The 60,948-nt window shown below is 42.0% G+C and overlaps 2 protein-coding genes across 8 annotated transcripts; one reads left to right on the top strand and one right to left on the bottom strand.

The window, feature by feature from the left end:
- The first annotated feature begins 24,102 nt into the window (after window positions 1-24,102).
- SRSF10 (serine and arginine rich splicing factor 10) lies at window positions 24,103-35,734 on the top strand. Of its 6 annotated transcripts, XM_055397470.2 has the most exons (7): window positions 24,103-24,299; window positions 25,718-25,822; window positions 29,364-29,467; window positions 30,909-31,071; window positions 31,289-31,342; window positions 31,472-31,573; window positions 34,830-35,734. In XM_055397470.2, the coding sequence occupies exons 1-7, from the start codon at window positions 24,235-24,237 to the stop codon at window positions 34,888-34,890; spliced, it is 654 nt and encodes a 217-aa protein (XP_055253445.1). In that variant the 5' UTR covers window positions 24,103-24,234; the 3' UTR covers window positions 34,891-35,734. The 6 variants fall into 6 exon arrangements, with proteins under 6 accessions (XP_055253445.1, XP_088699626.1, XP_088699622.1 ...); XM_088843500.1 differs by lacking the exon at window positions 34,830-35,734 and having other exon boundaries at window positions 24,106-24,299; window positions 25,718-25,824; window positions 29,366-29,467; window positions 31,292-31,342; window positions 31,472-34,823; XM_088843496.1 differs by lacking the exon at window positions 34,830-35,734 and having other exon boundaries at window positions 24,106-24,299; window positions 25,718-25,824; window positions 29,366-29,467; window positions 31,472-34,823.
- A 2,615-nt stretch (window positions 35,735-38,349) lies between these two features.
- Window positions 38,350-41,996, bottom strand: PNRC2 (proline rich nuclear receptor coactivator 2). 2 transcript variants are annotated; one of them, XM_088843510.1, is made up of 3 exons: window positions 41,821-41,996; window positions 40,851-41,056; window positions 38,350-40,342 (listed from the first exon to the last, which is right to left on the bottom strand). In XM_088843510.1, the coding sequence occupies exon 3, from the start codon at window positions 40,322-40,324 to the stop codon at window positions 39,905-39,907; it is 420 nt and encodes a 139-aa protein (XP_088699636.1). In that variant the 5' UTR covers window positions 40,325-40,342; window positions 40,851-41,056; window positions 41,821-41,996; the 3' UTR covers window positions 38,350-39,904. The 2 variants fall into 2 exon arrangements, with proteins under 2 accessions (XP_088699636.1, XP_088699635.1); XM_088843509.1 differs by lacking the exons at window positions 40,851-41,056; window positions 41,821-41,996 and adding an exon at window positions 40,612-40,841.
- Between the last annotated feature and the right edge of the window lie 18,952 nt (window positions 41,997-60,948).

The following is a 60,948-nucleotide window of genomic DNA, read 5'->3' as shown; positions in this document are numbered from 1 at the left end:
AAGGCTGAGAGACAAAGAATTGATGCTTTCAAAGTGTGGTACTGAGAGTCCCTTGGAGAGTCCGAAGGAGATCAAACCAGTCCATCCTAAAGGAAATTAACACTGAATATTCATTGGAAGGACTGATGCTGAAACTGAAGCTCCAATACTTTGGCCACCTGCTGTGAAGAGCCAACCCATTAGAAAAGACCCTAATGCTGGGAAAGATGGAAGGCAAAAGGAGAAGGGAGCAGCAGAGGATGAGATGGTTAAATAGCATCATCGACTCAATGGGCGTGCCTTTGAGCAAATTCAGGGAGATAGAGGAGGCCAGAGGAGACTGGTATAGTACAGTCCATGGGGTTGCAAAGAGTCTGACATGACTTAGAGACTGAGCAGTAACAGCCTGGACGAAAACAGGGAAACCTAACTGCTAGACCACCAAGGGTTAGAAGTTAGAACTAAAGTGGCCCTGGCTCTTGCCACCCTCCCACCCCATTTGAAAGCAAGAATGTTTCAAGAAGGCAGCAACTGTAGCAACAGGTGCAAAGTTTATTATCAGAGACACAGCACAACAAGTGGGAGAGCACACAAAGAAACCGTTTAAGACTGAAGCAAGGCAGAGAGAAAGGCTGTGAGCGCCACTCCTAAGGAGGAGGAGCACAGTGAAAAGGTGAGGAAAATCTCTTACGCAGGGCGGTCCTTCCAGGTCTTTGATTCCCTTTGGCCAATTACTTCTTTTTTCACATCTGACCCATCCTAGGACCCTCCCCAACACGTGTGGCGCAGTTTTACCAAGAGGGATTCCGCCACACAGGCCTGTGGGGTGCGGCCCCCTGCTACGTGACCCCCAAGAAGCCTTCCTGTGCCTGTGCAGACAGGAACGTTTTCCTTGACCTCAGGAGCGGGCACTTTATCTCTGCCATTAGCTTTGTCCTTGGAGCATCTGGGGAAAGACAAAGCTTCAATTTTATTCCACTTGACAAGTACCAGCTGTCCAGCCCGGAGGCCCATCCACTTCCTACGCCCCTCAGGGAAGAAGAGGGAGGGTGAATACTTGGGATTATATTGAAGGAAGGAGGCACTTCTTCTCCAGACAGAGAGAAGGCAAAACCAGATGCAGGTGAGATGAGGATTCCTGGGCAGTGACCTTTCGGGAAGCAGGAATATTCTCAGGAATAACCTGAAGGGCGGTAGGAAGAGAGAGCAGGAAGGGAAGAACGCCATGATAGCAAAATACCATGAAGGGCACCCTGACTTGGGCTGTCCACCTGCCCAGGGAAGCTCTCACCTCAGAGTCACTCCAGCCAACGGGCAAGGTTGCTGGGCTGCTGGGCTATTTGTACTCCCAAACCCATCAGTCAGAAGTGAAGAGCCCCTCTTCGTGGGTGGAGGTGGGGAGGGTGGAAATTCCTGGCCACCTGCGCTTCTCTGTGCAGGGAGAGGGACTCAGGCAGCCTGAGGGTCAGAGGTGCTGGCTGTGGGCAGTAAAGGCACATGGTGGGGGGGGGTGCTGGTGTGCCCCCAGACAATGAAAGGAATCCAAGGTGACGTGGGCAGAGCTCCGGCAGCCTCTGCGATACAGCTGTGGGTTGGCAGACATCTCTTAATGTCCCTGAACAGCAAAGTGAGTACAAAGGGAGACCACAGGCCAGGAACTCAGCAATTTTAACCAATCTGAAGAACGAGAATGTTCTGTATCTCCTTCTGTTCTGTAGAAGAAGACACTCGAGGAGAATGAAGAAGGTTTAAAGTATGAACGAGAAAGCTGATCAGGAAGATACAGAAAGGTTGCCAGGCAACAAAGACCCAGCTGAGAGAGAGAGAGAATGACCTTGTTATGGCACAAATATCAACAGCATCAGGTGTGAGAGGACATGGAGCCCAAGAGGAGTGACTGGTACAGATGTGGTGAAGGCATTAGGCCTTTACTGGGCAGGAAAGGAGCTTAGGACAGGAAAGTGAAGAGAAGGGGCGACAGCAGAGAGGCCAGGATCTTGGCAGTTGTAACCAGTTAGAAGAACGTGTGTCGTGGGAGCAACCGGGTAAAAATAGATCAGTCAATCAGAAATTGTGAAGGATGAGAGGGTGTGGTGATGATACAAGGTCCAGGGTGTGACCGTGGCGGTGGGTACTAAGTGGAACAGAAGTAAGGTCACGGGAGTCGCGAAGGCCAAAGAACCCCCAGGCTGCTCTCACCGTGCTGCTGGTGCCTGCATCTCCCACTCCTCCTACCCTCTCCCCTCCTGACCGAAGCCCAGGGGGCCAGGACCGCTGCAACCCTGCCAGCTACAGTGCAAAGATGAAATAGAATTAGAAACCATGGTTTGGCTTGAAGACCAGAAAATCAGATACCAGCAGATAAGACTGAAGACAGAAAGACTTCATGAAACATTCACAGCAGTGACTCGATTAAGTTCTTCGAAAGATATCTCACAGACAGGAACTGTTTTTCTCCAGATTCAAGATCTCCAGGTAACAATTGACTGGCTTCTTGGTTCAGCTATGAGACTTGATTATGCAGATAATGCTGAAAACTATAAGGACTTGGGACCTGACACTGCAAAACATGTAGAAAGAAAGAAAGTGGCTTCCCGTAATAATTCCACATGTTTTACATCAGTCATTATTTGGGTTAAACTGGACTCATTTGAAGCTATTTGCTTTTGTTAAATACATAATGAGAAGCATAATACTGTAATTTGACTTGAGCCATAAAACACACTTTAATATTAGCTTGGTCACATATTTGAAAAGAATCATTCTTAACAAACTTACCTGATGGATATAGGAGGAACTCAGAACATTCTAGAAGAAGTCAGTCTTGTCCTAAATTTGTTGGGCTTTAGAAGACAGTGTCATCCAGGTACACTGACCAGTGAGAGTTCTATTTAGCCCCCAGGACTCTATCAGCAGTTGAACACAGCAGAGGGAGTGGACGTGATTCAGGCCTCCAGCAATGTGTCAGTGACGGCCTGTACCGATTTGCTTCTAACAGAATCAGCCAGCACTACAGGGTAAGCCTGCAAGTTCCTGGACAAAATTAGTTTACTCAGCTCTGTAACTCCAGAACCTAACAGATGCCCACCATGCATACCAGAAAGAAGCTCTCTAAACCCTTGTTGATTGAGAGCAGGAGGAGAAGGGAACAGAAGATGAGATGGTTGAACGGCATCACCAACTCAATGGACATGAGTTTGGGTAAACTCCGGGAGTTGGTGATGGACAGGGAGGCCTGGCATGCTGCGGTTCATGGGGTCACAAAGAGTCAGACACGACTGAATGATTACTGGTTTATACTGTTTGTGATGGAATTTAGCATGGCCATCTAGTAACAGGAAGTATTAGCAAGACATTTAATTTCAAGATTCAGTTCAGTTCAGTCGCTCAGTCATGACCAACTCTTTGCGACCCCATGAATCACAGCACGCCAGGCCTCCCTGTCCATCACCAACTCCCGGAGTTCACTCAAACTCATGTCCATTGAGTCGGTGATGCCATCCAGCCATCTCATTCTCTGTCGTCCCCTTCTCCTCCTGCCCCCAATCCTTCCCAGCATCAGAGTCTTTTCCAGTGAGTCAACTCGTCGCATGGGGTGGCCAAAATATTGGAGTTTCAGCTTTAGCATCAGTCCTTCCAATGAACACCCAGGATCGATCTCCTTTAGAATGGACTGGTAGGATCTCCTTGCAGTCCAAGGGACTCTCAAGATTCTTCTCCAGCACCACAGTTCAAAAGCATCAATTCTTCGGCAATCAGCTTTCTTCACAGTCCAACTCTCACATCCATACATGACCACTGGAAAAACCATAGCCTTGACTAGACGGACCTTTGTTGGCAAAGTAACGTCTCTGCTTTTTAATATACTATCTAGGTTGGTCATAACTTTCCTTCCAAGGAGCAAGTGTCTTTTAATTTCATGGCTGCAATCAGCATCCACAGTGATTTTGGAGCCCAAAAAAATAAAGTCTGACACTGTTTCCACTGTTTCCCCATCTATTTCCCATGAAGCGATGGGACCAGATGCCATGATCTTTGTTTTCTGAATGTTGAACTTCAAGCCAACCTTTTCACTCTCCTCTTTCACTTTCCTGAAAGATAATGCTGTGAAAGTGCTGCACTCAATATGCCAGTAAATTTGGAAAACTCAGCAATGGCCACAGGACTGGAAAAGGTCAGTTTTCATTCCAATCCCAAAGAAAGGCAATGCCAAAGAATGCTCAAACTACCGCACAATTGCACTCATCTCACACGCTAGTAAAGTCATGCTCAAAATTCTCCAAGCCAGGCTTCAGCAATATGTGAACCGTGAACTTCCAGATGTTCAAGCAGGTTTTAGAAAAGGCAGAGGAACCAGAGATCAAATTGCCAACATCCGGTGGATCATGGAGAAAGCAAGAGAGTTCCAGAAAAACATCTATTTCTGGCATATTATTGACTGTGCCAAAACCTTTGACTGTGTGGACCACAATAAACTGTGGAAAATTCTGAAAGAGATGGGAATACCAGACCACCTGACCTGCCTCTTGAGAAACCTGTATGCAGGTCAGGAAGCAACAGTTAGAACTGGACATGGAACAACAGACTGGTTCCAAATAGGAAAAGGTGTACGTCAAGGTTGTATATTGTCACCTTGCTTATTTAACTTATATGCAGAGTACATCATGAGGAACGCTGGGCTGGAAGAAGCACAAGCTGGAATCAAGATTGCTGGGAGAAATATCAATAACCTCAGATATGCAGATGACACCACCATTATGGCAGAAAGTGAAGAGGAACTCAAAAGCCTCGATGAAAGTTCAAGATTACATTTGAGTAAAGATTGAATTAGTGACTCCCCCACAAAATCCTTGAAATGAGCAAAATGGAGGCTCTTTTTGTGTGTGCAGGAAAAACACCTAACAGAAGACTTTCTATCTTAACCATCTTTAAGTGTACAGTTTAGTCATGTTAAGTATATTCACATTGCTGTGAAACAGATTTCCAGAACTTTTTCAGCTTGTAAATCTGAAGCCCTATACTCATTTAACAATGCTCTCACCTTTTGCCCTGCTTACCAGCCCCTGGTACCCCATGAATATACTTCACATATGTGAAATCATACAATATTTATCTTTTTGTGATTGGTTTACTTCATTTAGCATAACATCCTCAACTTTCACCCATGTTGTAGCGTGTGACAAGATTTCTTTTAAGGCTAAATAATATTCCATTGTATGTATATATTTTCTTTATCCTTTATTTCTTCCTCCTATATCTTACTCATCTGTTGACAGACATTTGGGGTGCTTTACCTCTTGGCAATTGTGAATAATGCTACTATAAATATGGTTGTATGCATGTATATCTTTGAGACTCTGCTTTCGGTTATCTAGGATATACACATTCGGTTCTATTTTTAATTTTTTGAGGATCTTCCATACTGTTTTCCAAAGTGGTTACACCATTGCACAATCTTGACAACAGTGCACAAGTGTTCCTATTTCACCATATCCTCACCAAACCATCTTAATTTCTGGGTTTTTAGTAGCCTTTCTAATGGACATGAGGTGATATGTCATTGTGGTTTTGATTTGCATTTCTCTGCAACAATTGTAGGATTCCCTGTATTCATTTTGATGATATCATATTTCCAAGCCTTCTATTCCCAAAATCTAACCGCTTAATTAATAATCACATAATTTCTATTCAACACGACTAATCCAACTTGCATCAAAACAAATAATAGATATCCATAATTATAAAGGACAAACCTGGTGACTAGTGATGTTGAGCATCTTTTCATGTGCTTGCTGGCCACTTGAATGTCACCTTCAGTGAAATGTTTAGTGAAGTCTTTTGCCTATTTATTATCAGAATATTTAGGGGCTTTTGTCTGTTTAAGAATTCTTTATTTATCCTCGATATTAATCCTTTATCAGACATATAATTTCTCCCATTCCATAGGTTGCTTTTTCTCTCTGTTCACTGTGTTCTTTGATGCACAAAATTTTTAAGTTTGAGGTGATCAAAATATAGACAAAATTTTAACCACAATGAAGTAGCTAAGAGATTGTGAACCTAATATATCTAATGTTGGCAAGAAAATCTTGCTTATATGATTAGGTAGGTATTCAAGGGAAACTGAAATTTTCACTAAGATCTCGCTCTATGTGGAGTGTTGGTTTTGCAACTGACACTGCAGTTGCTCTAAGCTATATTCCTCAAAGGACTCTGTGCAACCCTGGACCTGCTTAACACAATAACACAATAAAGCTGATGTTATAAGACATGGTTCAGTAAGACCAAAACAAAGAAAGAAAAAATAAAACACAATATACAAATCATCACTAAGGAAATGTTTTGAGCTGTGTAGTGTCCTAGAAACCAAGTAAATAAAGTATACTAGGTGCTATATGTTGTTGTTCAGTCTCTCAGTTGTGTCCAACTCTTTGCGACCCCAAGGACTGCAGCACACCAGGCTTCCCTGTCCATCACCATCTCCCGGAGCTTGCTCAAACTCATGTCCATTGAGTCGGTGGTGCCATCCAACCATCTTGTCTCCTCTGTCGTCCCCTTCTCTTCCTGCCTTCAATCTTTCCCAGAATCAGGGTCTTTTCTAATGAATCGGTTCTTCACATCAGGTGGCCAAAGTATTGGCATTTCCGCTTCAGCATCAGTCCTTCCAATGAATATTTAGGACTGATTTCCTTTAGGATGGACTGGTTGAATCTCCTTGCAGTCCAAGGGACTCTCAAGAGTCTTCTCCAACACCACAGTTCAAAAGCATCAATTTGTTGCCTCTCAGCCTTCTTTATGGCCCAGCTATCACATCCATTACATGATTACTGGAAAAAACAAATCTTTGACTAGAGGGACTTTGTTGGCAAAGTAACGTCTCTGCTATTTAATGTGTTGTCTAGGTTGGTCATAGCTTTTCTTGCAACGAGCAAATATCTTTTAATTTTATGGCTGCAGTCACCATCTGCAGTGATTTTGGAGCCCAAGAAAATAAAATCTGCTTCCCCTTTTTCCCTTCCATTTGCCATGAAGTGAAGGGACCATATGCCATGATCATAGTTTTCTGAATGTTGAGTTTTAAGCCAGATTTTTCAATCTCCTCTTTCACCTTCAAAAGGCTCTTTAGTTCCTCCTTGCTTTCTTCCATAAGGGTGATGTCATCTGCATATCTGAGGTTATTGATATTTCCCCCAGCAATCTTGATTCCAGCTTGTGCTTCATTCAGCCTGGCATTTCACATAATATATTTTGCATTGAAGTTAAATAAGCAGGGCGACAATACAGGATGTCATTAAAGCCTTCACGTACTGCTTTCCCAATTTTGAACCAGTCTGTTGTTTCATGTCCATTTCTAACTGTTGCTTCCTGACCTGCATAAAGTTTCTCTGCATATAGGTTTCTCCATACAGGAGGCAGGTAAGTTAGTCTGGTATTGCCATCTCATTAAGAATTTTCCAGTTTGTTGTGATCCACACAGTCAAAGGTTTTAGCATAGTTAATGAAGCAGAAGTAGATGTTTTTCTGGAATTCTCTTACTTTTTCTATAATCCGGTGGATGTTGCCAATATGATCTCTGGTTCCTCTGTCTTTTCTAAATCCAGCTTGAACATCTGGAAGTTCTTGGTTCAGGATCTAATGAAAAGAAAGAACATCAGTTTTAAGCATTTCAAGCAGAATCAATTAATAAGGCAACTGGCTACAAGAGTATTAGAAGAGACGAAGGGGCAAAAGAGGAAAGGGGTGATTTCTCAAAGATTATTAACTTCAGGAAACCATCACCACTCTGGGCTAGAGGAGCCAAAGTGTTACCTAAAACCCAGGGACACAGTATCCCTAAGGCACCTGTTGGCTGTTGGAGCCCCATGGTCTGAGCAGGAGTCTGGGAGCCTACACTTTCAGGTTGTTGCTTTCTTGTCCGCAGCCACCACCTGATTCACTGCTGCCATTGTTGCTAGAGACAATGCTGTTGCCATTACCAACACTGTCTCCTCAGCTGTTCTGCTGTCGCTGACGCCACAAGGAACCAGAGTCAGAAAGGTAGTCAATTCTCTCTTCCTTTCATCTTTCAGTGCCTTACGTTGACAAAGCCTAAACAGAAACCAGCTAGCTCGGGAATCTGGAAAATATAAGTTCTCTCTCACTGATATATAGCAGAGCACAGAAGGGCAGATAAGGACTGAAAGCAATAGGCAAATGACCAGCACAGGCTACCCTCTTGGTCACTGAACATCCCTTCTCACTCTTCTACCTCTATTTAGGTAGAAGACTCAAAGACTACGTGGAAGTTACTTATCAATGCTGCCTACATCTTAGAAACCTTTCCCATGTGCTGTGTGCTCAGTCATGTCTGACTCTTTGTGACCCCATGGACTGTAGCCTGGCAGGCTCCTCTGCCCATGGGATTTTCCAGGCAAGAACAGTGGAGAGGGCTGTCATGCCCTCCTCCAGGGGATCTTCCCGAAACAGTGATCGAAACTGTGTCTCCGTGTCCTCTACAATGCAGGCAGAACCTTTACCCACCAAGCCAGCCTTTCATAGGTCTCCATTATCTTCAGTGTAAAGTTATTTTGGGGGGCTCCAAAATCACTGCAGATGGTGACTGCAGCCGTGAAATTAAAAAACGCTTGCCCCTTGGAAGAAAAGCTATGACCAACCTAGACAGCATATTAAAAAGTAGAGACATTACTTTGCCAACAAAGGTCCATCTAGTCATGGTTTTTCCAGTACTCATGTATGGATGTGAGAATTGGACTATAAAGAAGGCTGAGTGCCGAAGAATTGATGCTTTTGAACTGTGGTGTTGGAGAAGACTCTTGAGAGTCCTTTGGACTGCAGGGAGATCCAACCAGTCCATCCTGAAGGAAATCAGTCTTGAACATTTATTGGAAGGACTGATGCTGAAGCTGAAACTCCAATACTTTGGCCACCTGATGCAAAGAACTGACTCATTGGAAAAGACCCTGATACTGGGAAAGACTGAAGGCAGGAGGAGAAGGGGTCGACAGAGGATGACATGGCTGGATGGCATCACCGACTTAATGGACATGAGTTTGAGTAAACTCTGGGAGTTGGTGATGGACAGGGAGGCCTGGCGTGCTGCAGTCCATGGGGTCTCAAAGAGTCGGACACAACTGAGAGACTGAACTGAACTGAAAGTTAAAGCCCCATAGTTTGGAGGTTAAGAACCTACCAAGCTAGACCAAGCTTCCTTTCACAACTTCTCACTATCCCAGTTAGATGGATCCATATTTCATTTCCCAAACATATCTTGTGCGTTTCTTTCTCTAAGCCTTTGAGCTTGTCATTTCCCCTGCATTCCCCATCTCATCTTTTCTACCTCCTCTGCTTCAGGCCTACCCAGTGTTCTCACCGTGGCTCAGATTGAATTCCTGCACACAGTCCCCTGCCCAAGGCACCAGCCCTCAGGACTTTTTCCACCTTCTGAATTCCTCATGTCTATCCCACTGATAGTGACCAATTCGCCTTTCTGCCACCCCTATGGCACCTAGTGGCATATTGTTTCCAGCCTATCCATTTACAGACTGATTTCTGGCAGTGGAGGATAGAGAAAATGAATTGGCAATGCATAGCCAGCTATTAATTTGAAGCCCAAGCATTTACTGCCTGCCTAATATCAGCTTTCCTGCAGCCTCCCATAGGCCCCACTAGGCTCTGCCTGTTTGATTCTGAATTGTAATTTGCAGCAGTTTGTCAGCTCTCCATAGCAAACTTCAAAGGCATTCAGCTGGCCTTCAGAGATACTGTTCTCAGATTACTACCAAGCTAGCAACCTGATTGAGGGTATTACTAAACCACACAGCTTGCCAGCTAGTATCAAGTAAAAGCAGAAGAAAACAAAAATGTTTTTGAGGGTGTTGCTCAACAGGAATTGTGAGAAAACTTGCAAAGACTCAGAACTAAACAAATTTCTGCATAGCCATCCTGAGTTTGCTCCTGACAAAGATTAAAAGAAGCAAAGGAGCTATAAACCCTCCTTCTCTATGGTTTAAGATTAGCTCTTACCAACAAAAAAATTCTTCATCAACAGGAAGGGCAATCAGCAAAGAACCAAAGACACGATTCTTGTCCCATTTCTGCCTGGGAGGAGGCATGTCTCTTTCTCTCTCTGGATTTCAGTTTCCTCATCTGAAAAATGAGGAATTTGAACTAGATAATCCCCAAAGGCCCTTGCAATCATAAAATCTGAAGACATCTTTAATTGCTTTCTGGTCTCTTTTTATAAAATATCCAATTAATTCATTGATTTAATAGGTTATTAATTACCTATTATACTGAGAGCTACCACACATGATGGTTCAGTTTGCACACTGAACAAATCCGGAGGCCACCATCTACATTATAGTCTATGTAAACTCTTCCCCTGTGTTGAGTGATCTACAGCCTGAACATCCAAACACAGCAGCTTTGACTATGCTCTTCAATTTTTTAAATATTTAAGTTTTCACCTTTTATTTTCCGTTTTGTTTTTTTTGTTGTTGTTGTTTTGTTTTGTTTTCAAACGTAGGGTATACTTTTTTCTGTTTTTGACTGCACTGCACAGCATGTGGGATCTCAGTTCCCCAACCAGGTATCGAACCCATGTCCCCTGCAGTGGAAGCACAGAGTCTTAATCACAAGAACAAGTAATTAGGACGTTCGATTACCAGAAGCAGCGGTAATATTGCGTAATCACCCTAGAAAGACGTCAACATTCCCATTTCCATGCTGATGTTGTCACTAACTAGAAATGGGCTTACCTCTCGATGGTGTTCTCATCTGTCAGATAGGGGTAATGTCTTGGGACCTTTTTAGGATAGTTCAGTACAGTTCAGTCCAGTCGCTCAGTCGTGTCCGACTCTTTGCGACCCCATGAATCACAGCATGCCAGGCCTCCCTGTCCATCACCAACTCCCGGAATTCACTCAAACTCATGTCCATCGAGTCGGTGATGCCATCCAGCCATCTCATTCTCTGTCGTCCCCGTCTCCTCCCACCCCCAAACTTTCCTAGCATCAGACTCTTTTCCAGTGAGTCAACTCGTCGCATGAGGTGGCCAAAGTATTGGAGTTTCAGCTTTAGCATCAGTCCTTCCAATGAACACCCAGGATCGATCTCCTTTAGAATGGACTGGTTGGATCTCCTTGCAGTCCAAGGGACTCTCAAGAGTCTTCTCCAGCACCACAGTTCAAAAGCATCAATTCTTCGGTGATCAGCTTTCTTCACAGTCCAACTCTCACATCCATACATGACCACTGGAAAAACCATAGCCTTGACTAGACAGATCCTTTGTTGGCAAAGTAATGTCTCTGCTTTTTAATATGCCATCTAGGTTGGTCATAACTTTCCTTCCAAGGAGTAAGCGTCTTTTAATTTCATGGCTGCAATCAGCATCCACGGTGATTTTGGGGCACTTAGGTAATCCAAAAAATTTGGGGGGAACGTATACTCTGATTCTCAGTCTGTTGAGTTTGACACTAAAAGGCTCATTACCCAAAATTATGTGGCCCATTGAAAGATAACAGTTCAGGGCCTTCCCTGGTGGTCCGGTGACTAAGACTCCACACTCCCAATGCAGGGGGCCCTGGTTTGATCCCTGATCAGGGTATTAGATCCCACGTGCTGCAACTAAGAGTTCACATTGCACAACTAAAGATCCTGCATGTGGCAGGTAAGACCTGACACAGTCCAATAAGTAAATAAAAACAAAAATAAATATTTAAAAAGAGATTACAATTCATAGTCCAGCCCTGAGGACCTCAGTCACTTTCAAGACTCCCATGATGCTGAGGGTTTAAACCCCAGGTTCCAGGCATCACTTCCAACTGAGGAGCCACTCCTTTTGGAACACTGCATGGTGGCTGGGCACTGGTCCATGCCACTCTCGGGCCGCCACTGTCACCAGGGAGAGTTCTCTGTGGTCCCTGCTCCTGTGTGGTTCCAGCCTGCGGTCTAACCCTGGAAAAGGGGCGTGTGATTGGTGAAGCTTAGGTCACAGGTCCTCACCCTCACTGCAAGGGAGACTGGGAAAGCAAGTATCTATATTGTGAGACAGGCTCTGCCTCTAACCAAGACATGGAAAACAGGGGATTCCCCAAACAGAGCATGAGCAAGAACAAAAGACAATGTCTGCCCTGCTTTAACCTGTGGGTCTTGGTGAAATCCCTTGAATTCTCTCTTTTCTTTTCTTTCAGTCACATTGTGAGGCATGTGGTCTTAATTTCCTGCTCAGGGATGGAATCTGTGCCCGCTGCAGTGGAAGTGTGGAGTTTTATACCACTATACTGCCAGGGAAGTTCCTCCCCGGCCCCACCTTGTCTCCTGTTAGCTTCCTCAACTGAAAAAAGATAATTATACTGACTTCACAGAGTGAAAGACCAGGAAGCAAAGGCAGCCTGGGTTACCCAGCCTCCCTGCCTAGGGGTGTGGCAAGACGGGGCAAAGAAGGACGAAATCCCAGGAGAGGAGCGATGAGATGTGAAGCGCAGGCCTGGAGGTGGTTCTGGTCTGATCATCAAGCCCAGGACTTGAGCTGAAATGCCCTCTAAAAGCGGGAATCATCCAGAAGTCATTCCTCTCCAACAGTTATCACTAAGTCCAGAGGATTCTAGAAAGAGTCAGACTGAAAGAAAGGGAAAAGAGAAAGGGAAAAGTGCTTTAAAATAGGACACTGGGGGCACAGGAGAGGGAGGGAAGTCAAAATTCAGGGCAGTGCTGAACCAGAGGTCATCTTGCCCTAAATCAGAATTGGGTAACCGCGGCAACTTCTCACCCAGGGCTCCGAGTCATCTGATCCTCCCGCATGCCTGCGGGCTGCCTGTTAACCAAGTCAGACTTGCAGCACAGCAGCCATGAAGCTAAAAAATTAAATCTCTGCGTTTTTGCTTTTCATGCCTGAGGTCTCTACACGTGAAAAAAATCTAATGTGATTTTTTTTCCTCATAGCTATGTGTCTCCTCTCATGTTCCAGACAGGAAAATAAATAACAATGGATTATGAAATATGGTTCCAGAAAGAATGTTGAAGTGTTTTTCCTGGTATTTTTCATCTCTACAATAGTTTGAGCTCAAAAATAATAACAAAAACACTGTGACTGTATAAATGAAAGATACATACATATTTTAAAAACATCCTGCACAATTCTATAGTTACTATATATTTTATGTCCTATATATATGTGTGCATATAGATATACGTATATATAGAGAGAAAGAGACAGAGAGAAGTCATGTCTGACTCTTTGCAACCCCATGGACTGTAGCCTGTCAGGCTCCTCTGTCCATGGGATTCTCCGGGCAAGAATACTGAAGTGGATAGCCACTCCCTTCTCCTGGGGATCTTCCTGACCCAGGGATCAAACTAGGGTCTCCCGCATTGCAGGCAGATTCTTTACTGGCTGAGTCACCAGTAAAGCCCAATTAAATTGTACCTTTTAAATTTTATTAAAAATTGTTGAATTGTACATTTACTATGGGGGTATTTTATGGTATGTAGATTATGCCTCAATAAAGCTACCTTTAAAAATTAACCTACATAAGGTTTGAAGACAGATTACAAAGTAGCAGAATATATTTGCCATGAAAATAACTAGAATATAGGTATCCTTACTATATAAAGAACTCTCCAAACTTCTGAGAAAAATGTTTACACACGAATGGAAACAAATGGGCTAGAGAAGAAATAGAAATGGTCAGTAAACATGGGGAAAATCTTCGTCTTCACTAGAAATCAAATACATATGTTTAAAGAAGTAAAACTCTTAATCTAGAAAAATCTAGAAAATTGTAACTTCTTTTTTAAAATAATGTCCAGAATTGGTGAGAGTAGCTGACTCAGGCTGAGAAAACCCCTAGATCTGTCAAATATCACCTCCCTTCCAAATCAAAAGTGAATTAAGTCCCCCTTTGTTTCAGTGTCACCCTAAACTTCCATCGCTTATCGTTTATTGTTACTGGCTAATCCCAAAGAAAGGCAATGCCAAAGAATGCTCAAACTACTGCACAATTGCACGCATCTCACACGCTAGTAAAGTAATGCTTAAAATTCTCCAAGCCAGGCTTTAGCAATACGTGAACCGTGAACTTCCAGATGTTCAAGCTGGTTTTAGAAAAAGGCAGAGGAACCAAAGATCAAATTGTCAACATCCACTGGATCATTGAAAAAACAAGAGAGTTCCAGAAAAACATCTATTTCTGCTTTATTGACTATGCCAAAGCCTTTGACTGTGTGGATCACAATAAACTGTGGAAAATTCTGAAATGGGAATACCAGACACCTGACCTGCCTCTTGAGTAATCTGTATGCAGGTCAGGAAGCAACAGTTAGAACTGGACATGGAACAACAGACTGGTTCCAAATAGGAAAAGGTGTACGTCAAGGCTGTATATTGTCACCCTGCTTATTTAACTTATATGCAGAGTACATCATGAGGAACGCTGGGCTGGAAGAAGCACAAGCTGGAATCAAGATTGCTGGGAGAAATATCAATAACCTCAGATATGCAAATGACACCACCCTTATGGCAGAAAGTGAAGAGGAACTCAAAAGCCTCTTGATGAAAGTGAAAGAGGCGAGTGAAAAAGTTGGCTTGAAGCTCAACATTCAGAAAACAAAGATTATGGCATCTGGTCCTATCACTTCATGGCAAATGGATGGGGAAACAGTGGAAACAGTGTCAGACTTTATTTTGACCAAAATCACTGCGGATGCTGATTGCAGCCATGAAATTAAAAGACGCTTACTCCTTGGAAGGAAAGTTATGACCAACCTAGACAGCATATTAAAAAGCAGAGACATTACTTTACCAACAAAGGTCCATCTAGCCAAGGCTATGGTTTTTCCAGTGGTCATGTATGGATGTGAGAGTTGGACTGTGAAGAAGGCTGATCACCAAAGAATTGATGCTTTTGAACTGTGGTGTTGGAGAAGACTCTTGAGAGTCCCTTGGACTGCAAGGAGATCTAACCAGCCCATCCTAAAGGAAATCAGTCCTGGGTGTTCATTATAAGGACTGATGTTGAAGTTGAAACTCTAATACTTAGACCACCAGATATGAAGAGCTGACTCACTTGAAAAGACCCTGATGCTGGGAGGGATTGAGGGCAGGAGGAGAAGGGGACGACAGAGGATGAGATTGTTGGATGGCATCACCGACTCAATGGACGTGGGTTTGGGTTGACTCCGGGAGTTGGTGATGGACATGGAGGCCTGGCGTGTTCATGGGGTTGCAAAGAGTCGGACATGACTCAAAACAAATTAAAAATTTGTCCTAACCAAAATGTACAAAGATATTCATCTCAGGGTTAGTTTTCATAATGAAAATTTGGAAACCATACAGATGTCCCAACATTCAGCAATACATTAAATTTTTTTCCTATTTTTATGACCTCTTTTTATTGTGGTAAAATGTACGTAACATACCATTTACCATTTTAACTGTTTTAAAGTGTGCCACTCAGGGACACTTAATACATTCACAATGTTGTTGTTGTACAGACGTCACTACAACCTCTTTCCTTTTTGTGTTCCTCTTTCCAACACATTTTCTTCACTCCAAAAGAGAACATCATACCCATTGAGCAGGCCTTCCCCAGCAGCCCCTGGTGACCACAATCTCCTTTCTGTCCCTGTGAAAGTGAAAGTCGCTCAGCTGTGTCTGACTCTTTGCAACCCCATAGACTATACAGCCCATGGAATTCTCCTGGCCAGAATACTGGAGTGGGTAGCCTTTCCCTTCTCCAGGGGATCTTCCCAATCCAGGGATCGAACCCAGGTCTCCCGCATTGCGGGCAGATTCTTTACCAGCTGAGCCACAAGGAAAACCCATAGAGTTACCTATTTAGATATTTCATATTAATGTAATCATGTGGTCTTTTATGTCTGGCTTGTTTCACTTAGTATAATGTTTGCAAGATTCATCCATGTGGTAGTAATTCATTCCTTTTTATGGCTGAATAATATTCAACTGTATGAATAAGATCATATTTTATTTACCCAGCAATCAATTAATGAATATCTGGGTTGTTCCACCTTTATCTATTGTGAATAGTGTTGCTGTAAACATTCATGTCCAAATTTTCCTTTGAACACTGTTTTCAACTCTTTGGGGTATCTACACCAGGAGTAGAATTGCTGGGTATTTCTATGTTTATGTTCTATATAATTCTATGTTAATTTTATAGAGGAAGGGTTGAATGTTTTCCACAGTGGCTGTACCATTTTACATTCTCACCAGCAATGCACAAAGGTTCCATAGATTCACATTTTATTATATGCTTTTGCGATGTGAGACTGTCCCGGCATGAATACAATAGACAAGTCCATGCTTTTAAGAAACACATTCAGCAGAGGGAGTTGGGTGATAAACAAATAAATATTAATCTTTTTATTTTTTTCAACCATTTAAAAACCTAAGACTCATTCTTAATATGAAACTGAAACTGTTAGTTCATTCATGTCTGACTCTTTACGACCCATGAACTGTAGCCTGCCAGGCTCCTCTGTCCTTGGGATTTCTCAGGCAAGAATACTGGAGTGGATTGCCATTTCCTTCTCTAGGGGGTCTTCCCAACCCAAGGATCAAACCCAGGTCTCCTGCATTGTAGCAGATTTTTTTACCATAGCAGCCACCAGGGTATGAAGATCATATAAAAACAAGCTACAAGCCAGACTTGGCTGGCCCAAGGGCTGTCGTTTTCAACCCCTGGCATAACTTTTCACTTGTCAAGACCGACCTAGCTGCTGCCAACCTGCTGGAAATAAAGATCAATGCTCGGCCCTGGGTATGATGTCTCACAACTAGCTGATCGACCCCTTTCGCAATAAGAGGAAGGGTCACCGTGATACACTGGCACTGGGAGGGATGCATGTGGAACCCCGGTGACCTAGTCAGGTCTCTCTTGATGTCCCCTGACAACTGTACCGTGAGTGGACAAGTGCTGCAACCCTGACCTGAGAAGGACATGGTGACGAGGAGCTCAGGCCACCTCCAGGCAAGCCATCAAGATTGGAAGAAGTGACTTGAATGTGAAGACAGGAGAGGAGGGAGAGGAAAAATGCCAGATGTGGCCCAAGACCAACTGCAGCTACGGGATCCCAAGAGCCTCCCTCTTTCAAGTTTTCCCCTTAGTAACAGAGTCATGGGACCCATAAAGGAGATGCTTCCCAATAACATAAGAAAAAGGAATCTGCATGGATCGAGGCGTGGACTCTAGCCACCACGGATGTGAAACCAAGCAGGACCCGATGGGGCCTTCTTAGGACAGACCCCTCCCCATAGCCTCTGCTTTAGGTAGCCCTCTCTGAAGGACCAGATAATAGTATCTCAAACATATTTCCTGAGTTTTTCAGATGCTAAAAGCCTCCACCAATTGGAAAAAAATTAACCATTTGATGATCATGAAAATGTAGCCCCAGACCTTCTGGCACCTAAAGATTGATCACCATCAACCAATGAGAGACATGTGCACAAGGTGATCACACACCCTGCAACCCTCATCCCTCACCTGACCTTTAAACATGATTTATTGAAACCCTTCAGGGAGTTCAGGATCTGGTGGCATGAGCCACCTGTTCTCCTTGCGGTGGCCTCTGATAAACCTTTCTCTGCTTAAAACTCCAATGTTTCAGTTTATTTGACCTCACTGTGCATCTGACACATGATCTTGGAACTTGCATTTGGTAACAGAAATGTGCTGCCTAGGTCTCCCTTTTAGAGTGACTCTCCTGCCTCCCCCCACCCAATGTGCAGTTAGCTAACAGCCTCAGCCACAGCACTTTCAGGATCCAGTCCAAGAGCAAAAGGTCCCAGTTCAATCAATTAACTAGGTGAAGTTCTCTCTTACCCAAGCTGTTTCAGACCTTCTATTCAGGCCTTCCATTGATTGGATGAAGCCCACCCACATTAGGGAGGGCAACCTCCTTTACTCAGTCCACCTGATCAAATGTTAATCTCGTCCCAGAATAGACGCACAGACACACATAATAATTTGACCAAATATCTGGCAGCGCAAAACTTGGTCACGTTGATTATGTTTGTCTACTCGTGTGTTGTGCTTCAGATAGTCTCTGACTTAGGCTCAGTTCGGCTCAGTGACACTCAAAAAACATGTAGACACTTTATGCTTTCTTTACTTGGCCTATTGTTACTCTGGGATTGGATAGTAGTTGATTGGTATCTTGGACAATATAAAACTAATCTGATGAAAATTAAAACAAGCCAATTATGAACCATGTAAAACTAAGTTGAAACTCAATTTTATAAATATTGTGTACTTCACTGGCTTAAGAACTCCTTGAAAACATGGGAACTATCTTAAATTATCTTTTATCACCTTGAGTGAAGTTGCTCAGTCATGTCTGACTCTTTGCAACCCCGTGGACTGTAGCCCACCAGGCTCTTCTGTCCATGGGATTCTCCAGGCAAGAATACTGGAATGGGTTGCCATTTCCTTCTCCAGGGGATCTTCCTGACCCAGGGATCAAACCCAGGTCTCCCGCATTGCAGGCAGACGCTTTAACCTCTGAGCCTTATATATTGTCAGGAAGCCTCATAGTGTCTCAAAGTTTCAATCTCTTTATCTGTAGAATGGGGATTAAATGATCAAATTAGATAATGCAGATGATAAATAGTATCTGGCATGTAGTTAGTTCTTGTCCAGTGTTCACTTTTATTGTCATCATCACCATTTCTACATAAATTAATTATGCTACAACTATGTAATAAAATATATTCTTTTAATGTATCCACAACATCCTTCAGTTCAGTTCAGTTCAGAACATCCTTACATTCCCTCTTATTCCTTACAAACAGAACTGAGTTGGGGGTCGGGGGGTAGGTGACGATTGAACTTTGTCCTACTCTTTCTTTTTTCTTGGGATGTAGACATGAGGCCGGAAGCTCCAGCAGCTATTTTGTGACTATCAGGCAATTTGAGTACAGAAGCCAGCACCAGGGATAGTGGAAAAGAGAGAAGGAGGAGACTGGATAACCTGAAGCTGCCATCCCACTCCTGGACTCCCTATTCCTGACTTCTCAACATACAAAAAGCAAATAAGTGAAACTCTAATTTGTTTAGACCATACTGTATACCTGTTTCTTCATCTATAAAATGGAGAGAATAATAGTAACTTAGTGTATAGGTTTGGTGTGAGGATTAAACAGTTAATGCATATGACTTAAAATAATTGAAAACTATGAGCAGAATGACCTCTAAAAGTTGTAACAATCTGCTACTTCTTTCTCTTTTATGAGAAAAAAGTCTGGCATTTAAGTGCTCAATAATGCGTAAGCTATCATGAACAACACTATTATTATTTCAAGTTTTTGTTACAGGTAATTTAATGCATTCATAATTAATACTGTAATGATAAGATATTCTTTATAAGATGTTTAATGAGGGGAAAAACACATTATTAAACTGTATATATAGTATGACTTAAACCATTATAGAAATGCTCAGAAATTTGGAAAAGTTTTAGAAAGAATTAGTTCTGAGTGATATGCCCACAAGTGATGTTTGTTGTCTTTAAAGTTTCTCTTTCCAAAATGCTAACAATAAACACAGGACATTTATAACTGGGAAAGATGTTTTCTGAGACATTAAAAGGAGGCTAAGCCACCTCATGCGACGAGTTGACTCACTGGAAAAGACTCTGATGCTGGGAAAGGTTGGGGGCGGGAGGAGAAGGGGACGACGGAGAATGAGATGGCTGGATGGCATCACCGACTCTGTGGACATGAGTTTGAGTGAACTCCGGGAGTTGGTGATGGACAGGGAGGCCTGGCGTGCTGTGATTCATGGGGTCGCGGAGAGTCGGACACGACTGAGCGACTGAACTGAACTGAACTGAAGATATAACAAGTGATTTTTATCTCAAGCAGATTTAAAGTAGCAATCCATGTGCTAGCACAAATCATCTAAGGAATAAGATAAATAAGTTGTATTAGTGGCGCGTTCACTCACACAGCAGAGCTGGTGGGAGCTGGACTTCAAAGAAGGGCCCGTACATAGATAAACTGATACTATGTTTATGTGTGTCCTAGAGTTTCTGACCCACAGGTAAGGAATGTCTGAACGGGAACACGGAGTCCTTAGTGTGGGGAACTTGGCTTGCTGCCTGCTCATTAGAGTGAGAGGGAAACACCAGGCATGACTTACTAAACACATTTAAAGAGCACGCTTCTAAATGATTGTTCGTGGAGACAGAGGCAGTACCAAGCACCATGCAGGGCAATTGTCTGAATTAAACAACTGCAGCAATAAACTCTGGAGAAGGCAATGGCACCCCACTCCAGTACTCTTGCCTGGAAAATCCCATGGACAGAGGAGCCTGGTAGGCTGCAGTCCGTGGGGTCGCTAAGAGTCAGACACGAGTGAGAGACTTCACTTTCACTTTTCACTTGCATGCATTGGAGAAGGAAATGGCAACCCACTCCAGTGCTCTTGCCTGGAGAATCCCAGGGACGGGGAAGCCTGGTGGGCTGCCGTCTGTGGGGTCGCACAGAGGCGGACACGACTGAACTGACTTAGCAGTAGCAGCAATAAACTCAAGCTTGATATACTGACTCAAGATTTTGGTTTTGTTTATGGAGACAGGCTCATAACATCATTCCAAGGCTTTAATAAAAACAAAGAATTGATCCCTGAGTCTCCCTCCAACAAGCAGCACAGCCCTCTTAGGTGTGATGTCTGCACCCTAACCCACAAATCAGGAGAGAGTTGTTTCAGCGTCAAGGAAATTCAAAGGTATGTATTTTACACTTGGATCTTATTTGTGCAATTCTAAGAACAGAACGCAAGGAGAGTGGTTTTTCTGAAGTAAATCCCAATGAAACATAATTTCTTCAAGAAGTGAAGCAGTGCCAGCAGACGGTTTTCAGAGGTCAACATTTGGCTTTCAAAAAAAATTACCACCTCTGGCACTGTGCTCGCAAAGAAGTACGGTGCTCTTAACCACACGTGGAAGCACTTCTGTGAGGAAGTGTTGCACTTCCAAAATTCTTTGACGTATCTCCTCCCCCACCTGCCTCCGCCACACCCATCACCACCTGCAGCAGATTGCTAGTTTGATAAAGTGCCCAGCTCAAGCCCCAACTAAAAGATGTTTACTTTCTCTACTTTTCCCAATACCATCTCAAGACTCTGGGATTCTAAAGCACAAAAGATAAAGGGGCACTGACATGTGAGGCAGAAAGTGATTCTAGTCAGTAAATATTTGCTCCTATTATTATATTCACTTGCTCCTATTATTTCTCAAGGCATAAGGAGTAACAATAGTAATTGCTAACATTCAGGGCAAGCTTCAGTGGCCATGGCACCTGGGCAGTTGCACGGGAGCCCACACTCGGAACCACCTTGCCCTTGGCTTAGAGGGCTGCCATTGTTGTCTTCATTTTTGAACATTTTCAATTTTCCCTGAGTCCCACAAATTATGTAGCCATCCCATTAACATTTATAGAGCACTCACTATGCACCAGACTGTGTTCTAAACATTTATCCACCTGTGTTAATTTCCTCATTGTTGTTTAGTGGCTGAAGAATCCCAAAGAGATTCTTGCTCAGTTGTGTCCCATCTGCAACCTCATGGACCGTAACCCGCCAGACTCCTCTGTCCATAGGATTTTCCAGGCAAGAATACTGGAGTGGATTGCCATGTCCTTCTCCAGGGAACCTTCCCGACCAAGGGATGGAAACTTGGCAAGTGGATTTTTTTTTTTAACCCCTGAGCCACCAGGAAAGTCCAATTCCCTCATTATTGAAGGTAATTTACTGAAGTCTGTTTTCTAGTCACTAAAAAGTGCTTAGCTTTGGAGGTGGGGAGTGGGAAGACACTTGTTCAGCAACTCTTTGTTTTTTAAAAGGGTTTTTTTTTTTCTTTTAACTCACATTACTCTTTTATATCACAGATCTGCCATTATTTGTTGACTAGCTTATTTTTTATGGAAACATAAGCTCCCTGATTTTTACCACTAAATTTACAGTATCTAATACAATGTCTGACACATAATACAAAATAATTACAGGTTTTAGTAAAGTAAGTGTCCAAAGCTTTTTAGAAAACATAAAAGTAGCAAAACAATGTCTCTGCAACAGAGACCAACAGACTATCACCATTCATGTCAAATCACTTAATTGCTATGGATGCTGATTGATGTAAAAATGTTTTTTTTGTGTGTGTTTTGTAATATAAAAACTCATTCAATTAAATAGTTCTCAAGTTACTGCTATCTGCTTGGCAATGTGCTACATGCCAGAAGCATTCTAATAGATGGCCCCTCATCTCTAAAAGTTGAGTTTATCAGAGCTAGGAATGGTTCTCAAAGTGTGGTCTGGGAAGTGTCCCCAGAATCCTTTCAAAGGAGTTTCCAAGGTCAAAACTATACTAAACATCATTTGCTTTTTTCATGTCTGCGGCCTACATGCTCAGTCACCTCCAACTGTTTGCAACCCCAGGGACTGTAGCCTGTCAGACTCCTCTGTCTATGTGATTTTTTCAGGCAAGAATAGGGCAGTGGGCTGCCATTTCCTTCTCCAGCGGATCTTCCAGGCCCAAGGATCGAACCCTCATCTCTCGCATCACCTGCATTGGCAGGCAGATTCTTTACCGCTGGTCCACCTGGGAATACGTTGGTAGCAAGTGGATGTGAAAGTCACTCAGTTGTGTCCAACTCTTTGTGATCCCATGGACTGTAGCCTGCCAGGCTCCTCTCTATGGAATTCTTCAGGCAAGAATACTGGAGTGGGCTGCCATTCCCTTCTCCAGGGGATCTTCCCAACCAAGGGATTCAACCCAGGTCTCCCGCATTGCAGGCACATTCTTTGCCATCTGAGCCACCAGGGAAGCCCTTTCATGTCCAGTCTCTCACAATTACAGTTTCCCAGAGGCTACAAGGTATGTGCTTGTGTGTTGTGTCAAAATTTTCTCCATTTTAAGTTCTCAGTTCAGTAAATATTAATAGCTATAACCCACATGTCTTCCCTGAGAGTTCAGTTGGTAAAGAATCTGCCTGCAATGCAGGAGACTCCAGTTTCATTTCCTGCATCGGGAAGATCCGCTGGAGAAGGGATAGGCTACCCACTCCAATATTCTTGGGCTTCCCTTTGTGGCTCAGCTGGTAAAGAATCCGACTGCAATTCGGTAAGACCTGGGTTCCACCCCTGGGTTGGGAAGATCCCCTGGAAAAGGGAAAGGCTACCCACTCCAGTATTTTGGCCTGGAGAATTCGGGGTCCCAAACAGTTGGACACGACTGAGCGACTTTCACAACCCACATAAACAAACCTCTTTGAAGTCTTCCCATAATCTGTTTAAGAGTGTGAAGTTCTAGGACCAAAAAGTTGGAGAAACACTGCAATACAGGAACGAAGCACACTCAGGAAACTGTTAGCAACAGAGACGGTACAGATGACAACGGCGACTAAATGTGAGGTTTGCGTCCCTTTTTGGTAGGAACAGCCTTTCATGGGGAGGAAGCCGCGTGGGTAAGAGGGAAAACGACCGAGAACGGTGGTGGCTGGGGGCAGAGGAGCCTGGTGGGCCGCTGTCTGTGGGGTCGCACAGTCAGACACGACTGAAGCGACTCAGCAGCAGCAGGGACCACCTGGGCAAAGGCGCTCAGGGAGTGAGCCGGCCGAAAGCACTGCAGAGGCAGGCTGATCTCTCTGCAAGGACACCCACCTCCTTCCCTCTCACACTAATACCAGAGAGGCCGTAAGTTCTTCTCTTGCAGGTCAGCGATCTAATGAAAGCCAGGAGGAAAAGACAGAAAAGAAGGCCTATCTCTCCGAATTATAACATTTAAAACTCTCTCCAGTTTGTAACGATTGTACACTATGGCGCACAAGTTAAAACATCTGCTTCCTGACATGGGGGCGGGTGAAGGAGAGGGGAAAGCGAAGCAAGGCAGGAAAAGGCGGGAAAATAAACCCTTAAAGAAAGAAAGAGCGGGCTGCGGGCAAAGGGGGAGGTAGCTCAAGAAGCCAATGAATGAGACCTAGGCTGCGGCACGTACCCCGGCCGCCCCTGTGCGCAGGCGCACGCCTAGTGATCTCGCGGGAAAGAACCGTTGCAGGTCCCGGCGTGGAGCCCAGGTAGGAGGGGAGGGAGTGGGGGGCGGGAGTGAAGTCTCGCGAGAAGAGGCGGTCGCTGTAGAGGAGCCCTCTGGCTGTGTGTGTGCGTCTGAGGAGGATCCGGCGCCGAAGCTGCGGACGGTTCGCTGAGCCCGTTAGTGTTCCTGCGGAGACTTAACGCCGGCGTCATGTCCCGGTACCTGCGCCCCCCCAACACGTCTCTCTTCGTGAGGAACGTGGCCGACGACACCAGGTAGGTACAGGGGAGGCCGCAGGCGGTCGGGGAAGACCGGTGCGGCGACGCATGGGGCCTGGGTCGGGGGGAGGGGAAGGGGTGAAGATGGCGGGTACCGCGCGGGCTTTCGGGCCCCAACTAGGCCGCGCCGCCGGCTCAACCGCCGCGTGGGAGCGAGGGCGGCGGCCGCTGATCCTCCCGGGCGGTCGCGGGAGCGCGGCCCGCGTGGCGGGGGTTTCGGCCCCCTCCCCCCCGCAGATGTGGGGGAGCCTTCCTCCCCGCTTCCTCTCATCGGTTCCAGTCTCGGGTCTCAGCCGATCTTCACCACCCATTGATTTGAAGTTAACGTTCTTTGGGGTGCACGCCCCCTCGGCCCATAAGTTGGATTTTTTTTTTTCTTTTTTAGTTAAAATTGCTTTGCAGTAAAATAACGGGATCGGGCCGGGGGGCAGTGTGGCGTAGCATTTGCTACCCTTTTTGCTGTGTTATATTTGCCTTTTTTTTTTTTCTTTTGGTGTTGGAGATGTTTGGAGAAAAGAGATGTTGAGATTAGAGATAAAAAAAAAAATTCTCCCAGTGAGAGAGTACAAAATAGTCCTTCCCCTTTTCCGGGAAATGCAGATCGCCCTTTGAAAACGGAGGTTTAGGAAGCTTCTACCATTAGGGCGTTGATAGCTAAATTGGATTAATCTGGACCGTCCCTTTGTTCTCGCCAATTCCCTTAATTGCTTGGAGATGCGGTCAGAATTTTTTGGAAGAGATGTTACCAGATTTACGGTTTCACAAGTAACCACCCTACACACACACACCATTTTGGTAGCCTTGTGTGATTTTTCTGTGTTAACTTTTAAGTAGGGAAAGTAAGCAATAGTAATTACTCTAGCTTCTAGGAAATTTTCCCCTTTATGTCGTATTGACATTTATTGAGAAATTTTATATATTTGTCTTTTATTTTTCCAACTGTATCTACCTGTTAAGTAAGTGTGTAACCCTGTCGCTAAAATTTGGGGCTAAAAAAAGTGCTTGTATTTTTCAGAATACTAGAGTTGCTTTAATTTTTTTTTTTTTTTAAATTAACAATACTTATATACAACTTAATGTTAACTACACTTTTTATGAAAAGTGAAGCTGTGGATAAAAGCAGTGAAGATTAAGTTATAATCAAGTTTCCTTAAGTGTCTTGTTTTCCTGTTGATGTAAAATACTAGTAGGTTTTATTACCAACTTCTTTATTTTCCAAAATCGTGGATTCTGGCTGTCCTTTTTCAAAAAGACATATGTTGTATATTTTGACAGTTGGCTCTCCCTGTTTGTTTCAGGTCACCCAGGAACATAGCACAGCCCCTTTCATTATTTAAGACAAAATAGAAACCTGTTTCTTACAAAGTGTTAAAAGAGTGAACATAAAAATTTGGCATCTTTTTATGATGTTTTAGGTCTGAAGATTTACGTCGGGAATTTGGTCGTTATGGTCCTATAGTTGATGTGTATGTTCCACTTGATTTCTACACTCGCCGTCCAAGAGGATTTGCATATGTTCAATATCCTTTCTTCAGATGGCTGATTAGTGAGGGGTGTTGAAGTTTGAAATTCAAGTTTTTGTAAGAGGTAACATCTAAAAAGTAGTTTTTTTGGTGTGTGTTTTTTTTTTTTGGTCTTCTAATAATGTTTTGTCTTCAATTTTTTTCTAAATTAATTCTGACTCACATTGTTCTTACTATTTCTTAAAGTTAATCCAAAAATAGTAAAATATTTAAATTCCCATTCATGCTGCTGAAACTCAAATCAATTAATGTGATTTAAATTTGAATACACTCTACCACCTCTAATGTAACTCAAATTAAAGGTTAATATGTTCTTGTGCTTAGCAATTAAAGTTTGGTATTCTTGTTTGTTAATTTGAATCACTTGATCAAAAAAACAAATTGTATAATAACAATGAGGTAAGCTTCTCTAATATTGTCCCCTAATTTGCTGTCCTCTGTTGTTACCTCAGAGAATGTAAAGCTGTACAGTTAATGGCGACCCCAAAGAGAAAGCATGAAAGAACCTTTAGAGTAGAGTTCAACACTTAAGGCAAGTAGACAAGCCAAAGACCTCTTAAGGATCAGGCTTGAAGAGAAGGGAGAGTTTGGGAAAAGAAAATATAAAGAAAAGCTGGAAGAAGGACAAGCCTAATGGGAGACAAAGCCTCGCTTTATCTACAAAAGGGGGAAAAGGTTGTTTTTCAAAGTTAAAGATAAAGCCTTCTGTCATATTTGGCCAAGCATCTCATGACAAGTCCTTCTGACAAGCACTTAAAGAGTTAAAGGTCAAGATGAAGTTGAATGATGGCCAAGATTAAAGGAGTCATACCTGATGTATCCTACAGAATAACTATTTTCCTTGTTGTTTTTTTTTTTTTCTCTCCTTTTTTTCCCTAATGTTTTGTAAGCAGTTAATTTTCAAAAGTTTTCCGGTTTGGTCTAGGGACAAAACCTGTAACTTGATTTTGTGGGCTTTTGATGTTGTGATGTGGTCTTGTATAAATGCACTCTCTTTTAGCTTGTCAAGTTAAAGTGTACCAGGATGTAATGTTGTTAAGCTTAAATTCAGCATATTTCTGTTTTGGACCAGGTGGTCAGGTGCCATAGGGTGGCAGGCAGGGCTCTTGGAGTAGCATGAGGTTCTGGAGTCAGAGCGACTCCACAGAGGCATGCTGAAAGGGGACACAGGTGCATGCACTGGGGAATACTTAGAAACTGCTCTAGTGGTCTTAGAAGGTCATATCCACTGGAGATACTATCTGTTTATAGGTTTTTAAAGGGAATGCTAGTGGCACACACATTCTTTTAATATCTGAAGTTTAGCTCTGTGAAACCTACTGGCCCTCAATGCTTTAGCACATATGATCAGTTGTCCCAGAATGAGCTGCAGAAGGCCTTATCCTTGCTATAAGCACTAATCAGGATCTATGGGAAATTGTTCCCTGGCCCAGAGTCTCGGGTGACGTTATTTCCTTCTGTGAGATCATGTTGTGACAGCAAAAGTTTGGGCTGTGTACTTAAATTCTTACTGCTCAAATTCATCGGATCTCTGGAAACTTAGCAGAGTTCTAGAGAGACTTAGGGAAAATGCCCAAAGCCACTACTCCTGCAGGGCCACTGCTCAAGGACAGTTGTGAGAATTCATTGCAAAGCTCTGTTACAGACAGGATAAGAGCTATATCTGGCTTGGTTTTTTGTTGTTTTTTTAAGTAGCAGTGTATTCTGGCTTAGAGTGTTGACCTGATTTTACCTGGTTTGGGGGTGGCCTGGGAACCAGAATCAGCAGTTTGACTCAGGAGTATGTGATACTTGAGCCAGAGAAGGGTTATTATTCAAAGGAATCTCAAGGCAAATTATAGCTATTTTTATATATATATAATCTTTCTATGGTCTTAAAATAGTTAAAAAGAAATGGTATCAGGATTTTGAAAGACGTTGAGTATAAATTTCTCCATAACTGCCTTTGCTGTTCTCTTTTTTATGTGACCCAATTCCCAACTAACCGTCTCTTAACAGGTAAGGTAGAGCCTTGCCATGGTTCATCCAACCCAGGGTTCTGTTTTTGAGGGTAGCCCCAGATGGTGATTGGCTCTCATTAATAATTTTTATGCTTCATGGTCTAAATCCTTTATTTTGTCTCAAAGTAGTATACCATTAAATGAATTTGTTCTTTTCAATTATTTTAGAGCCCGACTGCATTAGCCTGGAGGAGTGTTTGGTTATAGTATTCCAGGCTGTAAACTCCCCATCAACCTTTGTCTTTTCATGATGAAAGCCTCATGATGTAAGACTTGAGAAAACCTCTCCTTCACTACACATAATAGCCTCAGGAAAAGAGAACTGGGACCCTGCTGTGGTCTGTAAGTCCTTTCAGAAAAAAAATAGCAAACATAGTGAGACAGACCTTTTAGTCTCTGAAGTAAGAGAACATTAATATCAGTCTTGAAGGGACTATATCATTTGGGGATGTTTTTAATCAGCACTTAAGATCTGTACTCCTCTCAAATTTAAGAAATAGAAATGGACAGGTTAGAACAGTGAATTTTAATTTTAGTGCAGGATGAAAAACCCACAACCAGACCTAGCCTAGGTCCACTTCAGAAACTTCTCTGTTAAGCACTGCTCTGAATATGTGCTTGGCTTCTATTAGAATGGTGGTTTTAGGAAAGAACTAAATTTGACGAGGAGAATTTTGTAAAACTTACATTGACTGGGGAGAACAAGGCAACTTGGCCTCTCAGATCAAAAGCTGGGTACCAGCAATTCCTGCTTTGGGCTTATAAGTATTATCTTGAAATTCCCAAATTGAAAACCAGTCCCAAACCCATTTCCTCATGGGAAGCTTTATGTTTAGTGTCACGGTTAGGACTTTGTAGTCCAGGAATCTTTAGAAATGGTCTGTTATTTCTTGACAGCATGCTTTTATAGTCTGTGCATGGATGCAATGTGCTTTTGGTATAGTGATGTCTTTAGTATTGCTTGATTCTGTCTTGATAACTGCAAGTGGCTAGCATATCAGTCTTCTCAGTGTGGTATAGTAAGACAGCTACGTGAAATAATCAGTTAGATATGTCTGAAAAAATAGCAAGATTAATTTGAGGTTAATGCTTTCATTTCTTGTAAGGTATATTCTGCTTGCTTACACAAGAACTATTGGCATTTTTTTTTTTGAAACAAAAATATGAAAAACAGTTTTGGTTTTATTTTAAGAAATTTTTATTTTGGCATAAAACATAAAATTGGCATTTGTTTTTCTATTTTGTCTTTTTCTGTAAAATTCTTAAAACAGGAAAATCCTGATGGGATTACTTGGTAGTTCAGCTATAACAGACTTTATATCAGTTATAACTTTATAATATGTATTCACATGTATTTTCAAACTTACCACAAGTGCTTTAATACTGTGAAGTGTTTATAGCTGAATCAACCAACTAGTTAGTGGGGTCTTGATTTTCTAGAATAATATCGAGAGATTGCGAATTGTTCCAGACTTACCAACTGAGCTCATTCATTATCAAAGTTTGCAAAACTTCCCAAGCCCCTTAACATTTAGCACATTTGAGGATGTTCGTGATGCTGAAGATGCTTTACATAATTTGGACAGAAAGTGGATTTGTGGACGCCAAATTGAAATACAGTTTGCACAGGGGGATCGAAAGAGTAAGTATAAGTACTCTTATGTCTAATACATGTAAAACACATCATATTTAGACACTGTTTTGAGAATGCTTGTTGGAAATATTTGTGTAATATGTCTATCTGTTCAACACCGAAAACGATAGTTTGGGGGAATTCTTGAATACTTTGCAGAATTTCAAGGTAGACATAAGGATTTTGAATGCATTGATCAGAATCCCTGAAGTATGTTTGGACTCTTGAGAAAGTGGATCATTATTATGTTAGGGTATTTTTAATATACTGATTGTGTAATCGAAAGGAATAAAATTTGTAAAAGTTTTGGTTCTCTTGAGCCATTTCCCTTCCTTATAAAGATCATGATGGTATATTGAGTAATTATGTAGGTGCCTGGCTGTAGAAGTTGACAGACTGGGAAAGAGTATATAGATTAAACCTAGAATAGATGCTATTATTAGTACTTGATTTTTGTTAATACAGGCATACACCATGTGTTGGCTGCATGCTAATAAGGCAGAAGTACAGGCTTTGCAGTCAAATGGACCTGGGTTTTAATTCTGGCTTAACCATTATGTTACCTTAAGCAAGATAGTAAAAGAGAGAGATTAAAATAGTTACTGAAGAGAGGAGGATCACTTAGGTAGATACAAGCTATTGGTAATTTTCTAGTTCTTGGGTTGGATGATAGGTTCCTGGGTAGTCACTGTATTATTTATACCTTCATACACACGTACATAAAGTATACTTAAATCTGCTTCATAGGATCAAATGAGATTAATGAAAGGATTGAGGCCTGTCCAAGGATATGGGTATGTCTAAGGCATTCAGCTTCCCTCATAGCTCAGTTGGCAAAGAATCTGCCTGCAGTGCAGGAGACCCAGTTTCAATTCCTGGGTCGGGAAGATCCCCTGGAGAAGGAAATGGCAACCTACTCCAGTATTCTTGCCTGGAGAATCCCATGGACAGAGGAGCCTGGCAGGCCACAGTCCATGGGGTCACAAGAGTCAAGACAGGAGTTCAGTGACTAAACCACCACCAAGGCATTCAGCAAGTGTTAGTTTTCTTTGTCATGGTTTCTCAGAACTATATAACTAAATGTATGTTGTTGCATTTTGACACTACATATTGTTCATAGGCCACCATTAAGTATTTTGTCATTGTTAATTGTGTTCCAGATGAATGGAAACCATGGTGAGATTGTTCCAAATTAGCATGTGGTTCAAAAGTCATTTGTGTTTTAATTCGGAATTTTAAAATTATTTTCCTGATGTTGAAGTAGTTGGCAAAACCATCTCCTAATAGCCTTGCTTGAAAATAAATACCTTTTCCAAGATATTCACAGTTAGCCTTGACACAGATTTGGGGGCAAAAGGGAAAGTGATACAGGAAATTTTCCTATAATTTGAAGGCTTAAATACTACTACATTTTTTATGTTTGTAAATGTTTCCCTTCTCTGTTTCATAGCTCCAAATCAGATGAAAGCCAAGGAGGGGAGGAATGTGTACAGTTCTTCACGCTATGATGATTATGACAGATACAGACGTTCTAGAAGCCGAAGTTATGACAGAAGAAGATCAAGAAGTCGGTCCTTCGATTACAACTATAGAAGATCTTATAGTCCTAGAAAGTAAGTGATGTGTACCACAGTGATCTGTTAGAAAAACTGTTAGTCTTTAATTTTTTTTTAATCTTTTTGTATACTTTTTAATTATGTATATTGTATGCTTCATTGAGACTTAAAATATTTTTACTACTTTATTTTTTAAAGTTTTATGGTTCGCTTTTTTAATTAGAAACATAAATAGACATGTGTCACTGTTTGCTTTTTCTGATGTACTTTTTAGCAGTAGACCGACTGGAAGACCACGGCGTAGCAGAAGCCATTCCGACAATGATAGGTAAATAACTTTGCTTTGAAAAAGCCTATACATTTTTCAATTTCAGAGTGAACTTTTGCTCTAAAAACAAATTTGATTAATATAGAATCTAATTTTTACTCTAATTGTATTTCTCCTCTGTTTTGAAAGATTCAAACACCGAAATCGATCTTTTTCAAGATCTAAATCCAATTCAAGATCACGGTCCAAGTCCCAGCCCAAGAAAGAAATGAAGGCTAAATCACGTTCTAGGTCTGCATCTCACACCAAAACTAGAGGCACCTCTAAAACAGATTCCAAAACACATTATAAGTCTGGCTCAAGATATGAAAAGGAATCAAGGAAAAAAGAACCACCTAGATCCAAATCTCAGTCAAGATCACAGTCTAGGTCTAGGTCAAAATCTAGGTCAAGGTCTTGGACTAGTCCTAAGTCCAGTGGCCACTGATAGTATAAACCATGATATTTTTAGGCATGTGTCATTCATTTACTCATAGTTTGGTTTACTTAAATTATCAGGAATACAATGTTGCAATGATGCTTAAAAACACTTGTCAGTTTTCCCTGTACCAGGCAATGGTTATAATTAAAATGATATGCTGTTGAGAAGCCACTCTTAAGAGTCCAGTTTGTTTAATGTTATGGGCAGCTACCAATTCGTGGTGTCTCTGTATATTTTTGTAAAGATTCTCATTTTTTATGCTTGAAGTATTGGTGAAAAGATGTTGGTTGACCATAATTTGCAACATTGTCTTATTAAAAATAAACTTTCATATCCATATTTGGTAGAACTGTTAACCTAGAAATGTAGCTTGCTAATAAGATAGAATGATAAAAAAGTGGAGTTGCAGCCTCAGTACAACACTGACCTACCAGACACATTTAGGTTCAGGGTGGACCTTTTTGTCTTGTCAAGATGTCTAGGCCCGTGATGATAATTTATGGCACAGTGTGGAATAGTTTTTTTGTTAACCCCCACTGTCTTGGGAAATGGCAACTGGGTTAAGTAGCATTTTCAGGCAGATTGTTTGATTGAAACAAGGAGCCTTCACTTTCCTGGTTTCTATGAAGATTTGGAACCATAAAAACATGGAAAAACTCACCTTAAAATTTGGGCAGGTTGATAGTGGCAAATAATTTTAAGGGGAAAAGAATGCTCTTATGTAGTTACTCTAAACTTTAAGGAGCGTTGTTAACCATAATATTGCATAGTTTTCTTAATGCTGTTAAAAGCAAGTAAAGTGTTTCAAAGGAAAAGGTTTTGTTTGTGAGTGTGCATAGTGTAAAAGGACTGAATTTTGATGCTTATAGCACTTGGTGTGTGCATTTGTATCAAAATGTGCCCATCTCTTTATGAAGGAAGCTTGTTCTTCACACCTCAGTTTATTTAACGTGAGGCAAGTTAAGAAAAAAACACTCCCATTCTAAGTGATTCTCTGGTGCCATGAGATTTAAAATAACTTTGGAAAAAATTAATTTCAAGAAAGTCACATCTCTTGAGTTTTTGATTGATTATCAGTGTAGTACCTGATAAAAATAAGAAAATAATACCCTACTCTTCATAAAAGTTTCTAACATCTCTCTGTGAGATCATGTGGGGGCAATAAAAAGTGACTTGATACGTCCAGTCTCATTTCAGAGTAAAAGCTAGCATCTTTAAAATTTTAGATTGCTTACTTACAGGCATAAGTAAGAAATGTTGTGGGGAAACTATCCCTTTTAGAGGATTACTTTTTTCAGTTTTGGTTTTAGAGATCTAGGCCTTCTTGCCTGTAAAGAACAAAAGGTGGTTTTTAAATACTGTTTGTGGAATGTGTTTAAAGGATTGATTCTAGAACCTTTGTATATTTGATAGTATTTCTAACTCATTTCTTTACTGTTTGCAGTTAATGTTCATGTTCTGCTATGCAATCATTTATATGCACGTTTCTTTAATTTTTTTAGATTTTCCTGGATGTATAGTTTAAACAAAAAGTCTATTTAAAACTGTAGCAGTAGTTTGCAGTTCTAGCAAAGAGGAAAGTTGTGGGGTTAAACTTTGTATTTTCTTTCTTATAGAAGCTTCTAAAAAGGTATTTTTATATGTTCTTTTTAACAAATATTGTGTACAACCTTTAAAACATCAATGTTTGGATCAAAACAAGACCCAGCTTATTTTCTGCTTGCTGTAAATTAAGCAAACATGCTATAATAAAAACAAAATGAAGGAAATAATGATTAACTGGAATTATTATAGTTTTGAATGAGATTCTAAAATAACAGTGGAAACAATTCTTTGTAGATTTAGGAGTATTTTAAATCAGTGTTGCACTAGGCACAACTTTTACTTTGGAAATGATAGAACTTGCCAGAAAGGTACATCTTTTACATAGTACTTAAAATTTCCTATGTAATTTCAAAAGTTGTTTCATGATTGCATATTAAACCCCTTGGGTTAAATAACTTAGGTTACTTGTATTAAGATATGCATTAAAGTGAAGTTTGAGTCAGATTTTTAAGTTTATATTTTCATTATTAGATGGACCAATAATTCTACTTGTCCCCATCCTAACAAGGTGGATTGGCCTTATGTTTATGGCATGATTTAAAATATTTTTGCGTTCAGTGTTGGTGAGCACTTAATGTTAAGTGATAATCACTGTGGGGAACTTGGTTTAGGTGTTTTGTGATCTGAGTTCTAGCTTTATAATGAAAACAAGTATAACTGATATTTATTATGATGTGCCAGACACTGTTCTAAAGTTTTATGTATTAACTCATTTACTCATCATGAACCCTGTAAGAAAGATACTTTTATTTTCTCCATGTCACATATGATGATAAACTGAGACACAAAGAAAAAGCTATAAAAGGCAGATCCAGGATTTGAGCTCAGGCCTGATCCTTAGATGATTTTTTTTTTTTTTTTAGTGGACTATAAAGAAAGTAGATAACCCATTGAAATTGTTCTCAGTCCAAATAGAATTAGAAGGCCTGATGTTTTCGGTTTTTTATGTGTCACTTATTTTTAGATTTTCTTGAGAACGTTATTTCTGAAGTGACATACTTAACATGGCTTCAAAGGGAATATTTTATAGTTGAACCCATGATTGGGATCCTACTGATACTTGAGGATCCCTATAGAGGGCTTTAATGTTGGGTTACATAGTTGCATAGTTATTGAGTATGTACTGTGTGTCTGGCACAACCCAGTATTGAAGTAGAACATATCAAGACTCAAGTGAGAGCTGACAGTTCACCTCGCTTTTTACTTAAGATCTCTCTGCATTTTTTTTGAAGCCAAGTAAACAAGAAGAAAATAATGACATAATGCTTAAGAAAGGAAAGGTGCTACATAGAGTATGAGCTCTTAATTTAAACCCAGGAAAAAGACCTGGGAACTATTATACTATTCTCTTGCAAATTTGGCCCTGTAAGCTGCTACATCCAGTTCAACTAACAAAATCCTGTATACCACAGAGAAGAATAAAGAAAAACCAAACTGACAAACATCCTTCTTTTATTTAAGACCAAACTGCAGCTGGAATACCCAGTACAGTTCTGCTTACTACACTTCAAGAAAGATCTGAGAAAGCGGAAAAAGAACCAAAGAAGGGCAGTTCAAGCGACCAAAGGGTGGGTGGAAGGTGCTGCAGTATGAATACTGTATGAATATTTTGACTCTGGTCTGAAAAGATAAAAGAATGTTATGGAAACTACATGGAATATTTGAAGTCCCTTCAAGTTTGAAAGTAAGCATTTTAGGACAAATAAAAGGAAATTCAACTTTGTACTTGTGGAAACTAATCCCTAAATCTCAATAGGTTTATACTGATTCATGGGTAACAGGTCCATGTTAAATGATTGGAAACTAGGATGTCTGAATATCAAGGAAGACAGCCATAGTCTCTTACAGTGCCTCTATTGGTCTGTCTCAAAGTGAATTGGGTGAGAAAAGGTATGGTCCAGTATAAACTTGGTTATCTCTTAAAGTCAGTTCTATTTTTGCTATTGGGAAATCTTGCCTTTGTTTATTATTCCAGTGCCAGTGTTTTCTGCTAATGCTTTGCTTTGTTGGCATCTGAGTTTCCTTACTTGTATGCCATATGTGGTTTACATCTTCCTTAAACACGCTCCCTCGTAAATTCCAATTATGATACTTGACATCCAGCTAAGAGGGTCCATCTCTTCTCACCTCTTTCCTAGTCAGTATATATAGCAAACATTTACTGAGCCCTTAGTATGCCCCCAAAATTGTACTGGGTAATTGGGGAGAAAAACAGATAAAACTCACTTATTCAATAAATGTCTACTGAGCACAATCTAGTGAGTCATTGCAGTGTGGCCTCATTGTCTTGTTTGAGGTGTATTATAACAATATTTTACACCATTTATATCCTATGTAATTATAAAATCCGATATACTATCAAAGAAGCAATTTTGTGGTTATTTGCCATTTAAAAGTATCCAGTATTTGTTTGCATCCCATTAATACAAATAATGAAAAAATGATTTGTTTTAATCTGTAATAAACTGATTTATTGTGCAGTGACTGTAATATACTAGAGTTATATTTAATTGTTAACTCTGCCTCCTCAAACACATATTAGGCAACAATCCCCAAAATAAGTATTTAACTTTGCATCAGATGTAAAGGAGACTCTGGGTGCTATAATTATTTTGAGGCAGACAGAGCAATTCCCAGCTGATTTAGTATGTTCTGTAATTGAGAAAATGTTCACCAAATTATACTTTTTAGTGATTTACATGTACATTTTATAGGGGACATGTTCTGTGTATAGTGAATAAATAACTTTTGTAGTATCACAAAATGTTTTGGATTCCTTAGTTCCTCATTAGGATGTGCAGTTTACCTATACATTGATTTCATCACTTGCATATTATGTCTTATTTCTGCTGCATTTAAAACTTTTTATCTGAAATTATTCACCTAAAAATACAGAAGTGTTTAAGCCTTTATAAGATTTTGAAAATCTTATAATTCTGTATAGCAGAATACATCTAAGGGAGATGTGAAATGGAGGTTATTTTTACCCCTGCTTCATTTTTTAATATTTCAAACTTGCACAAGACCACACAGCAAGTAAGTGGCAGATACTAGTGTCCATGGTTTTTCATTTGGTTCATCTTTTTAGTCAAATGGGTAAATTTATTAACAATACAATTAATACAATGGAATCTAGAATTCACTTGCTAGATTTAATAGATTTGTGAAAATAATTAGTTTTTTGTAACTTGGATGAAAAAGAGGTTAAATGTAATCCAAGATCAGCTGTTGACAGCAGCTGTCACTTTCCAGTCTAGCTTTCCAAATTTCAATCACATTGTATTGCATTTTGAACATTCTTGTTTACAAAATCCTGAGATATTTTGAAGTGGGAAGGCTGTGAACTTGAACAGCACAGTGGTAGCTCAGGAGTTCAACTAAGGTCTATCAAAGCTTTTTACACCTACCTGGAGTCCCAGGTGTGACTGTCCTCATTGGTAAATGAAGTCAGCAACCTATTCACAACTACAGTTAGCTATCTGTAAAACAGCTAGCTGCTATGGAAAAGGTTCCTTTTGGGTTTTCCCTTTGTCCCTCCGTTAGCAGTGTTGGTTATGTTCATTGTGTTGTTCTCTGTATTCCTAACAGTTGTTTCACCCTTATGTTAAAGATGGGATTCTTTTAATATTTGGCCTAAAAAGCAAGGTGTGTAAATTGATTTTATTGATAATTGACAGAGTAGTTTGTAAAGAAGTAAAAGGCCTTTTTGTGTCTAGTTTTTTGTAGAGCACATCTCTGAATGCTAGATAATGAAATAATAAAACTGGTCAAGGATCCAAAAAATCTTGAATTTTTTTTTTTTTTTTTTTTAGGTTTAGCTCTGCCTGACAGATTTGTGACTGGGTAGGCTTTCCTCATTTGTGTAAGAGGTTGGAGATGTACTTTATCCCACTTATTTTACAAAATAATTGCCTATGAGAATACAGTTAAAGAAACACTAGAAAATTTACCCAAAACCCTTTGGTTTTTTCCATCTTGTGCTTGCTTCTGGGATAAAGAGAGCTTCAGTGTAAAGATAGGTTAGAGACTGAAGATTCTATCAAACTGTATATGCTGCCATCAAAGAGGACAGATTTAAATTAACACTGACAAGGCTCATGCTTTTGCTGACTGCAGCCCTACAAGATAGATGAGCTCTAAACTTTTTGGTTCTTAGAACAATTTGGGAAATTGATGTCAACATACTTCTTGTAGGCTAAACATAACTTTGTATCTAAGGTATAGTTACCCTTAGCTATTAAAATTTTTGCAGTGAAGAACATTTTTTACCACTTGTCAATTCCAAGCCAAAAATTCTAGAATATATATTTATATGTATACATCAAAACCTAACTTAATGCCTGGGATAAGGATTGTTCAATCCAGTGGAATTCCAGCATGGTACAAAAGAGAAGTTGGCAGTTCTTGGCATTATTGCTAATAGAAATTACACTGGGATACACAGAAGAAAAGTGACAACTCAAATATTAATTTGCTCCAAATCAGTTACTTCCTACAGTTTGCATGAGAAAATACAGCCTGGCCCTGGGCATCACAGCTTGCTTAGTGTAGAACTTTAAGCTACGCTATGTTTTGGAATGTATTAGAAAGCCAGTTGTAGTTCTTTCTCCCCTAAGGTCCTCTTGTGAAAAATATATATGTTAACAAATAGGTAACACAAATGTTCCTGTCAATTTGAGTAATTCTAATTTTTCTACAAACCTAAGCCATCTTAGGCAATTAAACCTGCTTTACTTTACTGATATGAAATAAATTCAAAAGCTGTATGTAAGTTCCTGAAATATTCTGTGGCCTTTTACTGTTAGCTTTAGCCCTGCTGTAAAGAGGAAGTCAGTTGCTTTTTTAATGTATAGCTGCTAATCCAAAAGTCTTTATCAGCAAATGGGTTGCCTCTTAAAACCAGTGGTTCTGTTGTATTTCAGTGGGGTTAACTATGCAAATAGGTAGTCATAACAACTTCTATACAATAAAAACAAGCCAGTGGGGAAGAAACAATTTTATTTTGTAATTTCATGCTTTGAATTCATGTATGTACATTAAGTACTATATAAAACTTGTTTTTAGGATATCATCATTTGACTTGGACAATACTATCTCAGCTCAATTTATCTGGAGAAACAATTTAGCCATTCTGCTTAAAAGTATAAAAAAAGCTGCCAAATTAGAAAATAGATCCCCTCCCATACACACTCTTTACTTTTACTACTGGGATGGCTGTTTTAATTAGCATGTTTAAGCAAAACATGTTATCAAGGTATTATGTAAGAAATTGCATCTTTTGCAATAAGTTGGTCCCCTGGGTTGCACCTGTTGACAAAAAAAATACACTGACGTTGTACACTATACTCATAGGTTACACAAGTTGTTGAAAGCCAAAAGGAATCTTTAAGGTTGGAGGGACTGCTTAATAGTTAATCTTTGGGTTTAAGGAAAAAAAATAACCCCATACTGCATTTCACATCTCAAAAATAGCAAGTGTTTTAGCAGCTTAAAACCTTTTCAGTTACATAAAACTTCTTACACTAGGATTTACTTTGAAATACAGTTTACAGCAAGATCAATTATACATACACTGGCACTTCAGCACAAGGGCAAAATTTAAAAACAGGTTTTGTTTTTTTTTTGACCCTTAAAATTAGGCCATAGTATAAAAGAGTCCATGTCTTACATTCAGTAAATTTGTACTAAAATATTCTATTTTTGTAGGATAAATGCCAACAAAACTTTACATATGCTACAATTTTACTACATATATTTACATGGCTCTTTCCTAGGTATGTAGAACTTTCACATTATACAGCTCCCAACTTTTAAAAAACCTTTGCAGGGATGATTTAAAGCCATACCACTGTCAGAACAGCTTGTGCAGTGCCATCATACAAAAATGTATTTTGAAAGCTACTCTGAACACCAAATACTGTTTTCTATAAAAAATGGTTTTGGTGCATTTGTTGGCAGACACCTATCCACTGCACATAACAGGGCCAATGGGGTATATTTGTTTCATTCTAAATAGCCCCTAGTGCCCTTTGCACATTCACCACCATACAGTTCATTAAAATACAACTATTCTCTTAAAAAAAAGTTCACATTTCTTTAGGCAGTGCATCAGGTTGTCATACTACTGGTTTAGGACAAGAACATCTCAAAGATTCAAATAGTTTTCAATCCCTGTATGTCTTTAACTGGATGCTTACAATTTAACAAGTCAATCTGCTGACCCATGAAATGATGATCTTTAGTTTTTTCCCCCAACAAGCAATATAAAAAGTTGATTCCTTTACCATTCCCCAAATCAAAACTTGAATGGTTGAGAACACTACTAAAAAGATCAAATACAATTATCCATAATTCAGTTATTTTAAACTGTACTGATTCTACCATCACAGTGCACATAAAACAATTAAGATGAAGTCTAATTATATTCTCTATGTTAATCAGTTTTACAGATTAATTCCCTAGTGAATTTGGTCTGAAACAATTGCCAGTTATCCTTAAGTATGACTTAAGTTTAACTGTTAGTACTTTATCTCATTTTATACCTGTACTTTCAGTAATGTTTTCAGTTGAAATGTCATCATCTCTTTATCGGAAGGATTGAAGGAACCGGGAACCCAGTGGCTTGGTGGTTTAGGAAGAACACTTGGTGACGGTGGTTCACTGAATTTGGCCCCTGCATAGTTCTCATTAGTTTGAGACTTAAAAAGTAAGGTGGGACTTGATAAGCTAGAGTTCCAGTTTGGATTGTGTGGAAAATTTTTGTTCTTCCCCCCATTTTGCATGGCCTGCCATGCAGCTGATGATGAATTATAAGTATGTCCTCTTTCCTTTTTCTTGTGAACAATCTTCATCTGGGAATTCTGATCCTTGGTCTTCTGTCTACTAAGCTGCTGTTGGTTCTTACTAACATTTCTAGTTTGAGGGGCTGGAATGTTATACCTCTCTCCACCACCCATCTTCAGCTTCTTTGTCACCTGTGAGTGGAAACAAAATACTGAGTGAAATTCCACAAAGTAGTACAAAACTTCAGTGGCCCCAATTTGTAACTCCAAATATCTTGACGAAGACTCATGCATGTGCTATTCAGCTTCTTTAGCTTCACTATACTGTTCACACTTAATTACATGTACAGCCTTTACTACCTTCCTAAGAAACAAATGAGTTTACCAACAAATCTAAACAATACTGCATTTAAAAACAATCAGTTTAGGATGTGCCGTGTGCATGCTCAGTCATATCCGACCTTTTGCAATCCCATGGGCTGTAGCCCGCCAGGCTCGTCTGTCCATGTAATTCTCCAGCAAAGAACACTGGAGTGGGTTTCCATTTCCTCCACCAGGGGATCTTCCTGACCCTGGGATCTAACCCGGGTCTCCTGCGTTGGCGGGTGGTTTCTTTATCATGGAGTCACCTGGGAAGCTCTAATTTAGAATGAGTTCATCATAAAATGTCTGCCCCATTACAACCGTAAGTTTTTGGTACCTTTCAGTCTGCTTTTCCGATTGCAGGATTTCCACTACCTGTCCTCTTCCTTGCTGCCACGCCCAGGATAATAGATGTTGCTTTCTGACAGATCCTTTCCTTTGTCTCAATACAGAAGTTTTCATGGGCCGATCTGCTGAGTTCAGCCTAGGAGCTGAGGCCAACATCTGAGTCTCCTCAGCACACAAGTTTGAGAGAAGTCTTAGCTAGAAAAGCAACGATTTCTTCATTATTTCAATTTAAAAAACAGAGAAAGTGATCTGTATTTACTCCAGAAAAAATTTTAAGAATGGCTACTTACTGAACAAAAAAGAAAATAATGGCTCACATGGATTTAGTGACCAAAATGTTGTAAAACCATGGAAACGTTAGCCTCTACAGTCATGCCAAGAAATGGGCTTAAAATTTGTTTCCTAAAAATACCGTGTTTTTAAAGTCCCACCAGAATTTCCCAATCTTTAGACATATCACGTATCTGTTTTAGCAGAGCCTCCTCTCCCAACGTGTTTACGTCACGCAGCGTTTCCTTTGGTTATGAACTCTTGACTCCTCCCCGCTTTAAAATAAGTTTCACAAGCCATAACAAGCAGTCAGTTTCCCATCTTAAATATATAAAAACAACCACTATTATAAACATTAAACATTCGAGATTCCACTTAATAGCCCAAGAAACCAAGTTTCCAATCAAGAAGCTCTTATCGAAACGGTGAGAGGCCCTTCCAGACTGTTTCAACAGCCCTAAAGAAATTAGTTCCCAGACCCTGAGTCATTCCCAAAGCGAGCCCGGAAAGTTCGGGTCTTCCGCGACGGGGCTGGGCTTCCACGTCGCTCGGCGTTCCTCGAGCCCGACTCGGGAACCCGCTCCTCCGGGCCGCCCGCGCCCCGCCGGCCTCGGATCTCGCCTCCTTCCCCCAACAATAGGGAGCGCCGCCGCCAACATGGCCGCACGCGTCGCGCCGCCGCCACTCACCGACTTCAAGCCCGGGACTACGGCGGCGGCGGCTTCTGCTCGGCTTCGAAGCCCCCCTCCCCTTCCAGGGAGAGACGAGGCACGGAACGGGCGAAGCCCACGAACACGGACGAGCTAGCTGCTGGCCACCTCAACGTCTCAACCGACCTCCTCCTCCAGTCTCTACCGACAAAATGGAGGCGGCGGCGAGCGCTGAAGCGGGGCCGGGAGACGAGGCGGCCAATCAAAACACGCTTTAGCGCGACCCGGCCAATGATACGCGGGCCACCGCCTGTTGCTGGGGCCCGACGGGGCCGAGGGAGGGGAGTTGGCTGCGGCCGAAGGTTTGAAATCCTCCGTGAGAGGAGCATGTCGGGAATAACCGCCGCGGGCCCGGTGGCCGGCCCTCCGCAGGCCCCCGGGTGCCGCTGTCCTCTCCCGGGGGCGCCCGCCCGGCCGGCGCGGTACCCAAGGACGCGGTCAGCGCCAGCCGCGCACGGCGCCTGCGAGCCCCGCGCGCGCCGGCCGCCGGGGCAGGGACGTGAGCGGCTCGCCCGGATCGCGGCTGATACCGGGGCTGCCCGTGCGCGGGTCCCGCGGCCCTGGGAACCCGGGGGTCCCCCGCCGTGGGGCGTCACTGGAGGGGGCGTTGAGTTCCCGAGTGAAGTTCACCCAGCCGCGTAACCAGCCTCTTACGATGCAAGATACTCCAACTTGCTTCCCGAGGCCGGCCCTTGGCCACTAAGTCCTGACACTTCGACTGTGTTCCCCTGTCAAGGAGATTGCTTTGCAGCTCCCCCAGCTTGCGGTTCCCTCGCGTCCTCCCTACCCGCAGCCTCGAAATTCTTGAGAAGTTGCCTCCTCTGTGAAGAGGGTTCCGACACGTGTGCGGATCAAGTTAATCAGTTCCTCTTTTGTCCTGAACTTGAGTCACACCGCAGTGCAGCTGCTTGTCCACCCAGCCATTCCCGCACACACTCGTTTGAGCCCAGAGCACATTGTAAGTGCACGAGAGAAGTTTGGGAGAGCGGGGCTCTCTCATTTCCCCCTTTCGGCTCCGTTTTTAAGTGAAAGGGGGAAGAAAAGAGTTCAGTTGATTGTGCCACCAAGGTGCCAGGAAGAGAAAAGGGGCAACTTCTTCGGAGTAAATGGATCAGCAACCCAAAGCTGGTGTTTTAAAGCAGAACACCAGTTTCTACGAACATATAAACATCGTTGTTACAAGACTTGTGTGTACTTTGTGTAACTCCCACATGATTCGTTTTTTAATCTTGAGTTTTTCAGCTACCATCATCCCCCAGCCCTTTGTTCTTCTACCCACAGACCTTAAGTTTCTTAAGAAACCCACTTTAAAAGAGGAGTTTGTTAATCAAATTAATTTGGTGAAATGTGTAGAGTAGAAGAGATATTTCTGAACATGGGACTTCCAGCTGCTAAGCATTATAGTCAAATGAGATGTACATAAGTAAGGAACTACTACCTCACTGAAAGTGTAATTTGTTTCCTAAAAATTTAAGAAACTGACTTAGACATGCAGCTAGATTACAGCTAAGCGGTATTTAATGGATTCAAGACTTTGACTTTAAAAAAGACCATTGCAATATATTTTTTAATATAGTGGTTTGGCCTTCCCTGGGGGTTCAGTTGGTAAAGAATCTGCCTGCAGTGCGGGAGACCTGGGTTCAGTCCCTGGGTTGGGAAGGACTGCTGGAGAAGGAAAAGGCTACTGACTGCAGGATTCTGGCCTGGAGAATTCCATGGACTGTATAGTCCATAGGGTCCTGAAGAGTAGGACAGGACTGAGCGACTTTCACTTTTTGTAAAATGAACAGTCTTGTTTTAGTCTGAGCACTTTCTTTTTCTAATTCTTTTTTTATTATCATCATCTAAATATCTTTTAAATTCATCCCTGCTACAATCCTACTTCTCCCTCCATTCTGCCCTAATGGATCTGATTGTGTTACTTAAAAAAAAAAACACAAACCTGTATTGGCCCCAAGTTGTATTACAAAATTAAATCAGCCTCCAGACCGTATCTGTATAAACACACCTGTAATGTATTTGAGAGACCTTATTTTTTGGGATTCCAAAATCCTGCAGATGGTGACTGCAGCCATGAAATTTAAAAGAAGCTTGCTGCATAGAAGAAAAGCTATGACCAACCTAGACAGCATATTAAAAAGCAGAGACATTACCTTGCCAACAAAGGTCCATCTAGTCAAAGCTACGGTTTTTCCAGTAATGTATGAATGTGAGAGTTGGACTGTAAAGAAAGCTGAGCACTGAAGAATTGATGCTTTTGAACTGTGGCTTTTAAGAAGACTCTTGAGAGTCCCTTGGACAGCAAGGATATCAAACCAGTCAATCCTAAAATAAATCAGTCCTGAATATTCACTGGAAGGACTGATGCTGAAGCTGAAACTCCAATACTTTGGCTACCGGATTCGAAGAACTGACTCAATGGAAAAGACTCTGATGCTGGGAAAGATTGAAGGCAGGAAGAGAGGGGATGACAGAGGATGAGATGGTTGGATGGCATCACTGACTTGATGGACATGAGTTTGAGCAAGTTCCGGTACTTGGTGATGGATAGGGAAGCCTGGCATGCTGCAGTCAGTGGGGTTACAAAGAGTCAGACATGACTGAGCAACTGAACTCTACTGAATGTATCTGATGCTTGTGTACACACATATGATGTACTGGATACTTATTCTGCCTCCCTCTGCCCTGTGCTAAGTTGTTTTGTTGACAAAACATTAATATAGAGTAGGTGATATTTTTATCTCCACTGTACAGATAAAGAATCTGAAGCTTAGAACAGTTTAAAGCTGAAAGCCACAAACTAAGGCTCCAGAGCCCACTCCATGTTCCCTGCAGCATCTGTGTCTGACTCACCTCTGTCCTCCCCAGGGCCCTCCAAAGAGCACTACACCATGTCCCAGGCTCCCAGGAGTCTCACAATACAGCTCCAGCCTCATGTTTCATTAATAATTTACCAAGTACTCACAACAGCCCAGAACTGGAAGCAGGAGTTAGAAACACATTCTCTTCAGGACATGCAATATTGTTATTCAGTCACTCAGTTGTGTCCAACTCTTTGTGGCCCCACGGACTGCAGCCCTTGCAGGACCCCAACCTCCCCATGGGCAGGTTTCCCTGTCCTTTTCTGTCTCCTGGAGTTTTCTCAAATTCTAGTCCACTCAGTCCATGATGCTATCTAACCATCTTGTCCTCTGTCGTCCTCTTCTCTTTTTGCCTTCAATCTTTCCCCAGCATCAGGGTCTTTTCCAGTGAGTCAGTTCTTCACATCAGGTGGCCAAAGTATTGGAGTTTCAGCTCCAGTGTCAGTCCTTCCAGTGAATATTCAGGGCTGATTTCCTTTAGGATTGAATGGTTTGATCTCCTTGCTGTCCAAGGGACTCTCAAGCGTTCTCTCCAACACCACAGTTCAAAAGCATCAATTCTTCAGCGCTCAGCTTTCTTTATGGTCCAACTCTCACATTCATACATGATTACTGGAAAAACCATAGCTTTGACTATACAGACCTTTGTCAGCAATATGATGTCTCTGGGCTTTTTAATATGCTGTCTAGTTTTGTCATAGCTTTTCTACCAAGGAGCAAGTGTCTTTTAACTTCATGGCAGTCACCATCCACAGTGATTTTGGAGCCCAAGAAAATAAAATCTATCACTGTTTCCACTTTTCCCCCATCTATTTGCCATGAAGTGATGGGACTGGATGCCATGATCTTAGTTTTTTGAATGTTGAGTTTTAAGCCAGCTTTTCACTCTCCTCTTTCACTTTCATCAAGAGGCTCTTTAGTTCCTCTTCACCTTCTGTCATTAGAGTTGTGTCATCTGCAAATCTAAGGTTGTTGATTTTTTTTTTTTTTGCATTTCTTTTCCATGGGGATGGTCTTGGTCCCTGTGTCCTGTACAATGTCATGGACCTCCGACCAGAGTTCATCAGGCACTCTATCTATCAGATTTAGACCCTTAAATCTATTTCTCACTTCCACTGTGTAATCATAAGGGATTTGATTTAGGTCATATCTGAATGGTCTAGTGGTTTTCCCTACTTTCTTCAATTTAAGTCTGAATTTGGCAATAAAGAGTTCATGATCTGAGCCACAGTCAGCTCCTGGTCTTGTTTTTGCTAACTGTATACAGCTTCTCCATCTTTAGCTGCAAATAATACAATCAGTCTGATTTCGGTGTTGACCATCTGGTGATGTCCATGTGTAGAGTCTTCTCTTGTGTTGTTGGAAGAGGGTGTTTGCTATGACCAGTGCATTTTCTTGGCAAAACTCTATTAGCCTTTGCCCTGCTTCATTCCGTGCTCCAAGGCCAAATTTGCCTGTTACTCCAGGTGTTTCTTGACTTCCTACTTTTGCATTCCAGTCCCCTATAAAGAAAAGGACATCTTTTTTGGGTGTTAGTTCTAGAAGGTCTTGTAGGTCTTCATAGAACCGTTCAACTTCGGCTTCTTCAGCGTTACTGGTTGGGGCATAGACTTGGATTACTGTAATATTGAATGGTTTGCCTTGGAAACGAACAGAAATCATTCTGTCGTTTTTAAGATTGCATCCAAGTACTGCATTTCGGACTCTTTTGTTGACCATGATGGCTACTCCATTTCTTCTAAGGGATTCCTGCCCACAGTAGTAGATAAAATGGTCATCTGAGTTAAATTCACCCATTCCAGTCCATTTTAGTTCACTGATTCCTAGAATGTCTATGTTCACTCTTGCCATCTCCTGTTTGACCACTTCCAATTTGCCTTGATTCATGGACCTAACATTCCAGGTTCCTATGCAATATTGCTCTTTATAGCATCGGACCTTGCTTCTATCACCAGTCACAGCCACAACTGGGTATTGGTTTTGCTTTGGCTCCATCCCTTCATTCCTCTGTAGTTATTTCTCCACTGAGCTCCAGTAGCATACTGGGCACCTACCGACCTGGGGAATTCCTCATTCAGTATCCTGTCATTTTGCCTTTTGATACTGTTCATGGGGTTCTCAAGGCAAGTATACTGAAGTGGTTTGCCATTCCCTTCTCCAGTGGACCACATTCTGTCAGACCTCTCCACCATGACCCGTCTGTCTTGGGTGGCCCCACACATCATGGCTTAGTTTCATTGAGTTAGACAGGGCTGTAGTCCATGTAATCAGATCAACTAGTTTTCTGTGATTATGATTTCAGTGTGTCTGCCCTCTGAAAATCCCATGGATGGAGGAGCCTGGTAGGCTGCAGTCCATGGGGTCGCTAAGGGTCGGACACAACTGAGCGACTTCACTTTCACTTTTCACTTTCACACATTGGAGAAGGAAATGGCAACCCACTCCAGTGTTCTTGCCTGGAGAATCCCAGGGATGGGGGAGCCTGGTGGCTTCCGTCTATGGGGTCACACAGAGTCGGACACAACTGAAGTAACTTGGTGGCAGCAGCCCTCTGATGCCCCCTCGCAATACCTACCATCTTATTTGGGTTTCTCTTACCTTGGTCGTGGAATATCTTCACAGCTGCTCCAGCAAGCACAGCCGCTGTACCTTACCTTGGACGTGGGGGTAGCTCCTCTTGGCCACACTTCCGTGCGTGGTTGGTTGTGCCGAGGCCTTACAAATAGCTGTGAAAAGAAGAGAAGTGAAAAGCAAAGGAGAAAAGGAAAGATATAAGCATCTGAATGCAGAGTTCCAAAGAATAGCAAGGAGAGATAAGAAAGTCTTCCTCAGCGATCAATGCAAAGAAATAGAGGAAAACAACAGAATAGGAAAAACAAGAGATCTCTTCAAGAAAGTTAGAGATATCAAGGGAACATTTCATGCAAAGATGGGCTCGATAAAGGACAGAAATGGCATGGACTTAACAGAAGCAGAAGATATTAAGAAGAGGTGGCAAGAATACACAGAAGAACTGTACAAAAAAGATCTTCACGACCAAGAGAATCACGATGGTGTGATCACTCACCTGGAGCCAGATATCTCGGAATGTGAAGTCAAGTGGGCCTTAGAGAGCATCACTACGAACAAAGCTAGTGGAGGTGATGGAATTCCAGTTGAGCTATTTCAAATCCTGAAAGATGATGCTGTGAAAGTGCTGCACTCAATATGCCAGTAAATTTGGAAAACTCAGCAGTGGCCACAGGACTGGAAAAGGTCAGTCTTCATTCCAATCACAAAGAAAGGCAATGCCAAAGAATGCTCAAACTACCGCACAATTGCACTCATCTCACACGCTAGTAAAGTCATGCTCAAAATTCTCCAAGCCAGGCTTCAGCAGTATGTGAACCATGAACTTCCAGATGTTCAGGCAGGTTTTAGAAAAGGCAGAGGAACCAGAGATCAAATTGCCAACATCTGCTGGATCATGGAGAAAGCAAGAGAGTTCCATAAAAACATCTATTTCTGCTTCATTGACTATGCCAAAGCCTTTGACTGTGTCCATCACAATAAACTGTGGAACATTCTGAAAGAGATGGGAGTCCCAGACCACCTGACCTGCCTCTTGAGAAACCTGTATGCAGGTTGGGAAGGAACAGTTAGAACTGGACATGGAACAACAGACTGGTTCCAAATAGGAAAAGGAGTACGTCAAGGCTGTATATTGTCACCCTGCTTATTTAACTTATATGCAGAGTACATCATGAGGAATGCTGGCCTGGAAGAAGCACAAGCTGGAATCAAGACTGCCGGGAGAAATATCAAATACCTCAGATATGCAGATGACACCACCCTTATGGCAGAAAGTGAAGGGGAACTCAAAAGCCTCTTGATGAAAGTGAAAGAGGAGAGTGAAAAAGTTGGCTTGAAGTTCAACATTCAGAAAACAAAGATCATGGCATCTGGTCCCATCACTTCATGGGAAATAGATGGGGAAACAGTGTCAGACTTTATATTTTTGGGCTCCAAAATCACTGCAGATGCTGATTGCAGCCATGAAATTAAAAGACGCTTACTCCTTGGAAGGAAAGTTATGACCAACCTAAATAGCATATTAAAAAGTAGAGACATTACTTTGCCAACAAAGGTCCATCTAGTCAAGGCTATGGTTTTTCCAGTGGTCATGTATGGATGTGAGAGTTGGACTGTGAAGAAAGCTGATTGCCGAAGAATTGATGCTTTTGAACTGTGGTGCTGGAGAAGTCTCTTGAGAGTCCCTTGGACTGCAAGGAGATCCAACCAGTCCATTCTAAAGGAGATCCATCCTGGGTGTTCATTGGAAGGACTGATGCTAAAGCTGAAACTCCAATACTTTGGCCACCTCATGCAACGAGTTGACTCACTGGAAAAAACTCTGATGCTGGGAGGGATTGGGGGCAGGAGGAGAAGGGGACGACAGAGAATGAGATGGCTGGATGGCATCACCGACTCGATGGAGGTGAGTTTGAGTGAATTCCGGGAGCTGGTGATGGACAGGGAGGCCTGGCTGCTGCGATTCATGGGGTCGCAAAGAGTCGGACACGACTGAGCGACTGAACTGAACTGAACTGAACTGAGGGTTGTTGATATTGCTCCTTACAGTCGAGTTCAGCTTGGGATTCCTCCAACCTGGCATTTCACATGATGTATTCTACATATAAATTAAATAAGCAGGTGATAATACACACCCTTGACATACTCCTTTCCCAATTTGGAACCAATCCATTGTTCCATGTAAGGTTCTAACTTTGGTTCTTTACTTGCATACAGGTTTCTCAGGAGGCAGGTAAGGTGGTCTGGTATTCCCATCTCTTTAAGAATTTTCCACAGTTTCTTATGATCCACACAGTCAAAGGCTTTAGATTAGTCAATGAAGCAGAAGTTTTTCTGGAATTCTCTTGCTTTTTCCGTGACCCAACAAATGTTGGCACTTTGATCTCTGTTTCCTCTGTCTTTTCTAAACCCAGCTTGTACATCTGGAAGTTCTCAGTTCACATATTACTGAAGCCTAGCTTGAAGAATTTTGAGCGTAACCTTGCTAGTTTGTGAAATGAGCGCAATTGTATGGTAATTTGAACATTCTTTGGCATTGCCCTGCTTTGTGGTTGGAATGAAAACTGACCTTTTTAATCCTGTGCCTCTGCTGAGTTTTACAAATTTGCTGGCATATTGACTGCAGCACTTTAACAGCGTCATCTTTTAGGATTTTAAATAGCTCAGCTGGAATTCCATCACCTCCACTAGATTTGTTTGTAGTAGTGCTTTCTAAGGCCCTCTTGACTTCATGCTCTAGGATGTCTGGCTCTAGGTGAGTGACCACACCATCATGGTTATCCAGGTCATTAAGACGTTTTTTGTATAGTTTTTCTGTGTATTCTTGCTACCTCTTCTTAATCTCTTCTGTTTCTGTTAGGCCTTTACCATTTCTGTCCTTTAATGTGCCCATCCTTGTGTGGAATATCCCCTTGATATCTCCAGTTCTCTTGAAGAAACTTCTAATCTTTCCCATTCTGTTGTTTTCCTCTGTTTCGTTGCATCGTTCACTGAAGACGGCTTTCTTATCTCTCCTTGCTGTTCTCTGAAACTCTGTGTTCAGTTGGGTATATCTTTCCCCTTTCTCCCTGCCTTTCTCTTCTCTTCATTTCTCAGCTATTTGAAAAGCCTCCTCAGACAACCACTTTGCCCTCTTGCATTTCTTTTTCTTTGGGACGATTTTGGTCACTGCCTCCTGTACAGTGTCACAAACCCCCGTCCATAGTTCTCCAGACACTCTGTCTACGAGGTCTAATCCCTTGAATCTACTTGTCCCTCCACTGTACAGTCATAAGGGGTTTGATTCAGGTCATACCTGAGTGGCCTAGTGGTTTTCCCTACTTTCTTCAGTTTAAGTCTGAATTTTGGAATAAGGAACTCATGATCTGAGGCATGGTCAGCTCCCGGTCTTGCTTTTGCTGACTTTAGAGCCTTTCCATCTTTGGCTCCATAGAATATAATCAATCTGATTTCAGTATTGACCATCTGGTGATCTCCATGTGTAGAGTTGTCTCTTGTGTTGTTGGAAGAGAGTGTTTACTGTGACCAGTGTGTTCTCTTGACAGAACTCTGTTAACCTTTAACTTGCTTCATTTTGTACTCCAAGGTCACTCCATGTATCTCTTGACTTCATACTTTTGCATTTCAATTCCCTGTGATGAAAAGGACATCTTTTTTGGGTGTTAATTCTAGAAGGTCTTGTAGGTCTTCATAGAACTGGTGGTTACTTTTAGCTTCTTCGGCATTAGTGGTTGGAGCATAGACTTGGATTACTGTGATATTGAATGGTTTGCCTTGGAAACGAACCAAGATCATTCTATCGTTTTTCAGATTACAACAAAGTACTAAATTTTGAACTTTTTTGTTGACTATGAAGGCTACTCCATTTCTTCTAAGGGATTCTTGCCCACAGTAGTAGAAATAATGGTCATCTGAATCAAATTCATCCTGTCCTGTCCATTTTAGTTCACTGATTCCTAAGATACTGATGTTCACTCTTGCCATCTCCTGCTTTACCATGTCCAATTTACGTTGATTCATGGACCTAACATTTCAGGTTTCTATGCAGTATTGTTCTTTACAGGATTGGACTTTACTTTCACCACCAGACACATCCACAATTGAGCGTCATTTCTGCTTTGGCCCAGCCTCTGCATGTCCTAGGCTGGGCTTTAAAGTCGGTTCCACCAACACTATCTAATTAATGGTTCTCAGTTCAAATAGGAAAATGTTGATATAAACGAACAGCTCTCAGGGTGTAGATCAGTCACCACTGCTGGGCACCAAATGCATATGAAATGTGTGAGTGCTTCATGCCAGGCGTTTGTTTAACAAAGATTTGGCCGGTGGCTTCTTTGGGACAGGCCCTCCATCAGGCCCTGGGAATACAGCAGTGAATGAGGCTCCATTCAAGCACCAAACAACTCAAAACCTTTTCCCTTTACTACATATCAGAGAGGGAAGTTGGTGTTTGGGACATTTGTTTTCTCAGTTCTTCCCCTGAGAATCAAGGACAGGTAGTGCCAATTGTATATAAACACAAAAATTAACCTGCTAACATTGGGAAGGAATGCAGATTACAGACGTTGTGCTCAGGCCTTGTAGAATGGGAGGAACATGAGAGGATTTCCACATTCACTGGCATTCTTTCCACCGGGAATCTGTTTTGAATTAGTATCTGTAGGAGCTAAATTCAACAAAACCTACCTAATCTCTAAGTAGAAGTGAGGCAAAACAGCATTTCTTTCTTTCTTTTTAAAAATTATTTATTTTTTGGCTGCACTGCATGGCACATGGGATCTCAGTTCTCAAATAGGGTTCGAACCTGTGTCCCCTGCATCCCTGCAAGGCATCGTAACCACTGGACCACCAAGGAAGTCCCCAAAAAGGCATTTCTGAAAGTCCGGCTTTGAAGGACTGGCGAGTGGCAGACTGACGCTTGTTCAATATTCAGTCCCCACAAAGGTCAGGGCTGGTGAGACAAAACACACGTGTTTGCCAGACATTTGGAACAAGTCTCCCGTTGAACTGCCTGGATTTCAGGCTGGATCCCTTACCCCACTGTATGTCTATCTCAAATAAGCTGGTTTGGTTCTTTTTCCTCTTCAACCTCATCTATGAATTTGGGGCACAGCTTTGAATGCTTGCAGCTCTGTCAGCTGATGGCTTATTTCATTTAGGGGAAGCAAGTTTCCTGGGACCTGCCAAGAGGAAAGTGAACCACCTGCCTGATGTTATGTATCGTGGCGGGTCTTATCTTGTTGCCAAACTGGTATCAAAACACACACCCCTCCCCACACAGTGGTTTTGTTTCCTGGGGAAGCAGCTGCTGTGGACTTCCCAGTTGCTCACATGTTCCAGAGAAATTGCACATCAGTCCTCAGCCATGATAGCGATTTTGGTTTAATTACTAAATGGGGCACAGGAAGTCACTGCAAAACTCCCACACTTCCTGTGATTCTGACCCAAAGGCTCTCAATTTCCAGGACCTTTCAAGGCTTCTGATGCCAGGACCCCAGTCCAGGATCAGAATCTTTAAGGATGGGTGCTTGGATGTTCCAGATCCAGCTGAAGGCTGGCAGAATACACCATTCCCAGATATGCCACTTTGCCACAATGATTATTTTGAGCTAAAGACACTTGAAAAACAATAGGTACACAAAGGATGCTCTCACCCTCCTTGCCTTTTCTTCCTGAAAACAGGAGAAAATTCCCTTGTGAAAGATATCCTTCTGCTATTAGGAGGAAAGAAACAGTCTTATCATCAGCGATGGGGGATCAAGGCCAAGAGAAATCTATACAAACAGAACTTGTCAGAAGTAACTCCAAAAGGAAGCAGAACCCTGAGGCCATACCCCCTGACCCAAGTACAAGTCAGTTCAGTTCAGTTCCTCAGAAATGTCTGACTCTTTGTGACTCCATGGACTGCAGCACACCAGGCCTCCCTGTCCATCGCCAACTCCCGGAGTTTACTCAGACTCATGTTCACTGAGTTGGTGATGCCATCCAACCATCCCATCCTCTGTCGTCCCCTTCTCCTCCCACCTTCAATCTTTCCCAGCATCAGGATCTTATCCAATGAGTCAGTTCTTTGCATCAGGTGGCCAAAGTATGGGAGCTTCAGCTTCAGCATCAATCCTTCCAGTGAATATTTAGTACTGATTTCCGTTAGGATGGACTGGTTGAATCTCCTTGCTGTCCAAGGGACTCTCAAGAGTCTTCTCCAACACCACAGTTCAAAAGCATCAATTCTTTGGAGCTCAGCTTTCTTTATGGTCCAACTCTCACATTCATACATGACTCCTGGAAAAACCAAAGCTTTGACTAGACAGACCTTTGTCGGCAACATGATATCTCTGCTTTTTAATATGCTGTCTAGGTTGGTCATAGCTTTTCTTGCAAGGAGCAAGCGTCTTTTAATTTCATGGCTGCAGTCACCACCTGCAGTGATTTTGGAGCCCAAGAAAATAAAGTCTCTCACTATTTCCATCATTTCCCCATCTTTTTGCCATGAAGTGATGGGACCAGATGCCATGACCTTAGATTTTTGAATGTTGAGTTTTGAGCCAGTTTTTTCAGTCTCCTCTTTCACTTTCATCAAGAGGCTCCTCAGTTCCTCTTGCTTTCTGCCTTAAAGGTGGTGTCATCTGAGTATCTGAGGTTATTGATATTTCTCCCAACCATCTTGATTCCAGCTTGTGCTTCATCCAGCCTGGCATTTCACATGATGTACTCTGCATAGAAGTTATATAAGCAGGATGATAATATGCAGCCTTGATGTACTCCTTTCCCAATTTGGAACCAGTCCATTGTTCCATGTCCAGTTCTAACTGTTGCTTCTTGACCTGCATACAGGTTTCTCAGAAGGCAGGTCAGGTGGTCTGGTATTCCCATCTCTTTCAGAATTTTCCACAGTTTGTTGTGATCCACACAGTCAAAGGCTTTGGCCTAGTCAATAAAGCAGAAGTAGATGTTTTTCTGGAACTCTCTTGCTTTTTCGATGATCCAACGGATATTGGCAATTTGATCTCTGATTCCTCTGCCTTTTCTAAATCCAGCTTGGGGACCTCCCTGGTGGTCCAGTGGCTAAGACTCTGAGCTTCCAATGCAGGGGGCCCAGGTTCCATCCCCGGTCAGGAAACTAGGTCCCACATGCCACACCTAAAAAAGATCCTGTGTGCCACAAGTAAAGGTCCTGTGCAGTCAAAGAAGTAAATAAACACTTAAAAATAAATAAATAAATAAATCCAGCTTGAACATTTGGAATTTCTCTGTTTAGGAAATTGTTGAAGATTGGCTTGGAGAATCTTGAGCATGACATTGCTAGCATGTGAGGTGAGGGCAACTGGACAGTAGTTTGAACATTCTAAGTACAAAGGCTCCTTCATATCTCCTGCCTCTTGTCTATAGAAAAGTTGAAATCTCCCAGGCCTCCCTGAATCACAAAAGAGCAGGCTCAAGTTAACGATTAGGGCAGTGGGATCCCAGATTCAGTGTCTGATGCACATTCCTGAGTTGTTTCACCGATACTGTAAGAACTGCCACAACGTAGGGGAAAAGCTAACTGCTTGATGACCGGATTGCAACCATGACATAAGCTGCTCCACCTTGAGCAGTACTGAATCTATGGCTCGCACATTTCCCAGAATTGGCTATAAGAAAATGGGATTAGCACTATTGCTCATAATAATCTATTTGTTGGCATCAGAATAACCGTAGCTTGTTCTGCCCACATATGTAAATAGGTGAGTACAGCTGTCAGCAAAGAGAGTCTCCATACCCATGTAGACGTTTCTCACTCTACAGAGATGGTGCTCTGTATCAGCACGAAGAAGCTGCAGAAGATGAACTTTCACCCATGATGCCACAGAAATGGAATGATGTTCTGACAAGCAGGGATTTCTAAGCAGCTTTTGGCAGAAAAAAAAAAAATCCCTTTGCAGGAAAGAGCTCTCTGAAAGAGGCACCCTTTTATCTTGACACTAATCTTAAACAAGGCACCCCCGTGCTCTACTCATCTTCAGCCCTAGCACTCCTTTCAAATCTTTTGGTCACACAATATTTGCCTAACTTGTTGGTTCTTTCCATAGATTGATGAAGTAGAAATGAAGAAATCAACAGATGATCAAATCTCTTCCGTAGCTTCCCCTTTAGCAATCTCTCAAACAAACTGTGTGAACAAGATAACATCTAAATAAAGATCATGAGTCCTCAAGGACTTACTTTACTGAAAATTCATTTTGCCTTTGGCTTTTTTCTAATTGAGACAAAATTTAAGTGAAGATCATGAGGAGTCAACAAGCTTGCACACAAGCCTGCACAGTGGATGGTGACAACTCTGACCCCTCATCTCAATGAGGACCTGAGATTGCTTCCCTGTTCCCTTTAAAAGTTACCGTGGCTGAGCAGAAACTTCAGAGATGGTTTTGGAAAACACTGAGTCCATCTCCCCAGATTTCTGGCATTCTGATTAAAGGCAGCTTTTGTATCAACACTGATAGAGTATGTATTGATTTTATAAGCAGCAAGTAATGGGACCCAATTCGATAACAACTCATCTTCCTTTGTGCGTGCATGCTCAGACATGTCTGACGCTTTGTGACTGTATGGACTGCAGCCTGTCAGGGTCCTCTGTCCGTGGAATTTTCCAGGCAAGAATACTGGAGTGGGTTGCCATTTCCTCCTCCAGGGGATCTTCCCAACCCAGGGATTGAACCCGAGACTCCTATGTCTCCTGCATTGCAGGTGGATTCTTTACTGCTGAGCCATCAGGGAAGCCCCCATCTTCCTTTAGGCTCCCAAGATATTTTAGTTACTTTTCCACAGTTGCCTCTTTTTGTTCAATCTAATAGAAAAGTATGTAGGGAACTTCTCTGGTGGTCAAGTGATTAAGAGTCCTCCTTGAAAGGAAACCTCTGGTTTGGAGGTTCCCAAATGCCAAAGGGCAACTAAGCCCATGTGCTACAACTACTGAGCCCCTGATTTAGAGCCCAAGGACTGTAGCTGCTGAAACCTGTGTGCCTAGATCCTGTCCTCTGCAACAAGAGAAACCACTGCAATGAGAAATTGGCTAGAGAGTAGCCCCTGCCCCCAGAAAGCAGAGAAAGCCCGAACACAGCAACAAAGACCCAGCACAACCAGAAATAAAATAAAAACAAATAAATTTTTAAAAAATGAAAAGCATTTAGGCTTTGCCGCTTCTTAGAGTCTTCATTTCCCTAGGTAGGCTCCTATGTCACACACAACTTACAGTAAATAGACTGGAATGCTTCTACCTTGCTAGTTTGCTCTATGTCAGTTTCATTCTTAGGTCCAGCTGAAGATCTTACCAACGTGGAGAGAAAAAGCTTTGTCCACCCTATATCTGATTGCAGTGTCTCACTCTGGTTGACAATTTCTGCTTTCGGTTTTCCTAAGGGCAGCCCCCCTACATGGGGATGCATGTGTGAAGGAGACCCCTTTGTCCTCCATAATCCTCAAAGGTGGTGATCATACCAAACAACGGAAAAAAGTGAGAAACTAGCTCCTGAACACCCAGAGGGACATAGATGAGCTTCGTGAAGTGCATATCTCACAAGTGGACTCCAGGCTCTATCAGCAAGCTCCCTGCTAGTCCATTAAGCCGTGCTGTCCGTCCCTTTGCCCACTGCAGGGAGAACCCCCAGTCCTTCAGGCCAGAGCTCTGTGACCAGTGAGACGGGCAGCAACATTCAGAAGAACGACCATAACAGCCTCCAACTGCAAGTGGATTGCTCATAAGAGGAAATCCGGGAGACTAAATGAAAAAAAATAATAATGGGCTATGAGAGCCGTCTACTTATATATAAGACCGTGACAATACCTGTCTCCCAACTAGTCACGCCTCGGGCATGAGGAAGAAGCATACAATCCTCAGTTCAGAAGTCACGGGAGGCTTGGGACTTCCCTGGTGGCCCAGGGCTAAGAGACTAAGATTCTCCCAGTTCAGGGAGCCCAGGTTTGATCCCTGGTCCAGGAACCGGATCCCTCATGCCACAGCTAAAAGATCCTGCATGCTGCAGTGAAGGTGGAAGATCTGCATGCCACAACTGAGACCTGGTACAGCCAAACAAATAAATGGTACAAAAAAAAAAGTCACGGAAGGCTCTAAAGAGAACCAGAAGCGCTATGAACCCCCTCGAGCTCCCACGAGTTCTCAACTTGACAGTCTCTGAATTCCTGCAGACATCTCACCTCACTGCATTCTACTTTGCATTGCTTTGTGCTGTAGCACCTGGCACATCCCGAATCTACATTATCAGAGTGCTTTCACAAGCATTGCTTCAATATTCGCATTAGCTCTATGGGAAAGGTGTTATTACTCTCTATTTGTACTATTAAATAGAGTAAAGAATGTGTACTGTTCTACAAATGAAGAAATTGAGGCTTAGAGAAACTGGTTCAAATCTGCAAAAAGATCTCCTTAAACATTTGTATTGACGTTTGTCTTGCTACATAAGGGTAATGTGTGTTAACTATAGAGAAGGCAGATAAACAAAAAAATACAACAAAACATATTACCTCCCAGAGATAAGCACAGAGATAAGGTTTACTGAGGACATCCTTCCAGCCTTTTTTCCTGTACCGAGAAGCAATATGAACACAGACTCCACAGCCTGTCCAGTGTCAAACCTCAGCTCTATGACTTACTGGCATATGACCGTGGCAGGCTCTTTAACCTCTCTGCTTTAGTTTCCTTAACCATAAAATGGTGATAATAACAGTACCTAATAGTTAGTGCAAGGAATTAAATAAGTCAACACCTTTGAAGCACTTGGAACAATGCCTGACACATAAACAGACCCTCATTTTTGAGCTTTTTTCCCCCTTGTTATAAAAATGGTAATAAATTATATAAATTCTTTTGTTACCTGACTTTTTTTTTCCACTTCTTAAACTCACTGTATTGTGACCGTGTTTCCTTGCATATATACACACCTATTTATGGTTGCTAACAGTGTTCGAAAGTGAAGAGGAACTCAAAAGCCTCTTGATGAAAGTGAAAGAGGACAGTGAAAAAGTTGGCTTGAAGCTCAACATTCAGAAAACAAAGATCATGGCATCTGGTCCCATTACTTCATGGGAAATAGATGGGGAAACAGTGGAAACAGTGTCAGACTTTATTTTTTGGGCTCCAAAATCACTGCAGATGCTGATTGCAGCCATGAAATTAAAAGACGCTTACTCCTTGGAAGGAAAGTTATGACCAACCTAGATAGCATACTAAAAAGCAGAGACATTACTTTGCCAACAAAGGTCCGTCTAGCCAAGGCTATGGTTTTTCCAGTGGTCATGTATGGATGTGAGAGTTGGACTGTGAAGAAAGCTGATCGCCGAAGAATTGATGCTTTTGAACTGTGGTGCTGGAGAAGACTCTTGAGAGTTCCTTGGACTGCAAGGAGATCAATCCTAGGTGTTCATTGGAAGGACTGATGCTAAAGCTGAAACTCCAATACTTTGGCCACCTCATGCGACGAGTTGACTCACTGGAAAAGATTCTGCTGCTGGGAGGGATTGGGGGCGGGAGGAGAAGGGGACACCAGAGAATGAGATGGCTGGATGGCATCGCTGACTCGATGGACATGAGTTTGAGTGAACTCCGGGAGTTGGTGATGGACAGGGAGGCCTGGCGTGCTGTGATTCATGGGGTCGCGGAGAGTCGGACATGACTGAGCGACTGAACTGAACTGAACTGAACTGAATGTATGCCCCCAACATCAAGATAGGGCTTCCCTTATAGCTCAGTTGGAAAAGAATCTGCCTGCAATGCAGGAGACCTGGGTTTGATCCCTGAATTGGAAAGATCTCCTGGAGAAATAAATGGCAACCCACTCCAGTATTCTTGCCCGGAGTATCCCCATGGACAAAAGAGCCTGGTGGGTCACGGTCCATGGGGTTGCAAAGAGTCGAACACGACTTAGCAGCTAAACCACCACAAACATCAAGGTAAAAGTGAAGTCTCCAGCTTTGAAGATACTCTTCTCCCTCCTTGTTATTTATGGCTGCTTCTCTGACACTGGGTCTGTAAGCGGAGTTAGTGAATTTACACAGAAAAGAAATAGTCTAGAAAATTTGAAAAGGTTTTTTAAAGATGACATATTTTATGTGGCCCTTGTAAAGAATATGCCTATGGGACAGTTCTTTCTTCAGGGGACCATGGTGGTAATAGGCTTTACCTACTCATCACAACTGATGGCCTCTTTAGTCATTGATTTGGCAGCTAATGAGCAACAAACATCTGGAATTTTCCAGTGACTCAGGCAGGCTGATGTTTGTTCTCTGGCTGATTGCATAGGCTTGGGGAGAGACTGTGAGTCAAGCTTCCATGGCCCAAGAGCTGTGTTTGCCACAGCACAAAAAAATGTAGTGACTTTAGTAAATGATTAAAACACTTTGGCCTAGTTGACACCATGGTGTGACTACACAGGCACCAAGCAGTCTCCTTTAAATTCACGGTTTTAATGCATGGGGATGTGAAATATCTTGCCCAGGGGTAGTCTGATTTCTTGACTCCAGTTCACCATTGCTGAATTTTTATACCATCTCCTTGCCTTTAATGGATAGATCTTTATTTTATTCTGTTATAACTAACACCTTGTGCAATTCAAAGCTATGATCTTTTGCATGTTCCAAATGAACCCCTCATTAGATAATAAGGGATTAGTATTGAGCACTTTACAATAAGCAAGACAGTGTACCAAGCAATTTATATGCATTATCTTATTTAATTCTCACCACACTCCTCCTAAGATATGTAATATTATCATCTCCACTTAACAGATGAGAAAATTGAAGTTCAGAGAGGTAGGTTAAGTGATATTCTCAGAGTCATACACAGAGAACTCACACTTGGGTTATGAAGATGCCAAAACCTCTGATTTGTCTCTGCCACACCAACATAGTCTTCAGGGTCTGTATTCCTAGGAAATACTCTGAACACAGCTTGCTCTGGAGTGGGAGGTCACCACCTTCTAAGTCCAGGCTATCTTCAGCCCGGTAACCTTGTGCATGCATCCTTAATGCCAATTAGAAAGGAAGCAAAGAAAAGCTAGACTGTAAACATGTGGGGTTCTTTTCAAAGGGATCCTGCCCACAAAGGTGGTTCCTGCGGTGAAAGTATACTGCTAAGAGGCAGAAGCTGAGAGAACATCTGCAGCCGCCAGCCTGAGGAGGAGCATGACCCACTGCAAAGAAACTCCAACCAGGTAAACTCATGAAGAACTCCCAAAAGTGCCCATGAGAAGAAGAGGCAGCTTTAGATGCCCATCTAGCTAGGAAAGCACGGAGCCATCTGGCAAGCTCTGTCTCGTACAGAAAAAGCTTTCCTGCTCTCCTTTACCTTTCCTCCTCCGTGACTGAAATCTCAGTGGCGTCAAAAGCTACATAGTTAGCAAGCTGCAGAAGAAGAATAAGGAACAACAGAGCATCAACTCTCAACCAAGTTCAAGTTCTGATTATTACCTGGACAGGCCAATTTTAATTACTGGGTCAAAATTGGGTTTAAAATGTAAAGTAATCAAAGATTTCTACTACCCACCCACCCACCCCCAAAATGATGATAATGTAAAATAACTACTGGTATAGCACAGACAACATCAGACATTTGACTAATCAAAATTAGACAGTCAGTAGGGCCATTGGAAGCATACTGGATAAATGTCATCCCTGCCTAGGAGTA

The sequence above is a fragment of the Moschus berezovskii genome, chromosome 2, assembly GCF_049115385.1.
Source record: "Moschus berezovskii isolate FMDL1 chromosome 2, NW_MosBer_1.0, whole genome shotgun sequence".
NCBI lineage: Eukaryota > Metazoa > Chordata > Mammalia > Artiodactyla > Moschidae > Moschus > Moschus berezovskii.
Note: the sequence above shows the minus strand (reverse complement) of the source record. Positions and strands in the feature narration are given on the sequence as shown.

Bases quoted from the DNA above. Each gene is read 5' to 3' on its own strand.
- SRSF10 (XM_088843496.1), top strand. From the start codon at position 24,235: ATGTCCCGGTACCTGCGCCCCCCCAACACGTCTCTCTTCGTGAGGAAC. The intron at 31,072-31,288 runs GTAAGTGATGTG...TGTACTTTTTAG, and splicing joins AGATCTTATAGTCCTAGAAA to CAGTAGACCGACTGGAAGAC. The intron at 31,343-31,471 runs GTAAATAACTTT...CTGTTTTGAAAG, and splicing joins AGCCATTCCGACAATGATAG to ATTCAAACACCGAAATCGAT.
- PNRC2 (XM_088843509.1), bottom strand. From the start codon at position 40,695: ATGGAAACCCACTCCAGTGTTCTTTGCTGGAGAATTACATGGACAGAC. The intron at 40,343-40,611 runs GTCGGATATGAC...TTCCACTCACAG, and splicing joins AGCCCATGGGATTGCAAAAG to GTGACAAAGAAGCTGAAGAT.